Raw genomic sequence first — 72,089 nt, 5'->3', positions numbered from 1 at the left:
CAGCTCATTTTTTGCACTTGTACCACGACTCTTAAACATCCAGTTCTCGGTCGAGCTCAGACTCTTTGACCCCAGGGATTTACATCTTCTAGCTACTTTCGAACCACTCATTCGTGCCAAGTGCTCCGCCCATCTCAGTTTGGAAGGTTTCAGTGTTATTTTTATAGCTACATATTTATACAAACAGTGTAGGACAATTTATGACTGAAACCTTCTGCATCTGCCTCTTTCACAGGTTGGCCATTGATACTTCAAAGTACCTTTCTCTCAAAGGCACCTAGCATCCGAGTGTCTTTTCATGCCATCCGCTAAACTAGAAATCTGCGTACGAACTGGCCTCGGAAGATCCAGTTGTACCGACCGACCTCCGTGTCATCCTCAGCCCATTGGTGTCACTGCCAAGTTCAAAAATGGACTGTCTTCTTACGCACAAACTTAGCTTCGTCAGACTGTATATATTGACATATCTGATTTACTAGGAAAAGAAAGAGTAGGGAAATTCAAACGACCTGTTAACATTCAGTGCAGTTGAAACTTCGTGGCAGATTAAAACTGTGTGCCGGACCGAGACTTGAACTAAGGACCTTTGCCTTTCGCGGGCAGGTGCTCTACCCACGTTATGTCCTCACAGCTTTACTTTTGCCAATACCTCGACTCCTACGTTCCAAACTTCATTTGCCCGCGAAAGGCAAAGGTCCCGAGTTCGAGTCTCGGTCCGGCACACAGTTTTAATCTGCCAGGAAATTTCACATCAGCGCGCACTCCGCTACAGAGTGAAAATCTCATTCTGGCTTCACTGCAGTTGTTACGTACACATTTAAAAATGTACAGCAGTGAAGATAAAACCGTTTCACGCAAGGAAACTTACAATTTTGCTAGTAATAAAGTGTAGCCAAATTTCCCGTTATGAAGAATTTACTTATGTTGACCAAGGACTGAAGGACTTCCACAACATGACATTATATTAACGTCATTCACAGTACTGGAACTACGCTAAGTCGTTCCATTCTTTGGTTCTTACAGGCATTTTCCTATCCTTTCGAACCTCCCAGCTTAGTCGCTTCGTTACATCCATAACGGTGAGAACATTTATGGCGCCTTGATCCGGGCAAATGGAAGTGCAACAAGTAATGCTGGACACCTCCAGAACTCCGAAAACTTTGCAGTTTGATCTGGGTGAAAGGTAAATATGGGGCTCCCTTTGCTTCGCGTACTTTCCACTTATTTATTTTACTGTCGTCCGTATATAAATATTAGAAATTTGCCGCTTCTGCTAAAGCTGCCACGGTATAATGTTACAATTAGTCGACGTCTTCACTCCCGCTTCCATCTCCCGCTTTTCCCGTTGTTTTTTCTGCACTAGTGCGGGAGCGTAGACGGACGACACTTTCTACGAATTACAGCCTCAGCTGAACAAGACAGCCCGTCTGACCCGCAGCGTGCTGGAAGCTAATTACGAGTTGTTCTGTGAGGAGAAAGGGTTCCCCCAGTGGGCCAGCGCGTTGGTTCAATGCGACTAATCAGGGCCACCGCGCTCGACTGAATGGCGTATTTAATGGGCGCAGACGCGCCGCCATGCCTGACTAGACGACACCACGGCTACCAACAAGTCAGCCGCGTGCGTCCATCCCGCACCATACGCGAGCAAGTAGCTGCTAATACACCTCCCTCGGAAGTACAACTACAACTTCACAATGAAACATACTGTGGCCATAACAAGCTTAGTAACGCACTGCCCAGACATGGGAGTGGTACTAAGCGGTGTCCGGGAAAACGGCGACTGACCGAAGGGACGACTGCAAACCGTACGCAAATTCCAAGGGAGAAACCGAGGGGAATCCAAACGTGAAAGGCAAGAATCGTCAACAGTATACGAACAAAACCAGAACAGCAAACAGAGAGAAATAACAATGAGCAGGGCGTGCAATTGTGTGCGAATAGAGACGTCGGGGACCGGAAAGCTTAGCATGCGTCAACACAACTAGATGAGGAAAACTCGTGTAGTTTCCTGCTAGATAACGCCGCCAGAAGGTCTTGCCAAGCGTCGCGGCCATTGAAATCATTCGACTCTGGACGGTCAACGCTGGTGTGTAAATCTAGATATCGATGTCCAAATCCAGCGACGATACGGAATAAGTGTCTTTCATTTCTTGTCCGCTCCTTTTGTCGTGTCGTCGCGCTAGATCTAACGCGCGTCCGCAGCAAGAATTCACTGTCTCCTGGTAGCGTTCGGCGAGCGAACAAGTTCTGCGCAGCAGTATTACATCTACATATACACTCCGCAAGCGACCTTACGGTGCACGGTGGAGAGGTCTCTTGTACCACTGCTAGTTATTCCCTTTTCTGTTTCACACGCAAACGATGCCAAGGAAAAAAAAAACTGTTAGTAAGCGTCCGAAGGAGCAGTAGTTACTCTTATGTATCTTGTTTTTGTTGTTCTTACGCAGGATTTAGATATGGGCAAATAGGATTCTTCTGTAGTCTGACGCAATGTCGGTCCTATACACTTTCTCAATATTTTTTGCGAAAAGAACGTTGTCTTCCCTCCAGAGATTCCTATTTCAGTTCACGGAGCATTTTCGTAATACAAGTTGATAGAACGTACAGCTAACAAATCTAGCAGCGGGCTTCCAAATTTAATCCTACCTGGCGGGGATCCCAAGCAGTACTCAAAAAGGTTGCACAAGTGTTCTGTACACGATCTCCTTACAAGATGAGTGACGCTTGCATAGAATTCTTCAAACAAACCGAAGTCGACTATTCGTTTTCCCTTCAACCGACCTTACGTGCTCGTTCCATTCCCTATCGCTTTGCAACGTTACACTTAGATATTTAATCGGCGTGACTGTGTGAAGGAGCGCACCAATAATAGTGTATTCGAACAGCATATGATTGTTTTTCCTACTCATTTGTCCATCTTTAGAGCAAGCTGTCATTCATCGCATCATTTAGAAATTCTGTCAAAATGACAGAAAGACGACACTGTCCTTAAACTACCGCGTACAGTCACAGATTGTTCCCTACCATTTCCGTTAGATCGTTTATGTATAAAGTGTATTCGAAAAGAAACGATCCAGACGCTGTAAAATGAAACCCCCTGAAAGGTCGCAATATAATTGCCAGCAAAAGATGGACTGATTCATCGAGAGGATTATGGAACTAAACGGCGAGGCCATCAGTCCCTTGCCAGCGAAAGAAACACGTCGCTAGAAGAGGGCTTCACAAACCGTGTTCGGCGGAACGCTGCTGATCAACGGGAAGACTATTAACAACGTGGTGTTTTCTTAGACGTTTTGGCGATACTAAATACTTTTTAAAATTTCTGTTATGATTTTGCGCTAGTAATCATGATTTAAAATTGATGTAAGCACAGAATAAAACATGTTTTTCTCATTTTAAAAAAATGTTATTAACTTTCAAAATAAACAAGGTGTTCCATCAAAGTACCAGGATTCTCAGTGTTCAGCCACAGGAAAAGTTTGGGAAGCGCTGTACTAGAGAGACACGGGCGCACATCCACATGACGACAGAGTTAGTACGCACATATGCCGATCGTGCTAGATAACAAAGAGGTACGCAGGAAGCAAGAGTTTTATTTTTTAGGAGTAGAATTTTGACCATAAGTGCTTCCCTAAATATCTATGCGTCGCCTTCGATCGAGTACTATCATTATAGTAACGTTGATGAACCTTTCAAAGAAACTTGGCTCAGGAATAAATCTACTCCACATTATAGCCAGGAACAACTGAGAATAAAGGCCCATATGCTACGCAATGCTGCAATTTCACTTGTTTGTTCAGCTGCTGAATATTGTCCCCCTGCAGGGGAAAACAGCGCACATATAACTAAGATAAATTGATATCTTAGTAAGACAATGAGGAACATTACTTGCACTGTCAGATCTACTCCCATTTACTGGTTGCCTCTTTTGTGCAGTATTGCTTCTCTGGATCTCAGAAGAGAAGCTGCCAAGGTGCAATTCTTAAGAAGACAGTGTCTCATAAGAAACGCTTTCCAGAATCCGCCAGCTGTACGCCTGAAGTCATTCAAGGCACCTTGGGTCGATCTTCGTGTCACGTACGTTTTCGATGCATTGACAATTGGAAGGAACGCCCACCTAAAATCCAAACTCCAAAGTCGAAGGTTGCAGGGTTGATTCTTCCCCGCCACGAATAGTGGAGACTCAGCTGCATATAAACAGGACTAGGGGGCTGTGGCTACTTCTTGAAGAAGTAGGGTTACTGTGAAACTGCCGCGGATTCCATTGTACCTTCCACGGAAATCCATACCACTACCAAGATAAAATAGGATAACAGTTCAAAGCTACTTAGGTCAGGTTCCCTCGGAATCGAATATAGATTATTAACTTTAATTAAACCACAGTAAATACCTCTCTTCCGGCAACACCACCTCCGGCTAGAAAATCGAAACCAACTATGTGCCAACGAACTACGTGGCAACACTCTTCTACAAAATCGGAAAAAAGCTGGTCGCAAAACCAGGACGGTCGCAGGACTTGCACTCGATGATTCTTAAAAGTTTTTCATACTGCCTCAACAACTGTGGCTCGCAAACTTCCGACATCGGAAACCTGTAAACGGCACTTCCCTATCAGTCTTGCTAGAGTTCTTTCTCCTACTCTCGAACGTCGTTCAGGAAAAAAGGCGCACTAATGTATTAGCAGACTTGTTACTGCTCTTCGACGGTTCTCAATGATTCATCACTGTTTTTTTTCGATAGTGAGATGCAATGCTTTGGCCGCTTCAGTGCACTCCTGCCTCCGGTGGTATTTTTCATGACCTGTGGACTCTTTCCAGCGTTCAGTGCCACTGTTTGCGCCTAAGCCAGGGGAAGAATTTGAGCCCTAGATCTTACAACTGCCCTTGTGACAGCTGAGGCAGTCGTGCGCAAGTTCTCTTTGTTTTCTTGGCGGCAGCTGATGTTTACTAAAATACCACAGTTAGTTTCAACTACTAAAGAACGCACTGTCATCATTTTTCAACACTGGAACAGCCACTTCGCAGATTCTCCGTGCTTGTACCGTGCAGCCTTATCGAATAAAATTAAAACACATCTACGTGTTGCGCTACACTACTGGTGTTGTTTTCGCTATTCCGCAACTAGTTATCAGTGAAAGACGATCTCGAGAGTTCTTCCTACGACTTGCATTCCATGCTTGCTGGCAGAAAATTTTATAGTGGTTGTATGACAAAGCCGGCTTCCCACTGCGCGGCCGTTTGCTGAACTCTGTCCCCGGTTATCGTCCCAGATAAGGCTCGAGCGTCCCTGTAGCTGCCGCGAACAACCTGTACGACAGAAAATGGAGGAAACAAGACGTGCTTACACATCATACTTTTCTGCATTCCTCGACTCCGGTTTGTGACTGGGCTTCAACACAACTTGTCCGGGTCAATAACTGCACCATTGATGCAGGCGTGCCCGTGTGAGCTGACAGTAATGCTTATCTATTCGATTTTTATGGGAGAGTACCTCTCTATGTGAGTGATGAGAAGTATGCATCCCATCTGCGAAGTGGTCGTAAGATTTTGACGAGTCGACTTAACTCCTCGCATACAAAATGTGACCCAACAAATACTTCCTGTGAATTTAACGACGCTTCCACATAATGGGACAAACATCGTAAGTTACAATTCTGTCTTGCGAAGTAGGATGGTGTGTCGACACAGATCTCTCCTGTAAGCTACATTTTGCAAGAAAAAATTATTCGTTCCGAAACAGTTCGATAAGGGCGGTTTTACAACATGTACATACTTGATGAACTAGTATCGCCATTTACTTATTATTATTATTATTATTATTATACACTGCTCAAAAGAATTAGGGAACATGACTTTGGGCGTCTGCCATACTCCGTTGAGCAGTAACTGACGACTGGGTATGTTACAAAATTATGCCTGCATCTTCAACAAATTAAGTCCACGAAAAAACATCGTTACATCCTCGTATAATTACATGACAGGAACTGAAAAGCCCGTCTGGTGTAGAAACTAAAGTGGAAACAGTCATGCATTCCGTCATCTTAGGTTTTCTTCATTGGACTAGGAGACCTTCAGCGACGGTTATGCCTTCCGTGATCGTTTATCACCGACTGGCACCTACATGGCACCTACAACGCTGCAACGCATGGATGGCCACATATCGGTCATCACGTGGAGTTGTAATGGTTCGGTGACCTTTTCCAACTCGCCTAATGTACTACAGCGATGATCTTGTCGTATCCGTCCCATTCCCCTTGAGATTTATTGGAAGTCGGGACTCGCCACTGGCCATTCCATTACTTCTCTGTCCAGACTTCGCAAGACATTCCTGGTGATGCCCGCCACGAGGCCCCTGGCATTATCGTGCAGGAGAAGGAATTCAGATCAGCAACCACCACATGGTTCAACAGGATATATTCGCGCTGCATTGCCTGGCGGTTAGGCGACCACGGACAAGATGCGTACGGCTGTCAACATTGATGCCTCCCCGCACCATCACAGAACCTGGGCCAAATCTGTCGATTTCCTGGACAAAACTTCTTAGATATAGCTTATTACGGCGGCTACACACAGGAATACGGCCATCACCTTGCGTCAGAAAAAATCTGGACTCATCTGTGAACAAAACGTTTCACCACTGACAAAGTTGCCTGTCGACATCGGAACGGCAGATCTGAAGATGAGCTGCGAGATGTCGTCTTGTCGAGAGGGCTACCCGAACAAAACGTCTGGGTCGTAAGGGCCTTTCTCGTAACCTGTGCCAATCGGACACAGCGGCTTCACTGTCCCATCTGAGATCGTCATGCAGGGCTCAAGCGGTAGCCGAACAACGCAGAGATAGCAAGATATTGGTCTTCATGTGGGATTGTAATGCATCGTCCACCTTGCCCAGCTCGCCTTGTGTAGGGACCTGTTTCCGTGTAGAGTGTTCACAACTTACGGATGGCACAGCAGAGAATCATTAACGTGTGCATCAGCAAGACGGGAAGTCACCCTTCTTGGATCAGACAGACTACCCTTGCAACTTACACTGCATTAAGATGTCGCACTGCACGTGTGTGGTTCAATACAACGTCCACAAATGACAACTGCCGCCTGTGTACCACGCTAGAGAACACTGAGGGGACCGGTACTCACTTCATTCTGAGAGGTCACCAAACACTGTACTGCATAACACAGCCGATAGATGGCGAACAACTTTATTTGTTGTAAACATTGAAAAGAAGACTTCAGGCTATGCAATAAGACCACAAATACCGCCTGTATCAAAATAGTTTTAACATACCGGGCGTTGATACGCGTGTTCCCCAAGTTCTTTTGAGCACTTTATTTCCATTATATAACATTACTTTAATCTAACAGACATTCGCTCACCCGGAGTTCAAAATGGTTCAAATGGCTCTGAGCACTATGCGACTTAACTTCTGAGGTCATCAGTCGCCTAGAACTTAGAACTAATTAAACCTAACTAACCTAAGGACATCACACACACCCATGCCCGAGGCAGGATTCGAACCTGCGACCGTAGCGGTCGCTCGGTTCCAGACTGTAGCGCCTAGAACCGCACGGCCACGCTCACCCGGAGTTTTGGGTTTTGAGTCGACTTCTCTGAGCGTATTTTGCCAGTTGCAAGTCATGTGACCGTTGCCCTACGAGTGACCCATTATATTAAGAAACACCACAGGCCTCGGCGCCATAGCCTGAACTATTAACATTGGCCATTGTTTGCCGCAAGGACTTGACTACTCGTGTTGCGCATGCACCACTGTCAGCGGACATCTCGTGGAGCGCAGCAGTTTTCCTTCTTGTTCAATTGCTGGCATCACACTGGTGGAAGTCGTTCTGGAAGCGGCGGAGAAATGTGACTGGAGAAACAACGCCTTTGTGTATCTGGGTCTCACTCGGGCTATCTTTGCGTCGCGCCGCTAATGGCTTGCGGACAGAAGAACAAAGAGATATGTCCTGTAAACTAGCTGGGAGCTTTGTGTGTGTTTCGTTATCGATAATTGTAGTTCGGTTGCTCGCTGTAAAACGGAAAATAATGAGTAATGTGCCGCCGAGTGGTGGACTGTAGAGGCGAGCCGCGTTTCTCGCATCAGTTTCATATTAGTGATTCTAAGTGAAAACTATGAAGCAAGGCGATCATTGCTTGCGTGACCTTTACATGGTACTATTTGTGATTCCGGTATCTTGGTCGTCACGCCATTTCTTTATAGTCAAACATGAAAGTAAGTGCCACGCTACGTCATTCAAACGTCCATACTGAGTTTATCGCCGATTTATTCATCATAGCAATGGACGTACTAATTTTTCACTGGAAGCAGACTATCGGCCCACTGGCTGACAGAAGTAGCTGTATCAATGGTAGTCGAATGACCTTGGTCTGCACCGACAGCTTTGTCGCTTCCCCCAATATGTTATGGGTGTCTACGTACTCGCCAACGAAACCAGACGCATTTCGCGGAGGTAAAGATCGTCGAAAAGTTTTATGAAAAAGTTCAAATTTATTGATATGTCCAGTGAAGGCTCTCTTTGCACACGATATTGAAAGTTATGATCGGTAGCGATAGGAAACAAGTGAACGTCGATTTTACCAACTTGTCAGCTCCTCCCGTCACCCGTCGCGGCAAGGGTCTTCTTTGAATGAACAATTAATACCTTCGATTTCGCAGACAGAGTGTTCTTCAGTGGAAGATATCACATGCTTTGTCAGGATACTACAGGAACGTGAAGGGATGTAAAAATAAGCGACGTCCAGATATGTATATGCAACCACAATCTGTAGTCACAACAGCATGGAGGAAACAGCAAATCGGTAAAGGTGTCATGTGGGAGGCATAACATTTCTTAGGTGAGCAGATAACAAACTCTTTCATCGTTTGATTGTTGAATTTATCTGGTCATTATTAACAATGGATCCAATATAAAACTGTTATGCACACTAACTGAATACATTCGTAAATTCATTCTCATGTGTTACCTCAAGTAAACAATAGTCTATTATAATAGGGTCTCCAACTTTATTCTATGACAAGTCAGAGCGGAGGCTGGTGCAAAACAATGTCTCGAATAAATTCTGACCAAGTCTCTTACTTCCTGTGAACTCACGGTAAATGAAACGGAGTCAATGTAATTCTTTAGTCTTGTGGGCCAACCAAATATTAAACTGTGGACATACAGTATTAAATGTTATTATGTCACATAACGACAGCGCTTTCTTTTAGGGTATAATAAGGCCCTCCACCATCTAGGATATTCAGAGATATGGTATTTAGAGCAGCTGGTTTTCACCTCGGCGTAATCTATTTCGCTGCATGTAAACACAACCAGCCCATATTTTATAGCGAAGGAGCAGGCCGCCTACTGCAAATAAGCAAGCAGCCCAGCCGTTTGTTTAGGGAGTCGGGCGTGATAGGGCCGTTTACAACGGCGGCCTTGCCAGGGGCGAGATGGAGGCCAACCCTGACGTGGCGCATTCCACGCGACCCCCGGGCTCTGCGCATCAGCCGAGATCCGCTAACGCCACAAAAAATACCCATCTCTGCGAAACACTCAGTACCTGCTAGAGCCAAAAATACCACAGCCATACCTCTCACAACAAAGAAGCAGTTTGTTCTTTCAGTGTTACACCCCCGTCGGTGAGCCCTGGCTGCCGTAGAGCATTCGATGGTTAGCCGAGAGCGATGCATCGAAATTAACTCCTATTGTGTTTAGAGTATGTATCAGTTATTGTATTATCAAAAGATAAAGTAGAAACATCCATGCTTCAAAAAATAAATAATTATTTGGAAAGGTAGAAGACTTTACTAGGTAAAAGTGCAGATATTTTTATGGGTGACTGAGAACGATGTACTGTAGAGCATTACATCGGTATTTACGTCATTTGCAGACTAATAACTACAGCCAATACAAGTCGTACGTTATTAGATTGGATAATACCTCCAAGAACATGTGGCAAGAGCAAGCCATTAATGTTTATTTTCCCCTGGATAGCAGGTCAGGTATTGAAGTGTGGATGCGTGGAAAAAAGTCGGGTTGTAAGGTTTGTGACATGTTTGTGAGAAGGCTGTTCGATGCAGAGGAAAAACGACCAAGACACTGATGAATGTACTGCACTTATACCCGTTATATATATATATATATATATATATATATATATATATATATATATATAGAGAGAGAGAGAGAGAGCGAGAGAGAGAGAGAGAGAGAGAGAGAGAGAGAGAGGGGTGTAACAATTCGTTAGCATTATCGCTCCATGACACTGAGTTTCACATGTCTAACCACCGAAACGGAGTTTCTGTTCAAATGGCTCTGAGCACTATGCGACTTAACATCTATGGTCATCAGTCCCCTAGAACTTAGAACTACTTAAACCCAACTAACCTAAGGACAGCACACAACACCCAGTCATCACGAGGCAGAGAAAACCCCTGACCCCGCCGGGAATCGAACCCGGGAACCCGGGCGTGGGAAGCGAGAACGCTACCGCGGAGTCCCTGTCTCTGCACAATAATTATAAGCTTTTATGTTACAAAACGACTTTTCAAAGCATGCCGGATGTTGAATGAATGGCTCTGGAATGTTTTCCTAGAACGTTTGCAGCAACTTCTGTCCAGTGATTTTGTTGTTTAAATAGAGACTTTGTATCTCCAGCCTGAGAGCTGCTGATAGTAGTGTTTTGTTTGTATCATGCTATTGGCTAGTTTCAGTCGTGGAGCTATTTCTAATGGTATAGCAGGTGTGTAGCCTCAAATTTACGTCAGACGTCATTCAAAAAGTTGGGCGGTACTGAAAGAAAGCACTCTTGTGACATTCAAAAGTAAGGCAGTCACCGCACACGCAGACGATAAATGTCAGAAATCGTGTGGCTTTATCTGCAAGGTTACTTGAAAACAACTAAGCTCGGAATTGGCTGTTAGTGCGCCATGTAAATAAAAGCTATCGTTAGTGATTTTATGGTGTAGCCTGGGTGGAACAAAATCTGCGAGAGTTTATTTTTAATGTGCACTGTCGTGGAAATGGGGTCTACAGCCAAAACAAATGTTTCGAATTATTACAGCACAGCTACGAGATCTTGAAGACCCGAGAAGTCTTCAACACTTAGAGAAAGGCTGCCCTCAGTAATATTGGCACCTCCCCCCGTCGGAGGTTCGAGTCCTCCCTCGGGCAGGGGTGTGTGTGTTGTCCTTAGCGTAAGTTAGTTTAAGTTAGTTTAATTAGTGTGTAAGCCTAGGAACCGATGACCTCAACAAATTTCCGATTTCCAGGAATGTTGGCACACAGTATATTGGAATTACATTTCTCTGTTGAAGCCAATACAGCTCCACTTTTGGTGAAGGCCACTATAGAGTGCAACCTCTCGGTGATAGCTTGCAGCGTATGGAGAGTGACGTCGCCCGTGTTGCTTTTGCGCAGGGATACCGAGGCAAGGCGCCGCGGACGCAGCCGGCAGCGCCGCCGCAGCAGCAGCCGCCGCCCCCGCAGACGCAGCCGCCCTCGCAGCAGCCCGCCGTGGCCACAACGCAGCCCCAGCAGCCGCCGCCGCAGACCCACAACAACGCCGATCCCGCCATGGCCGGCACCACGGTCAGTAACAGCCAAGCTACCAGCATTTTGGGCCCATCGCGACGCTGCTCATACATCCAAAATTACAGTGCATTTCTCTCGAACAACAACCGCTCGACCGCACTTGCAAATAATTTGACGATCGGTGCCATAGCTTAGATGCCACATCATCAGGTTGGATATGGTGAACCACGACACTCAAGGTGCAACATGGACGGGGCAGAACATTCTGTTTTTATGAATAAATGACGCAATTAGCGGATCGTCAGGTAAGTGGAAAGTGAGGATACAAAGCTGGGCATTTTCCCGCCTACATCTCCATCCATTGCGTTCTGCTATATTTATGGCACTCTGGATGGATTGTGCCCTTATATCTGATGGTTAACTGGTTACGTTCGGCCTACTCTCGTCCGTTCCGGATCATGTCACGCTTGAGGAACCGTGGACCCATACTTTCGTACAGTACCTGACGATCCACTAATTGCGCCATTTATTCCGTCCCGTCCATGATGCAACTTCAGTGTAATGAGCCACCACATTTAAACCGATGATGTGGCTTCTAGGTTACGAGACCGATTGTTAAATAAATTATTTACAAAAACATCCAAGCGGTCCTTATTCCAGATATCTACTTAGAGTTGCGATTGGTCCTCATACAGGTCGGCGTATTTAGCTGTTCGATTGCAAAATACTGACACGAATTATTTATAGAAGACTGGAAAAACTGGTAGAAGCCAACCTCAGGGAAGATCAATTTGGGTTCCAGAGAATTGTACGAACACGTGAGGCAGTGCTGACGCTTTGACTTAATTAAGATAGGTTGAAGGAAGGATCCACTTTTTTAGATTTTATATAGTTAGAAGGAAAATTTCTGAATATGTGCGTTTGGAGTACAGCATTCTGTGGAAGTGACTCGTGGACTGTGGGTAAACACGAAGAGGCGAGAATCTAAATGTTCGAAACGTGGTGCTATAGAATCGACAAGGATAGTAACAGCACGAGAGGAAAGGACGGGGTGATAGAACGTGTGCTAAGGCATTGGGGGGGGGGGGGGGGAGGGGGGGGGGGGAGCAATTGCATGGTACTAAAGGGAGCTGTAGAGCGTAGAAACTTTAACGAAACTCGAATACATGTGGCAAATAATTGAGAACGCATGGTGCAAATGCTGCTCTGAGATAAAAAGGTTGGTACAAGAGAGAATTCTTGATGGGCTGCACCGAGTCAGTCAGAAGACTGGTGAATAATTGAATAAATAAAATACAAGGGGTGAAAGTTAAACTACAAGTTACAGAGAAACCAGTCTGCAGTTGTAAGAGTCGAAACATGAAAATGGAAGCAGTGGTTGAGAAAGGAGTGAGATAAGATTGTAGCCTATCCCGTACGTTACTGAATTTGTACATTGTACAAACAGTAAATACAACCAAGTAGAAATTTAGGAATGGAATTAAAGTTGTTGGAGAAGAAAGAAAAGCCACAAATCCTTATGACATCGTAATTGTGTCAGAGATGGAAAAGGACTTGGAAGAGCAGTTGAACGGAATGGATAGTGTCTTCAAAAGGCGCTAGAAAGATGAATACCAACAGAAGTAACACAAGAGTCAGGGAATGTAATCGAATTAAAATGGGGCGATGCTGAGGGAATTATAGATTGAGCTTCATAAAGTACATTAAACATGTCTATTTACATTAGGAGCATTGTTCACAAGAGTGGCGCATTATAACCAAATACAATGTCGCGTTCAACCGTAGTGAAATGGTGCCAACAATTTGACCGATCGCGCGCAGAGGTGGGTGATGGCAATCCGGAAGAAAGGCTGTCTATACCGGCCACCAACGGCAGTGTCCAGGCAATCGAGGAACTGGTTCGCAACAGTCGCAGAGTCACTTTCGCGGACATTGGTCAGCAGATGCGAATCTCAATAGGCAGTGCTCATTCCATCGTCGGAGATCGTCAGCAGTGTCGGAAAATGTGCTCGCGCTGTGTTCCGCTATCAATGTCATCTGCGAACAAACAGGCGCAAGGCTTATGACTCTCTGGATTTCTTGAGCGTTCCTCCGTGGAAGGCAAAGATGTCCTAAGTCTCATCACTACGTCCAGTGAGACATGAGTCCATCATTTCACACCTGCAAGAAAGAGAGCATCTATGGAATAGAGACACACTGTCTTAATGCAAAGTTGCGCCATCAGCAGGCAAAGCTACGACCACCGTTTTCTTCAACTGCGAAAGAGTTGTGTTCACAGAGCTTACAGCGCATAGCACAACAGTTAATACCGATTTGTGCTGTACAACGCTGACATCGCTGCATAACTCCATAAAGAAGAAGAGCCATGGAAAATTGAGCGAAGTCGTCTTTCTCTTGAATGTAGTGCAATACCCTACACGGCGCGCGCAACACAAGCTTTGTTGCGTTTTCGAAAGGACGTTTGGAAGCATTTGTGACAGATCAGATCTCGCACCAAGCAATTTCCATCTTTTCGGGAAGCTGAAAGAACATGTAAAGGGGGGAGGGGAGATTTTTCAAACGAGAACCGCGTGCGCACACCGGTTCTGCAATGGCCCCGTGACAGAGGTGAGGATTTCTATCGTCGAGGAAGTGAACAAATACAGCGTGTTCTTCCATTAACCAGCACAATGATAAATGGTTTCGATGGAGCCGATGGGGTGTGAGGAGGACTGAAGTTAAAGTAAGACAGACATTTTTAAATCCAATATTTTAGTGTCTACCGTTTATTAACTTTTAATATGTCAAGATTCTTGTATCAATAACCTAAGGATGTGAACCTACTTCCCGAAAAGGGTCGTTAGTTATGTACCTTGTCACTAAAATTATATGTGGTTGAACGAAAGTTTAATACGTCACTAATTACATATACAATCTCCTTAACGCCTTCGAGTAGACTGTAAAAATCTGAACCACTTTTATTACATATTTTACTGTGGTAGTCTTTTTGAAGCAGTAGCGACTCACGTTCAGTTTGCCATGTGATCGATGGGCGTGTGTGCTTTAAAAGACTGGAATCGTCAAGCGCCAAGTGAAGCAACTGACACATGAATGGCGTACACTGGGCTTACTGTTCTCAAATAATTGGACTTTTCTCCTTGCGTGTAACAGTTGTGTTCATTTCCCTGCGTGCCTGAGGACTTTTTGGCGTTCATCTGCAGTACGGTGACGGCTCCATTATTTCCAGAATGCTTATTGATCGGCACTATAGAAGCTCATAGCACACTGTACATGTACAGGAACATGCTCTGCATTGTATGTGATTGCTTTTATACCGCGTGTGAATGAAATTTAGTCTCTCTGCCCATCTCTAGCTTAGGCATGTATAAAGCAGCTCGCACTTATGTTTCTCGAGCTAAAGACGCCTTACGCAGTTACTCCTCCGGTGAAATCAAAGAAATACGTTAAAATTAATGGAACCTCTAAACCATTCTCTAATCAACTACCTTTTATACTAGGTGACAGTGTATATCCCCGATTTCTGCTATTCAGCGCTTTCAAGGTCGCCTCGTCTACGCACATTTTACGTTATCCGTTACTGTGGTTGTTATGAGAGTCACTTGAAACTACAAGTTTACTGTTACCAGTCACAATCTGAAAAATGAAGATGATAAAAAGAGTTACTTTTTCATCAGCACCTAATGGTGTGATGTTGTGGATAAGTTATTCGTACGTGGGAGGAAACCATTTTAAAATCTTTGTGATCTTTAATTAATGCACCACGTTTATTCTTCTGTATTGCGTTTTACCATTCTTGTTCATCTGAGATTTTGCTGCATCTCTAGGGACACCGTTGGCTACAGCCATTAAAGTAGGTGGGAAAAAATCACTGCTGTCCTCCTTGTTTGTTTCTGTTTTTAACTATATCAGGACGCCAGTTCTATTGAAAGCTATAGCAAATCTGTATTCTGAAGTTCAATGAAGTAGTGCTTGATGCTTCAACACCAGTCTTAAGACATTTCAGCTGTCTATATTGAACTTAATCGTCAAGAGCCGCGATTAGCAAAACGTACAGTGAAAATATCTTGTATTTGAACACAAACACATTTATTTTCGTCTTTGCTAAACTAAGTTATGTTCTTTGTTATTTGCTGATTACACGAATATTTCAAGAAGCTTTTTCATTTATTCCAAAATATTTACTACCGCCAGATAAAAACGTAGTACATAGGTTGTTTCAAACCTCAATGGTAAAACTTAAGGAACGGAATCCTAATATAACAAGAAGAAGAAAAAGTCTAGTACTCAGGCGCTCGAAAATGTATGCCAAGACCTAAGAGCACTTGTTGATCTTCGCTACTGTCAAATACATATCTTCTAGTGAACAAGTGTAATAATCAAGGAGTCTTACAACATTGAAAAATTGTATGATACATGTTGTAGGCACTGTCCAGCACAAGTAGAACAAATCAAAAAATTTAGCTGTGGATGAGGCCCTACACAAGCCGTCGCAGTCTGTCACATCCGTATTGACGCACTACATGACTGTTCCCCGAATCAGCCAAGTACATTTCCATGTCGCGATGAATAAGAGGCGCCTTTCTCGCAAAGTAGAGGATGATGTTGGCAGTACTGTCAATACATTAGTCAGTCAAGATAGTCATTCTGCGCGAGGCTGCCGTTCAATCGCCAAGACTAGCCAAGATCACCATACAACTGGGACAGGATTTTCACAGGTTTATATCGCCCATCCCTCGGGAAAAGTGTTGAAGCCGTAGCTGTTTGGATAATCTCATGTGGTGATATTACTGTCTCTAACCTTGTAATTTTTGGGTATCATTTTCTCCATCCAGTATAATTTGTCTGACAGTTTCTTGCCAAAATATACATCCCAGTTCTAGCACGTATGTAATACCTGTAGTATACTATGCAATAAATTACCAAAACGATTAGACGGATTCACATTCTGGAATCGTCGTGACGTTAAGACTAGGTGAATCGAGATTTACCACCATTACGTGAGATGTGTTCCTGTTATATTACAGAAAGCGTTTTTCCCTTCTTATTGAATGTAGCTAAAGCCATTTTCATTAGTTTCACATGACATAGCTGATATTTTAGAAAGCAACTTTGGAACAACTGACAATATCAACTAGCCTTCAGTACACTGTGTGACGCTAAAAGTAGAACAGGGATCTAATACTGAAATTTATAATATCTTTTAAAATATCTGAAATCTGCTCTGTAATTAAGCTAACATCCACATCTCAATCCAAGTGGTACTCACCTCTGGAACGAAAAGGAAAATACAATAATAATGAGGCTGGTTATGTTCAACCGACGAGGGATACGCTGGATGACTTTCAGTATCGACTTGGTATAGTTGCTGTATCGCTAAGAAACCTGTTAAGACTTCGACATAAAAGTTTTCTAGGTATGGTACCGCGTCATATTGTGGAAAACTGCTGCTGGAGAAAAACCAACGTTTCGGCCACGGTTGAAGTGTCCTTCTTCTGGGTCTACTGGTGTTGACCCGGAAGAAGGCCGCTGCAACCGTTGGTTTTTCTCCAGCAGTAGGTACCATGCCAGAAAACTTTTATGTCGACTGACTCTGGCCGCGGAAACCTACGCAATTATACTGTTAAGACTTATTTTACGAATCTTAAAGTCTCCCAAGCCAACCGGAGCTGGTGGGAACTTTTAGCTGAGATGTGACAGCAGTGCTACAAGAATATTTTGTTATGGAGGTGTTTCCTAGCGGGAACAGACCGCCGTGGGTTGAAACATTACTTCTGAAAATTAGCAAAGTCCAGAGGAATTTGGGCAATAATTCCGCATAGTGTGAGTTCAGCTACCGCCAGATCTGTGCTCAGAGTTTTAACACTGACAGGACGCTGTCATCACTTGCCATCAATATATTTTCGCTGGTGACAGTAATCATACCACACTTTCGAATAAGCAAACACGAAGATTGGGTTTTGCCATTTCAGCAGCGACTACGTATTTTGTAAACGCGATGTGCTTACAGGAATTACCGAAGGAGTGTGTTATAGAGGGGAGTACTTTTTTTTAATGTTAAGATTCTGGCACGAAAACCTATAAGCGAAAAAACTGCAAAGAGAATTGAACTACTGCATATTCCATCAACTACGGGCCGTCTCACGCGATGACTTGTGCTTGTCAACACGACAGTACCAGTTACTATAGGACACTGCCTGGGAGAAACATTTCTGCACAGCAGCGTTCTGGAAATGTCGTCGTCGTTGTTGTTGTTGTTTTTGTTGTCGTCGTGGTCTTCAGTCCGAAGACTGGTTTGATGCAGCTGTACTGCCCTGTGCAAGCCTCTTCATCTCAGAATAACTACAGCAGCTTACATTCTTGTGAATCTGCTTACTATATTTATCTCTTGGTCTCCCTCTGCGTTTACCTCCCAGACTTCCCTCAAATACTAAACTGGTGATTCCTTAATGTCTAAGAATGTGTCCTTCTTCTAGTCAGGTTGTGTCACAAACTTTTCTTCTCCCCAATTCTGTTCAGTGCCTTCTCATTAATTGCACGATCTACCCATCTGATCTTCAGCGTTATTCTGTAGCACCACGTTTCAAAAACTTCTATTCTCTTGTCTTCCATTCATGGCTGCTCATCATACAAACACTTCGAGAAAATCGTTCCTAACATTTAAATCTATATTCGATGTTAACAAATTTCTCTTCTTCAGAAACGCTTTTCTTGCCATTGCCAGTCTACATTTTATATAGTCTCTACTACGTCCATCATCAGTTATTTGCTGCCCAGATGCGAAACATGTCTACCTTTATTTTGATTTTGTTGATGTTCATCTTGTATCTTCCTTTCAAAACACTGCATTCCGCTCAACTGCACTTTCAAGATCTTTGCCGTCTCTGACAGAATTGCAATGTCATTGACAGACCTCAATGTTTTTATTTTATTTCTTTTCCCTGAGCCTGGATTCCTACTCCATTTTGCCCCTTTACTGCTTGGTCATAGATTGAATAAGGTCGGGGATAGGCTACAACCCTGCCTCGCTCCCTTCTCAACTACTGCTTCCCTTTCATGCCCCTCCACTCTCACAACTGCCGTCTGGCTTCGGAACGAACTGCAAAGAGCATTTCGATCCCTGTATTTTACCCTTGCCACCTTCAGAATTTCAAAGACAGTCTTCCAGTCAGCACTGTCAAAAACTATCTCTAACTCTACAAATGCTATAAATGTAGGTAAGCCTTTTCTTAACCTATCTTCTGAGGTACGTCGTAGGGTCAGTTTTGCCTCGCGTGTTTCTACGTTACTCCGGAATCCAAACTGATCTTCCCCATTCCATTTTTCCATTCTTCTGTAAAGAATTCGAGTTTAGTATTTTGGAAGCATGACTTACTAAACGTATAGTTAGGTAATATTCACACCTGTCAGCACCTGCTTTCTTTGAAACTGGAATTATTATACTCTTCTTGAAGTCTGAGAGTATTTCGCCTGTCTCATACATCTTCAATGGAAGAGTTTTGTCATGGTTGGCTATCCAAATCAACCTTCGGGTTGATGAGACCTCCTTCCGGTTGATGAGAGCTTTACTGTCACTCCTAACAGCACTGTGGTGTACAAATTGACCTTCGGGTTTGATATGAATTTCACTGTAACGTATCACAGCTGGTCAGGAAACCGTGTTCATGTGTGAAAACCGGCAAGAACTGCATTGACTCCACGGGACAGTAAGCTGGCGAGAAAATGAAGGCCGGGGCTACGTGCGTGCTTTAACGGCCAGACTGCCCAAGGCCACGCGCTGCTTTCTTCCGGAGGTACACCCAGTGGGAAGCGCTCCGCTCCAGCTCCGTGCTGCCACCTGCAGGCACTCCACTCACTTGTCGAACTGCTCGCCTTGTGCGTGACCTCCTGACCTCTCGCCGCCCTCATCGTCTCACCGCTCCCCGCCTCACCACACACTTCCTGCGTGTGCCTACTGCTTGTGCTCCGTCTCTAACGATCTCGATGCCGACGGGACGCTGAATTCTTATATTTCTTCCTCCAAGTCTGTGTTATCGTAGCGGAAAATGTCAGTGTTTTTCCTTGAGACAGAGAAGTTGCTGTCCATGCATCAGCACGGCTCTAGAAAGCATCGCTCCTGCGAAACGCAACTCGCTCTTTTTTCACATGATATCTTGCGAACCATGGATGAAGGGTATCAGGCGGATGCCATATTCCTTGACTTCCGGAAAGCTTTTGACTCGGTGCCCCACTGCAGACTCCTAACTATGGTACGAGCATATGGGATTGGTTCCCAAGTATGTGAGTGGCTCGAAGACTTCTTAAGTAACAGAACCCAGTATGTTGTCCTTGATGGTGAGTGTTCATCGGAGGTGAGGGTATCATCTGGAGTGCCCCAGGGAAGTGTGGTAGATCCGCTGTTGTTTTCTATCTACATAAATGATCTTTTGGATAGGGTGGATAGCAATTTGCGGTTGTTTGCTGATGATGCTGTGGTGTACGGGAAGGTGTCGGAGTGACTGTAGGAGGATACAAGATGACTTGGACAGGATTTGTGATTGGTGTAAAGAATGGCTGCTAACTCTAACTATAGATAAATGTAAATTAATGCAGATGAATAGGAAAAAGAATCCCGTAATGTTTGAATACTCCATTAGTAGTGTAGTGCTTGACACAGTCACGTCGACTAAATATTTGGGAGTAAGCAGTACAATTTTACTGCCGCCAACTTATATTTCGCGGAAAGACCACAAAGATAAGATAAGAGAGATTAGGGCTCGTACAGAGGCATATAGGCAGTCATTTTTCCCTCGTTCTGTTTGGGATTGGAACAGGAAGAGAAGATGCTAGTTGTGGTACGAGGTACCCTCCGCCACCCACCGTATGGTGGATTGCGGAGTATGTATGTAAATGTAGATCTGAGCTGTTGCAACCTATGTGATTGGAATGCGTGTGTGAAAGGCTATGTCAGGCAGTGGTTTGCCTCAGATATTCATACTTCCCCTAAGAGCCTAAGTTCTGTATTCAAACTGAACTGACTACATGAAAGTAATCGTAAGACAGGTAGATGCCACACGGAGATCCAGTGAACCCTCAATAAGTGTACTCCATCGACGGAGATGGATTACAAATCCCTCGTTTGACCAATAGCTGAATATTGCTTATCAGTCTGGTACTCTTACCACAAAATATTGACAGATCAGATGCTAAGAAAAGCAGCGCGGTTAGTCACACGTTAATTTAGTTAGAGCAAAAGAGTTAGATGCTCGCGTAATTCCAATGGCAGACGCTACAGGAGAGACGTCGCGTCTTACTGTTAAAATTCCGAGAGCATACGTTCCTGCAATAGTAAACCAGTATATTGCTTCATCCTGCATGTAATTAGCGACAAGGCAATTACGATAAGAGAGATTCGACCTCACACTGAGGTTTACCAGTAGTCGTTCTTCCCGCGCACCATTCATGAATGAAAGGGAGGGAGGGGGCGAGTGACAGCGGTACACAAACTGAAAAGTTATGCCTCCGAATTTTTTATGTGAAGATTCTTAGCTTTTTCACATAAAACAATCTATCATTAACTTTTTACATCTTTATTCATCATGTGTACGCATTTATTTCTCAGCATAGTCGCCCTGGCGACGAACACGTTTCTCTCAACGAGAGACCAGTTTGTTGATACATTTACTGTAGAATGTTTGACTTCGTTGACGGAGCCACAACCTCACCTCTGCTTGCACCGCTTTATCACTATCAAAGCGAAGTTATGGAGCCACTCCGTGCCCTGTCACACATGTCGAGGGCAGCACCATCGCTTTCTTCATTGCGAGCACGCACAACTCAGCGTCGCAACATTACTGATGTGGACACAATCATCACCGTACACGTATTTCATTCTTCTATGGATTTCAATTACAGGCACTTTCTCTGCGATTAGGAACTCGATAACAGTATGCCGCTCCTCACTCTTGCTTAGGGTTGCCATTTATACCTCGGACCTCGTTAGGACACTCCGAGGTGGGGGTGAAGAATTGAAGTAAAAATTTACTTAATATAATTTTTTTATTCGGAAGTCTATTACATGGAACTTGTTGCGGTAGAAGTAGCTTGTACACCAATTTTTTCGGAACATTTCATCTTTTTCAGCAAGCCTTTTTTCCCCCTTTTACGTATTTATAAAATTCTATGCAAGTCAGCTTGCAGCTAAATTGACACTGTAAGATTGATTCCACAGTCCCTGGCAGCAATCGATTTCTTTTATCAGTCAACTGGGTCGACATAAGCAAAAATACTCTTTCTACATTGACGTTGCCTGCGGGAATACAAAACAAATACATAATTTTAGCAGTTGGCATTTACGTTCTGAATGTTCTGTTTCCGTGAGAGTAAATTCACCTTTCATCAAATGGTTCGAATGGCTCTGAGCACTATGGGACTCAACATCTGAGGTCATCAGTCCCCTAGAACTTAGAACTACTTCAACCTAACTAACCTAATGACATCACACACATCCATGCCCGATGCAAGATTCGAACCTGCGACCGAAGAGGTCGCGCGGTTCCAGACTGAAGCGCCTAGAACCGCTCGGCCACACCGGCCGGCCGCCTTTCTTCCACAGAGTATTTAGACTTCCATTTACCGAGCCACGCTTAGTTTCTAGAAAGCTCTTCAAGTACATAAATACCTGAAAACAATTGCCGTCTGAAATCTTCACGCCATTCTTAGTCTGGTATATGCGTATAATAGTGTTTCCAATCATCACCCAATATGGGGGTTTCCAGCGTCAACCAGTCAAATACCTGATATTTATTAAAAGAAGGAGTCCATTTCTGTAAGTAATCAAATTCTGTGATATAGAAAGTCATTATCTCTTCCTCAAATATCGAAATTTCAATTAGCGAGCCTTTCTTTTTCTCCACGCTTTTTATATATATTTTTTCAAATAGAGCCAAGTTTGGCTGCAGAAACATGAAGTAAATTTCACTGAACGGACTCCTGAAAAAAATCTGAAATTATTGAAGATGGCCTGTCTTCGGCGTCAAAAAGTTAATGAAATGCAGAGCTTAAGAATTCTCTCAACTGCGGACATTAATGAGAGGCATCTCGTTTTTGAGTGAGATAGAAGGATCTGATGATCGACATCTGCGTATAATCAGAACTCTGTAAGTTTCTCTGTCCTTACTGTGTATATTGAAAAATAATTAAATATTTTCTTGACGGTTATTTCAATGTCGACAGTCAGGCTCCACCAGCGCATGGTATAGTATTGTGGAGGTTATGGGCAGGGCACCCAATTCCTTTTACAGTTTTCCTAGTTCATCTTTAATTTGGTGAAACATACTCCGATGGCCGAATTTGGTGAAACATACTCCGATGGCCGGGTCGATGAAGCCCTCCGAAGTTGGTACGGGTGTTGTCTCCTTGAAAAGCGATTAATTTATCTAATGCAATTTGCAGCTTAAAGTGTCTAGACAAAATTTTGCAACTGTATCTGATTTTTCGTTATTTAGCGCATCAAACGGCTTCTGTAGGATTCCGTTAGTTTCCGTACAGTATTGAGAATTGTGGTTTGATGCGCCGGTGCCTATTCCGTAAAATGAAACTTCTTGTAAATCTTCTATGCATTCGGGCACGAAGTGTGGTGCGAAAATATTTTTAACAATCGCTGTTTGGTTCTGGCTGTAGACTGCTTTGCGCCAACTTTGGAGTCGGGGACGCTGCGGACTCAGATTTAAGGTACAGTCAAGGAAACTGGAGGACTGATGATCCTTGACAATTTTATAAGCTCTTGTTAGTTCTGCAGAAGCAGCGAGCAATTCTTATGGGATATCCTCTTTAATCAATAATGTAACAGTAGGCTTTGATGTCGATACTACCCCGAATCTATTTGTATCCGTAGAAATGTGATGCCTCACATCTGACATCTCCATGAGTTTCTGATGTGTAACAGCTAAAAATCTGTCACTACGCTTCCTGAACCGTACGGCTTTTCTTGACAAAAGACCACTCTCTTGTGTAATCATCCGAAAAGTGACACTTTCTCTTTCCATGCTTAGGCATGTTAGTAAGCTATGGTAAGTTACGTTTATTACACGGTAACCGGTCGACAATAACACTTTATTGATCGAGGTAGACGTCACTATGTACTTCACGCCTTATATACGCTTCAAACAACTGGATCAAGCTTGTACTCGTTGTTCGTATTAAGTTTAGAAAGAAGTTTTTCGTATTACGTTTAGAAAGAATCGTCTTGTCAGATCGCTATTCAAAGGTGAAATGCCAGATTCTTCCGCGTGGCGCTGCCTAAATAGTTCCAGCCCCATTCTACTGGAGAAGTTTGGTAGTTTCTCGAATGATGACGCTAGACCTAGAAGGTACTTACGTCATCGATACAGGATACGCAACATGCAATGCCATCTGTGAGACTAGCTTGTCGACATGAACGTGTTGACATAAATAACACTGAGGCTGCATTTACACGTTGCGCTAACAGATGGTGTTACTTCAGTACTTGGACCAAGCTCGTACCAGTATTTTGCAAACTCGGGACAAAATGTCGGGACAAGAATGTCCATAACTGTGAGGGTTCCGATATATCGGGACGAATGACAATCCCATACACGCTGTAAGTCCGAGTCCTCTAGCGACAGAAGGTTGCAACTTGCGTCAGCGAAGCGATTAAGTCGCCCGAATAATACGCATGACATGTAATACCTCAACCAATATTGAGAACAATAAAAAAAATTCGGAGGCGTTACTTTTGAGCACGCCTTCGTACCCTCACGATGCACCGTAAGATGTCTTGCGAGTGAGGGTGTAGATGTAGCGATAAGTTCTGTTCTTGTTAACGATTGGTCTTCCATTTCGTATTTTCTTACATAATATTCCTCTAACATGGAGTGAAGAGGAGTATTATAAAAAAATATGTAGCTACATCTTATGTGGTATCAGATTAGAGGCGCTAAAGGGAAACAACTCACTCATAAAGAGGAAATTTACTACAGATGATCTCAAATAGCTTTGTTTAAACGGAGCTCGCATAAGCAAAATCTAGAAGAAGAGAAAAAATGTAAACTTAACCAATATTCATTTCGACGAGAAAATGTAGAAGTACCGAACACTTAGAACGATGGTGCCGGTTCCACATGAGAGTGCTGAAAGTCCCTTTACACGGCCGTATCCGTGTTGAGTCTGTGTCATGGAGAAAATGGAATGAATGTAATTGGACCAAGGGTGAAAAGACTTTTTTTCGCTAGCCGCTGTTACGTTCTTCGGGGGCCCTCGTTCGCTCAGTGGCTGCGCACCCTTCTCCCACCACCGCCGCGGCCCGCACGAGCGCCGCCATCGACAGCAGGGCGGCCATCCTGTTCCTTTCCCATGTCCGCACGTCCTTCTGCTCGTGCTTCTCTTCTATGACGTCATAGGAGTGATCGATTGTAGCACTCCAGGTTTCCACCTCCTGTTGCTCTCAACGAGTCACCGTCGCTGCAGGGGATCGATAAGAATTCCTATTCGCTTCTCAAGCACTAAATTCTGCATCATGTTTATTTTGATGACTACATGAATGACGGTTCTTGCACGCATATAATTCGGTGATTTATTCTTTACTTGTGGCAGAAGCTGTAAGTTAAATGATCTATTTTTTGCCTCAGTCTTCTTTCCATCTGCATCTGTAAAACTTCAGTTGCATAATGGAAAAATTTCGTTCCCTGGTGACGCGCAAGGTATCCTGGACGTGCGGTATACTGTCGCTCTCTTCCGCGTTGTAAGTTGGCTGCCCTGGCAAGCCGCAAGCGCGTCATTATGCGTGCGCTGTTGCCAGATGGGTTCGCCAGTAATTTGCGGGGAAAGTGGCTGGCCGTGGTGGTGGGGATACGGAAAGAGACCCATCAGCGCCGCGGGGAGGGGAGCGCAGTACCCGGTGGTGGGGGGTAAGGACAGGTTGCGCTCAGGGGGTGGGGGCGGATGGTAGGAGCGGCGGGGCGCGAGAGGAGCGGAACAGCGGTTTATGAGGTTCGGCCGCAGCCCGGGCAAAGGAAGGAACAGGAACCGGAGCAGGAGCGCTAGCGCTCGCCGGCCGCCCGCAAGCCGACCCCCGGGGAACCGCAGGGGAGCGCTTAACACTGCACAGCCACGCCGCGGGACATTCGCACGTCTGCGCGCTTCTTATCGCACAATTACTCACCGCACTGCCTCCGTCTGGGCCAGCACAAGGAGCTGTTTCCTCTTTAACAATGTTCCGGTGCGCGTGATAGCCATTTCTTAGAAAGTACTGTGCATTACCTCATAATTTTGCCGGATTTCTTTCTTTTTTCGTTTTTTTCTTTTTTCTGTTCAAATCAGTGTTCCATGAAATGAATGACAGCATTTACTGACCCAGAAACCGACGGGCGATGCAATTGTTTCTAGGAGACCTATTATCAGAAAATTGATGCGAAATACAGAAAGACCTACAAATAATCAGTGGATACTACTGCGACTATCAGCTGACGCTTAACATTAGCAAAATATAATTTCGTGTTCGTAAGAAGGCGAAAAACAGTTCTTTAGTTTAAACATCTCCAATCAATCTCTATAATCACAGAAGTATATTTCTAGTATTGTTTAAGAGATAACAGTGATAGAAAATTCTTCGTTCTCGCGGATCCTCACAAATGCAGAATAACAGACGAACTTCGCCACTTGTTTTCTTCGATTTCACGAGAGCTTTATAGTAATATTCAATAGGAGTCGCTACTGGACAGATACGGAAATTTTTACCAAAGAAAATCGCCAGACAACCCTACATTAGGAAAAATTATTTTATAAAACAAAGAATTTAGGCATTGCAAATAGACATATCGGCAAAACGCTCTTCCTGCTCATCAGTTCACGGGCGGAGTTAGAGGCTGATACTGGTAGACTATGACCCGTGCTGTGAGTTGTGGTGATGGTGGTGAGGGTTGTACGGGCGCACGACGGCAAGGTCTTAAGCGCCTGCTCAGTAACAGATTGAGACGGGTGTCAAGGAAAGACAGAACGTAAAACACAGGTAACAAGCTTGGAAAAATATGTGCCTACCCACACTGAATCGTGGGACGAAGCATGCCGCCAGCAGTAGAACATGGACAACACAGGAAGAAAGTGGTAGAGGGAGCTTGGTTGAAATGGCTCTGAGCACTATGGGACTTAACATCTGAGGTCATCAGTCCCCTAGAACTTAGAACTACTTAAACCTAACTAACCTAAGGACATCACACACATCCATGCCCGAGGCAGGATTCGAACCTGTGACCGTAGCGGTCGCGCGGTTCCAGACTAGCGCCTAGAACCGCTCGGCCACTCCGGCCGGCGGTAGAGGGAGCTAAAACAATATAGCAGATGGAAGTGGCTGACAGACCGCAAGGAAAGAAGGGAAGAGCCAGCCACTTTGCAATACACTAAAACCTCCAGCCTAAAAGTGTAGGACAGAGTCCAGACACATCACAAAACTTTAAAACCCTAGATACACACGTCTCATAATTAGCGAAAACACAGGGCAGATCCTCATCAACTTGTGCTTCTGCCCTTGCATCACAGTATAAAATGCAGTCTGTTAAAATGTGGCGGACAGAGATGTGCACACCACAAGCATCACAAAACGGGGGATCCTCCCGCCGTAATAGAAAGGAGAGGACAGTGCCCAAACCGAAGATGCGTGAGGGTCACTTCTTCCCGGCCAATAAACTGCGGTTAGTGAAGTCAACAACTCGGCCGTGTCGTTCCTCCTGTTGTGAATTGTGGACTACAAAGCTGTCTTTCTTATTTACACATTTGTAGATAAAGATGGACGGGGCACTATTTATAAGATTCAGTGCCTTAAGTGTCTCTTTCCTTGTGCGCAGGTCCATACTGGACGTAACTATAGGAGATGCGCCCGATGCTCTTTACCCAAATGTAAATCTCGAACTTTGATCGGGTAACAAACAGTGCACTCATCAAGCGTGGCTGAGTTAAGATTGCATAAATGATTCGAATATCGAAGCAAGGTTATAAAGAAAGGTAAATCGTAAAGGAGATAATATATCGATGTGAGGTGTTTAGTCTATAGGTTTGGCAGCAAATTTTTTTTTTTTTTTTTTTTTTTTTTTTTGCGAAGAAATTCGTTTTAAACACAACAAATATGGTACCTATTTTTCAGTCTGTGAACATAAACCACGGTCGTATCAATGAATTCCTATTTACCAGAGCTCTGTAATACTGCGACGAAAAGTACTTTGTTTCTTTAAAAATATAATTACTTGAAAGTCTCGTTACTTAATAAAGTGTATGAAATGTCATTCATGCTCACAAAGATATATATATATATATATATATATATATATATATATAATTCGATGTTCGGACTTCCTGACAGCCATACAGCACTTCCTCGTGTACCAACCAAGCGTTGGGAAAACTGTTCTTTTAAACACGTTTCGGACTTACAAGCTGGAATGCAGTTTGTACCATCCTCCTGGAAATTAGTGTGCTCATATTCTTTCGAAATGTCTGCGAAAGAAATGAGCTGCACTGCGTCTATATAGCTTTGTTTAAGAGTTTTATCACTGAAGAAAGAAGAAAAAAAAGGTTGCTCCTACAACGTTTGTGTGACTTCGTCCACAGCGCGCTTTGATTTGTTCGTAATTTTAGTTGGGCCGATCTCCAAACGGGAAAACTGTGCTCAGTCCCGCAACATTGACATGAAATTCTGCGTCACACATGTTTCCCCGACCATCATTTGCGTTTCATGGCGTATTTTAATTCTTATTCCCCTGTAATGACAACCTAATGAACAGTTAATTTCGAAATACGAAACTACGAACTTCAAATCCTTAGACCTCCAAAGCATATGGCGGCGACCTGGGAAGAGGTCTCATCTTCCACTGTTCTGGAAAGCCACAGCGGTATTACTCCTTACTCCTGGTGTGAGGAGCCTTCGGGTATGAGTTCAGGTTCCGGCTGTTAGTGACTTAGGGAACCCTGACGGCACAACTGTACGGTGCGTCATGGTCCTCCTGCGTCCTCATGTATTACCTCTCATGCGACAGTGTCGTAGTGCCATTTTTCAACGGGGGGGGGGGGGGGAGGGGGGGGGGTTCCACTGGGGGCCGAACGGCACAATAACTCTGGGTTCGGTGTGGGGCGGCGGAGGGGTGAGTGGACTGCTGTAGCCTGTTGTGAGCCACTGAGGGTTACGGCGGGGACGAAGACTCTCCGTCGCTTCTAGGTCCCCAGTTCCGTACAATACAATCCCAAAAGCAGTAACGCCCACTTTACGCTTTGTTTTTACGTCAGTGTCAGTTAACAGCTATACTGTGTGGATAGGTTTACTAATGGAGAGCTGGCCCATATGCACTTTGCGTATTGGTTTACTGAATGCTTTGGAAGAGCGACATAACTACGCGATGCTGAACTGTTCCCTCAGCGACGACAACTATGTCACAGTATTTTTACATCTAAGAGTTGTTGCATTACTTTATGTTTCACAACTGGTTACTGCATATTAAATCTTTTTCACTGTAGGGATTTTCCAAAAAGCAAGGTAATTACGGTAACAAATCAAATGAATCATAAGTACATTATTATTGTGCAACGAGCCACTAGAGGCCACAGTTCCTTTAAACTCAGAAAATATCCCTGGAAAACGTCTGACGCTATGCATACGTTGACCTGGGCGCATACCAGTTACTATATGATGAAAAATATTTCGTACTTTGTCTTCGTATCTCCGCATGACTCTCTCTAAAATTCGAGATTTCCATTGATGGGGTAGACTATTCGTTAACAGGGGTCAAAAGAAATTATGAAATCGACGTTCATGTCTTGGTAGCACAAATTTTCTAGCCCCCAGACATCTACTGAAAGTCAGGCAGTTATCTTCTCCGAGATAGCTTCATCTTTAGTGGAGAATATTAAGTTCTCGGTATTATTGTCGAATTCGCTCAATATTCCATTCAGTGTTGTGTCAGCCTTCGGTAACAAAATGGTTCAAATGGCTCTGAGCACTATGAGACTTAACTTCTAAGGTCATCAGTCCCCTAGAACTTAGAACTACTTAAACCTAACTAACTTAAGGACACCACACACACATCCATACCCGAGGCAGGATTCGAACCTGCGACCGTAGCGGTCGCGCAGTTCCAGACTGTACCGCTTAGAACCGCTCGGCCACTTCGGCCGGCCCTTCGGTAACAACGGGAACAGGCCGCTGTGTGTATCCACAGAAGACATTCGCAACTTAGATACCGAGAACCACTGTTTCATCGTTTTAAACTGATGAATGTAAGCGCAAATGCACTGTAGACTGTGATTTAGTCAGCGACGTATGTTTAATACGTCACTTCTTTTGGTATAGCACTGTCCTCATGAATTCAACGGGAAACTGGGGTCCAGTAACACTGCTACGAAGATTCCACGGTTACAGATTATGGGAAGAATCTTGAAGATCTGGTCCGTGGAGAAGAATATGCGTTAAGGAATTTTTAGAATTAACTTACGCTTGAGGCCTTCACGAAGAGAATAGTTGGTGCGTCTCGTACGTATTTGGATGCGAATATCAGAAGCGAAAGTAAGGCGCATACTTTTTCGTATAAGAGCTACAAAATATATGTTCGTTCCTCAATATTCATTAAATTCGACAAGAAAGAAACTTGGGCACTCGTTTGAGTCTGGAACGGTCGAGAACAATCACATTTGTGTACGCTTGCAGATGTTAAGTAATACATACTCGCGTCCTCCCTCGAAGATATACACTTCCCAAAATTTCAGTTATTGCACTGTGTCATGATATTCAAATCTGAATACCTCGACAACCATTAGAAGTCCATGTTGGTTTGCTTATAGTTGATATAAGTCAGTATCCTTTCTATTTGCTTGCCCTGGAGAGTGACGCTGGAAAATCTTATCACTTGAAAAGCATATCGCAAAGAAGCAAACCAGCGACATCTTAGAAACCAGCTGCCGATAAAGATTTGAGCTTCAGCTTTATCACCCAAGGCTTCAAATACAGAACGCTGTACGGGCGTAAACACCTTTCGAAGTTCCATGAAAACACTACACACTGGTTCAGGAAGGTTAGATGTTTGTAGTTACTCATAGTTTAGTTCATCTCACGTATATTCGCTACCATTCGACTTGTGATGCTGGACACGGTTCTAGTTTCTATTATGAAGATTGTCTCCCAGGTAAATTTTCAATTTATTCCATTCAAGTGGAAATACAGAAAGATGACATTTACGAAAAGACAATTTTTGTAACGCACGTTTTTCTTTATTGTATTAATTCTTAAGTAACACTCTATTTCTGCACAGTATCTGGAATCTGTTTTCTGACTCCGTAAATTTAAAACCAGTGCTCATTGTAGCTGAGGATCGTAACCGAAAACAAAACTGTATTAACCAGAATCGTCTGTCGAAACATTTGAACGAAGTGATCAGGTAATACTGGGTTGAGGTATTCTGACGAGCCCAGTCCATGGAGTAAACAGGACCAAAATTCATAAGTCGCGGAGTACTGCAACTACCATAATTCAGTTAGCGCGAAAATGGAAGTGTACGAGAAGATTTTATGCCTCTTTGTCCGATACGAAATGCTTTATTTGTACAGTAAAGAGAGGAACTATGACCTCATACAGGTCAGCTTCCGAAAGTCGGCAACTGAGGAGATATGGGCTGTTTTTTTCCTCACGCTGTAATTCACCTGCGGCTCTGAAATATGCACGGAAGTTGCAGCTCCTGCGAACAGTTCGCGAGAGTAGCCGGCTGGTGCGGCAGTTAAAGACGGGAGCCATCGTATATCTTGGCTCACTTGGCAAATGGCAGCTGAGCGATGGTTCACCCTGCGTGCAGCTGTCGGCTCGCTAGATTGCTTTCAAATGAAAAATGAGCCGTCTCCAGGTGCCGGTGATGTCTTGGTCGATACGTCCGAATTTTAAAGTAGCGACAGAGATAATGGCTTTTTCCTGTTTGGTCGCAGTACTATTCTTACACTTTGAGAGGAAAGTGTTAGGGGAACGGGGTTGTGAACAGTGATGAACCCAAGTATAGTGGCATACAGGCTGTTTCTAATTTTTGTGGCAAACTGGACGAGTCAGTTGTGTACAGCGTAAACACAAACTCCAGCGACGATAATTCGGAGGTCGTTCAGAAATATTTTCCGATTATTTTGGCATAAGGGGCCCATGGTCTTCGATTGCTCGGTACAGAGTAATTGCATTTCGTCTGATTTCTTCCCCCTCTCCCCATTTATTTTGTATCTGCATTGCATTGAAAATACCCGAGCGACAGTGCAAATGTCGACAGCGTGTGCCGTGCTGCGTCTTGTTTGGAAACAACCGTCTTTCATTCACTTACGGTACTTCCTGTTGACAACAAGAGTCTAATGAACACCGTGAGCCATCGGTAGATTCTGTGACGTGTAGCGTCATACGTCTTTGTTTTGTAAGTGGCACCTGGAAAGATTTAGTTTGTCTATTTCAGTTATAGACCTTGGCCTTGTGTTCTATTTATAATAAGTCTTTAGTTCTCGTGGGTGGCGGATTAGATCATGTTGTTTATTAGACCTCCATAATTTGGTTGAGAGTTGGCGAAAACGACGACTGTGTCATTATTCCTCTATTTTTTTTTAAATACACACTATGCAGTAAACGCCGTCGGCGAGTCTGTGAATGATTAGAGTGGAGGTGGAACAGCCACCAGAGTCATTTAGTGTTGCTGTGTTCAGTGCAACTATCAGGCCTAATAGTGTATAAAAGGGGCATGGACAGCGGCAGATGGTGAGGGATCACTCTGAAGAACACAAAAATGGTTCAAATGGCTCTGAGCACTATGGGATTTAACTTCTGAGGTCATCAGTCCCCTAGAACTTAGAACTACTTAAACCTAACTAACCTAAGGACATCACACACATCCATGCCCGAGGCAGGATTCGAACCTGCGACCGTAGCGGTCGCGCGGTTCCAGACTGTAGCGCCTAGAACCGCTCGGCCACCCCGGCCGGCGAAGAACACCAGCACCTGACACAGTTTGAATGGCGCCTCGTTGTGATTCTCCATTTGCTCAGCTGGTCGAATCGTTCAGTGTACAGGCTTGTGGGGCATTCAGATGTGACAGTTGCCCGATGTTGGACTGCATGGGAAAGTGAGAACAGGAATTGCTCGTCGCCAAGGTTCTGGTCGATCGCGTCTCACAACCACAATGGGCGAATCGCTGTATCGTGCGTCGACCACACCGTAACCCTTTCACATCAGCTCTTGTCACCCGAAAACATTCTGTGTCACCTTACACCATCGGTCAGAGACTAGCAACTGCCAGTCTACGGAATAGTGTTCCATGTGTAGGCTGCCGTTAACACCAGAACACAAATGGCTGCGGTGGAATGGTGCTGTGACAGACGTGGACTGCTGATGAAAGTAGTCGAATTGTCATCGTCAATGAATCACGGTTCTACCTTACCCGAAATGATCATTGCTGGCGAGTATGGCGGCGACATGGGGAAGGTCACTTTCCTCCATTGTTTTGGAGAGGCACATCGACGCGTTACTGCTGTTGTCACGGTGTGGGAAGCCATCGAGTGTGACATCAGGTCCCGGCTGGTAGTGCCAGCACAACGGCAAGTCACGGACATCTTGTGTCGTTATGCGTTACCTCTCGTGTGACAGTATTGTGGTGCCATTTTTCAACAGGACACTTCTCAGCCACACGTAACATGTTTCTGTGAACTGTCTCTTCGATTTTGAGGTACTCCTGTACCCAGCGAGATACCTTGATCGTCTCCGACAGAACGTCCGGGTGACCACCTCAGATGTCAACCCTGTCACAGTGCCAGTATCAAGGATAGAGGATCATATACCTTAAACTTTCATTTTGTGTCCTCCTCCCCTTCTGGATACTTCAATTCTTTTCTCAGGCAGTAAATTTTTCTAATGTTTTACTGTTTTTGGTAAAGTTATCGACTGACCATTTCTTGAGGATCATATCTCTGTCACATGTACAATTATATATAGTTTATCGCTTTATTAAGTAATCCCAAGAACAGTAATGCCCACTTTACCCTTTGCCCACAAGCTCGCATTCACTACTGCTTGGGTTTGTTTTTACATGAGCATTAGTTGCATGTTGTTATACACACAGCAAGGATAAGTTTACTAATGGCAAGGTGGCCGATAGGCATTTTGTATAAAGATTCACCGAATCCTTTGGAAGAATAGCACAACTACACTATGGTGATCTGTTCCCTCAACGACAGCAACCACATTACAGCATTTTTGCTGTTGCATTACTCTGTTTTATGTTTCACTATTGGTGATTGCATATTGCATTCTTTTTCAATGTTATGAAGGCATAATTCAAGGTAATTATGGTAACAAACCAAATGAGTCACAAGTACAATATTACTTTGTAATGAGCCCCTAGAGCCCACAGTTCCCTTAAACTCAGAAAATATCTCTGGGAAACCTCTGACATTATGCATATGTTGCCCTGGGCACACACCAGTTACTATTTATGGTGAAAAGTATTTTGAAACTTGTCTTCTTACCTCATTGGCCGGAAATTTTCTTGGGCTGTCATCTGCATATACAGGTTCTGTAAGGAGTTTTTAGCACTAGTCAGAACCATGTAGTTGCTAGTTCTCTGTGTTCTCTTAAAAGGATGGGCACAAATCTTCAGCACTGTAATTATAGCTACTATTGCCAAAATACAAATAACTGTGTAAAGCTGTATACAAATATTGCAGAGCGTATATATGATGTGTAAATACAGATTGTTTTGGTTGTCTTCTGTGATGTGGTGTCTTCTGTTTTGACCAATACAATTTTTATATTAAGAGATCTATTGAAGAAAGAAAGATTAGCAAAAGCACCATCTTTGCCTTCATTTTTTCTCTAGGTGAAGGTCTCCTTTTACAAAAATTCCTTTCTCGTGCTTCTGATTTGTTGTAGGTTACAAACTGTTTCATGAGTTTTGTTACAGTTAGTGTCATATAATTAATCAATATTTCCATGGTAGTCACATTAAGCTTTTCAACCATTTTCCTCACAATTAATGCCTGTAATGATTGACTGCCTGGATAAAGTGTAATATTTGTTACCAGCAGGCACCGACCGTGATGCCATTCTACGGGAACTCGGCCACCCCAGTAGGTGTACCTGGACAGCAGCAGCAACAGCAGCAGCAACAGCAGCCAGCCACTGGCATGATTGAGGCAGCATTTGCACCACCCCTGAGGGAACGCTACACTAACTCTGTCTGGCACCCAGCAGCTGCTGGCGATCCAAATGGTGTTGGTAAGTTGTTATTTATGAGGCAACATTTGATTAAACTCTAATTGTATTTGTGAGGAAAGATTTTAAAACATCTTATACTTGCTCTAATGCAAAGTAATTAAACAAGTGCGGAGTAATAGAGTTGCAAGATTTGAAGAACTTCCAGTTAGCTTTAAGGTTTGCATAGTGAATTTCCTTTCAGCAACAGCAGAGCAAAGTGATTATAATACCCTGTATATATGTCCAAAATGATGTATTATTATGAAGTTAATTATCCAAATGTGAAAGCTAGTAGTTGTGTTGAGAACAGAAAGTCAGCTGTACTATATTAAAAGTTCTATATAAATATATTATGAATCTATCAATTGCCTCAACCTTTGTTTAAAAACTGAAATTTTATGAAAAATGAAGAATTGCTCCCATTCACCTATCTATATTATGGAAGCAGCAGATTAATACAAAGATTTCATACAAATACCTTGCTTAATAACTTTGGAAAAATTAGTAGTGGGAAACTGGCAATGGTGGATGTCAGATGACCAAAGTCCAAAAAAATTACTTTACTCTAGATATATATTATCATATAAAGGATTATTTTCAATGGAATAAAAGACACGCCACTGTTGTGTTTGATTATGTTGTTCTGTTAATATGTTGTTAAAATACTGGAAAGTAGATCAGTGTAGTATAAATTAAAAGAGGCCAGTACCATGTATAAATCTATGTAATGCTTATACTTTGTTACAATGTTAAAAACAAAAGGAGGGTCAGCATTGGTTGTTGAAGCAGAGATACTTATTTCTGTTGCAAATCAATTTCAATAGCTGTGTGACCATCATTAGTGTTGTAGATAAAACAAGAGGAAAGTCGTCAGACTGCGCTATAACATACTACATCTGCCCAACTACATAGGTAAAAACATACAGAAGAGTTCATTTTCACAACTTACCTAGTATCAAAGCCCTGTGTACTCATAAACCCAGGCACTACAACTGTAGTATCTGCACATATAAATGAAATGTACTTGTCAGACCAAAGGTACAAATGGAATTGGGCTAGCTGCTTAAAGGGACCTACACAGCTATGCTCATTGCCTACACCAGACAAGGCAGCATCCTCTTTAATGATCATTATTACAAAATCTTTTATTAATGGAAATAGAAGATTTAACAAAATATAGTATCTAATCCATGCACACATCAAGAGATTTAAATGTAAAAATCTTTAGGATTACATCATAAAATCATAAAACTGAAGTGATCACTCCTGGCATGTGTTCAGGAACACTGTCCTAAAAGTATGTGGTGTAGCACTTTGTTATAATTTTTGCAGATTATACTAAAAATAAGCTTTGTAATAAGGGAGAAGAAAATTGTAAGAAGGATGTACAAAGTATGTTCAACAAATGTTGTTTGTTTCCAGCTGCATGGACTCCGCAAGGACAGTTCATTCAACAGTTACCTCCACAATTGGATGATCTGAGATATCACCACCATACGCAATACACTGCCTACCATCAACCGACAGGTAAGGATGATTGTGAGCAAATGCACTTACACAAATCTCAAATCTGCTAGTCTACAGAAGTTACTTACTATTTATGAATATTTGTACGATTTTATATAAAATTTGTTACGTTGCACACATGCAAACTTGAAGAGTTTTATTAACATTTCAGTAAGTTACCAGCCCCAGCCACAGCAGTCGCAGACGGCAGTGTTCGATCAGCAACCCCCGACGGCAGCTGTGTTCCAACCGCAACCACAACAACAGCAGGCGCCACAGCAGCAGCCCCAGCAGGCACCGCAGCAACAGTACGGCAGCAGGCCTCCCTCGTCACCGGCACAGGCTCAGGCGCCTCGTGGCTCCTACTCGCAGCCTCACACCCCGCAGCCTTCACCACAACAGGCAAACCATTCAGGTGAGGCATACATGCTATTTCTGACACAGCAGCTGTGGAAAATATCAATGGAATACAGGTAATCATTAGTTTTGATAGATCAGTGTCACTTCTTCTGCCACTGATACTCTGTTCATCTCTTTAATTGTAATTTATTAAGGGAGAGTTTCTCTGAGAAGTACTAAATCATTATCTACAACATTTTGTAGTAATCAAAAATAGACATTCTGAAGTAGATAGTACACTGAAGGCAATTGCAGCTCATTAAAATACAGAAAAGCCACAACAATTGAAAACTGTTTAAGTAATTGATAAAATTGTGACTACAGTTCCAATGTCCATATAAACTCTGCAGTTATGTGGTCCAGATTGTCTACGATCTAGGTGCTTGCAAAGCTCCTGTAGTGTAGTATTCTCAATATTTATGGCTCCATCATGTCCTTGTATGCTTCCGTGGAATGTAGAACTATCAAATACTGTCAATTCATTGTGTATGGTGTTATTACAAATCACTGTGTGGACTAGTGCAACAGCATCCATGTAGACATATATCAGCACATATCTGTCATAGAAAAATAGGTAACCAAGGCACAATAAGTAATTTACAGGTCATAGTGCACAGTTCTGCCGCTGCTTTCTAATAGAAAACATTTGAGTCCCTTTTATGCATCACACTCTTCCAATTATTGATAAGTACAACTTAAAGACCTGATATAAAAATTTTGTGATCCAAACTAAAGCTTATCTTACGATAACTTACCACGTCTTTTTCCATTCCTTTCACTTCCTTGAATATTTGTAATCATCTTGTGGTGTTGCAGTTCTTCTTGTTACATCCGTGCTTGATACAAAATGGGAAGAGGAGTTCTGCCTTATGCAAGACACCTTTTTTTCTGCTTTGTTTCACCCAGAAATGTTTCAGCACGTTTTGTGCTATTTTCAGTGGGTTATTTTTTTATTTTCTAACTGTAAAATTGTTGTTACATATTAACATTTAGCATAAGGCAGAATTCCTCTTTCTATTGAATATTTTTTTTCCCTCTTTCTTGCACTTCAGTTTATTTTAGAGCTCCTGTTTACCCAATCCCATTTTACCATTAGTCAATGACATATGAGTATTTTTTTTATGAAACATAAGCTCTTCCAGTTGTTCCATTGCCCCCTCCCCCCTCTCACTCTGTAGCAATTTGTTCATTCTCTCTTTGGGTCACCATTCTCAGGTTGTATTACTATTGTCCTTATTTTTGTTTTCGGCAGTATAATATGCCCAGTTACTTTACATTTACAGAATTTACAAAAGGTTTAACATAAATATGAAAAATTTCATAGTGTTGCCTTGGTAACATTAATATGTATTTTCATTGATACCACCTTTTAATCTCTGTCACTCAAATATGATGTAAAATATTAGATCTGGTGCAGAGATCCAGTCTGAAACCAGTTTTTTTCACTTGACAGGTGCTACAGGCATTCCAGCCAATGGTCCTGTAAATGGTCATGGGGGGGCAGTCAGTGGAGGGTCCAATGCCAGTGTGCACAGAAATGGAACTGTCAATGGTGGAAACCAGTACATAGATGCCTCACCAGGTAGTCAGTTCTCGGAACAACGAGAATACGTCAATGGAAACTACAACCCATCACAGGTAATTCATGCTGTAACATTGTGTAACACAGTATTAAAGGCTGAATAAAAATAATGGAATGATGAAGGATAACCAAACATTTTGTAGTGTCAGGGCACTGCTAGAGTATGGTAGTTTCTCTTCAGAGTTCACAGACACATTGCAGAATGAAGGAACTTGGGTTGGACCACAGTACTGAGAAAATGTAAATATGTGTGTGTGTGTAGGCACACATGGAATGGAAGTTTGTAAGTTGAATTACTATGTTCTAGTGCTTAATTAAAAGTGGAAGTGATACACAGTACCTCACTTTCAGAACTAATAGTTTCTTTCTAGAGGAGGTGAGGATATGTTGGGAAAGATTAAAAAGAAAAGGTGTGACATGCAGACCCTGTGATGATAGAGCCCCACCAGTAGTGAGGATGATGATCAGGTCAGAGATGGTAAACTGGTGCACAGAATGCCAACTGTAGTCCACATATAATAAGTACAGAGTAAAACACACACACACACACACACACACACACACACACACACACAATAAAAAGGACTATGAACAAGGTGAGGGGAGCGGGGGGGGGGGGGGGGGGGGGACATGTTAACAGAGATTAAGACCAGGAGGATGATGTTGGGTTTCTTCAGGGACATGGTATGAGTCAAGGGATACATTATTAAACAATTATTGTTAAACTGTTATAAGTTTTTGTGCTTACTTAAGCAACATTTTGAATACTAAAATTAATAAGGATAATGGTACTTTGTGAAACAAGGTACTTTCTCTGTTATTTAATAAGTCCTGTAAATCTCCTGTATTATTCAACTTACTCTTAGACGATTAATGTTTCCCCAAAGGGCAGCATCTAGATGGACAGTCATCTAATTGTTGGCAACTCTGATCAATGCATCCAGAGTGAAAATCAACTGAACACATTTTCTACATATCCTATTACACATTACAGAATGTGCATGTAAGTACTCCTGTGATAGGGATGCAACCAGCCAGCTTCTGATTCCTGCTCAGTTTTCTGTAGCAATTATCTGACTGCTGCTCTGCACAAAACTACTCTCCACTCCCCAGTTACACAGCCCTGAACTGGCAGAAAATGGCATATTTCAGACAAATAATGTGGTACTTCTGTTGATGAGTTTTAGTCAACAAAATATTGTTTTGTGTGACTAGCTGAAAAGACCTAGATCATTAAAAAGCTTTCTGATTGCAATGATAAGTCTGGGACAGTATCAATGACATAACAATTAATTTTAAAATGGTTACGTGGTTTTATCCCAGAAAATCTGTTCTCAGGAATCCTTTGTAGAAAAATGATTGCTGCTCTCACAGAACAATGCCTTCTAAATAAAGTTCTTAATGGTGAGCTAAATCTAAAATGTTATTTTAAATTGCAGACAACTGCAGTCAAACTTCCACATTTTGTAAGAAATAATCTACCCTGGCTGTAGAATACTTTTTATTAAAAGTCACAACTGGTTCCATGCCACTAGGAGATGCATCCTCGGGTGATAAAGATACAGCAATGACCTGTTAAAAAGAATCTTTATCACCTCAGGATGCGTCTTCTAGTGGCATGAAACTGGTCATGACTTTTATTACAAAGTATTCTACAGCCAGTGCAGAGTGTTTCGTGCAAAAATAAATCTAAAATCTGATCTATGTGGAAGCCTACATGAATAGATTGAAAAGGCTCACAAATATTAAATTGTTTTTCACTAAATAAAGAGCTTCCTGCTTGATTTCAATGCTCATTTTTCTTGAGGTTGCATTGTAGAGTGATGTTTTGAAGTGATTTTTGTACCTTTTCAGTTATTGTTCATGTCTTTCAGAAAGAGAGGTGCAGTGCCGACAGTCTTAAATGGTTTTATGATGCAGTGTAGTGCATTTCGAAAGCTTTATTTGAAAGTAATAATCTTACAAAACATAGTGCTTAAGACATTATGATCAAAGTATGTTTCTTACAAATTATAAACATGGTATGTTTGCAAAATAAACAACAAATTCATTGTTCTAGGATGTGACAATGGCACCACCTCCATCGACAACCCCCACTAGCAGGAGCAGTTCTGTGCACATGGATCCCAGTGGCACAGACAGTTTGGTCAACAGTGGCACAAATAAAGCAAATGCTTACAGTAATCAGGCACAGAATGCTACCGGTCACCCAAACGCCTTGCCTGGATACCTACTCCACCCCCAAATGCAACACCAACATCAACAGCAGAGTTCACAGAACTCTAGCTCCAGTAGGTATCCAGGCCAGGAAAACATCATGGGGGACTTATGGGAGGGCAGCCGCCAGCAGCAAGGGTGGCAGTCGCAGGAAGGAAATGAGCCAGAGCCTGGAGGGGAACCTCCGTTTCGAGAAAGGTCGAATTTGAATAGCAGACTGAAGACCATGATCCTTAACAAACAGCAGCAGCAGCAACAACAACAACAAGTTAACCAACAGCAGTACAACCAGCAAGCACAAACACAGCTTAATGGAGCCTTTTCCACAGATCGCCCACATGAAAGTTCTGACGGTAATTTTTTAGTGCGAGGCCACCATCCTCAGAACCATCCGTCCACAGTGACGTCTGAGGGTGGTGGCTTCCCGTGGGATTGGGTAGGGGGAAATGGTCCTGAAGTGGATGCTGGTGCTCTCTCGGCAATGGAGAACTTTATCAAATATGCCACTGGTGGAGATGAAAGGGAACAAAGGAAAAGTGGAAATAGTCTTAGCCCTGCCAACTGGCACTCACCATCTGCTCAGGCAGCAGCTGAAAAAATGGAGCAACATAGGTCTGAATCTTTTGAAGAGAGTTCTTCCAAAGGTCAGGGTGCATCAGTATTTAAAACACTGCAAGGAGAAACGGTGCCATTTAAACGCACAGTGAATGCTGAAGTGGCATTTGATCGACAACAGAACAATCCTGTTTCGGCATTTAAGTGCCAACAAAATAATGAAGCAGCATTCCAACTGCAACAGCACACTAATGACACTGTTTTTAAAATGCAACAGACCAACAACTCGGCATTTGAGTGTCAGCAGCGTAATAGTGAAACGTCGTTCATGTGCCAGCAGAACAGTGAAACGACACTACATCAGCGTCACCAGCAAAATACTCAGACTGGATTAGGAGATCAACAGAAGGACACAGAGATGAGTTTTAAATGCCAGCAGCAAGAAACAGATACAGGCTTCAAAACTCAGCAAAATATTGAGACAGCATTCCAGGTGCAACCAAACATTGATGTGGGATATAAGTGTCAGAAACAGAATAGCAAATCACCATTTAAAAGTCAACAACAGAGTGGTGATTCGACATTCAAATGTCAGCAAAAGCCAGAAGCAGTATTTACTCTTCCGCAGCAAAGTAATGAGCCCACATTTCAATGTCAGCAGCAAGATGTCAACCCTGCATTCAAACAACAGTCAAATAGTGATACTATTTTCAATTGTTCTCAGACCACAGAGGCCTCTTTTAAATCTCAAAGTAATTTGGATCCACAACTAAAATCTCTTCAAAGCACTGAATCCACCTCTAACAGTCATCATCCTCAAGATGAAAACTTTGCTTGCCATCAGAATAACCAATCATTATTCAAGTATCAACAGAACCATGATACCACAGCAAAAAATCAGCAAAAGAATGATCCAAATTTCAAATGCCAGCAGAAAACTGAGTCAACTTTTCAGGGACAACAGCTTGGTGAATCAACATTTAACTTTCCTTTCAACACGGACCCAAGCTTTAAACCTGAAAATGGCCAAAAACAGCAAACAGCAGAATCACCATTTAAATGTCCCCAGAGAAATGAAAAAGCTTGTAATTATCAACAAGATAGCTGCACAACTTTCAAGACCCAACAGCAGTCCAATAATAGCAACACAAATTTCAAATGTGTACCTGGTATTGATGTTGCCTTCAACTGTCAACAGGGTGTGGAATCAGCATTTAAGTGTCAGCCAGAAAGCAAGACATCATATGAGGAACAGCAGAAGGTTATGGAGACAGCATTCAAGCCTCTTCAGCCTGCAGATGGATCGTATGATCAATGTCGGCAGGCTCCAGCAGGATTTAAATGCCAGGCGACCAATGTCCATGCTTATCATCATCAGCAACAAGGAGGAGAAAGAAATCAATCAGGTCAAACAGTGCCTTTTCACCAACAATCAAATGAAGGAATCTTTCCATGTCAACAAGACACAGGTATATCATTGCATAGTCAGAAAACTGTCACTGGAATGGGGGAAGCACCTTCAAGTGATAGGCATTTTCAGACTGGAACTAGATATGAAAGTGGTGAATTTATGGACAATAAATCATTTCATCAACAAATGGGTATAGGAGTATTTCAGCAAAAGCCAGAACAGCAAGACAATAACACATATGGACAATCAGTGAAGACAGAGGCGAGGCCACAGACACCACCAATGTCTCCTTCTCATTCCAAAGGTACTTATCCTTTCAAAGGAGATGGAGGCCCTACCCCTTTGGAGAATATGTCAGGTTCGTGGTGTTGTCGACGTGGTGGAACTGATACGCCAGCACCAGAACACCTTCGTGATGGCTGCTGCCAAGGTCTTCAGACAGCAGACGAGCTAGACACTGGCCAGAACTGGGGTGATGGACCTCCCACACCAACATCTGGAGCAGCAAGAGAATTGCAAGAACATGTTGAAAGGCTGAAAAACAATGCTCGTACTGAAGTTCCTGACTGCTCATGTTTTACAGCTGACAAAAGTAAGTATCTCATTTCACCACTGAAGGAAATTAATCTTTGTTACATTTTTCTTAAGAGAAACAAAGTTGTTTATTTTACATGAAATAACACTGGTTTTAATGTTAGTTCTAATTAGATGGATATAAATTTCACATATAAGTGACAATCTTTTGCATAGTGTGCACTCGATTTCCTGAAACTTCAATTTAATGTGATAAAAAAACAAAAGAGAAAAATACTTGTACCAGTTCTAAAACTCAGATCAATTACTATACTATTTTATTACACATTCTATCATAATGATTAAGAAATAAACTCATTCACACCTTTTTTTGTCATGAGACCATGGTTTCCCATTCCACTAGTTGATCTGAGGTGAGCATATGTAATGTGGTATCTTATTAACATTAATAAATAGAACTGACAATATCAACAGGCTACTCACTGGTTTTCTTACTGGATATAGCAAACAGAAATGCCAAAAATAAGATGTAGTAAGGGGAGTTTTCAGTACTGGGGAAGCCCTGTTCACTACCTTGGGAAAATACAGGGTTATTACAAATGATTGAAGCGATTTCACAGCTCTACAATAACTTTATTATTTGAGATATTTTAACAATGCTTTGCAAACACATACAAAAACTCAAGAAGTTTTTTTACGCATTCACAAATGTTCGATATGTGCCCCTTTAGTGATTCGGCAGACATCAAGCCGATAATCAAGTTCCTCCCACACTCGGCGCAGCATGTCCCCATCAATGAGTTTGAAAGCATCGTTGATGCGAGCTCGCAGTTCTGGGACGTTTCTTGGTAGAGGAGGTTTAAACACTGAATCTTTCACAATAACCCCACAGAAAGAAAGCATGGGGTTAAGTCGGGAGAGCGTGGAGGCCATGGCATGAATTGCTGATCATGATCTCCACCACGGCCGATCCATCGGTTTTCCAATCTCCTGTTTAAGAAATGCCGAACATCATGATGGAAGTGCGGTGGAGCACCATCCTGTTGAAAGATGAAGTCGGCGCTGTCGGTCTCCAGTTGTGGCATGAGCCAATTTTCCAGCATTTCCAGATACACGTGTCCTGTAACATGTTTTTCGCAGAAGAAAAAGGGGCCGTAAACTTTAAACCGTGAGATTGCACAAAACACATTAACTTTTGGTGAATTGTGAATTTGCTGCACGAATGCGTGAGGATTCTCTACCGCCCAGATTCGCACATTGTGTCTATTCAGTTCACCATTAAGAAAAAATGTTGCTTCATCACTGAAAACAAGTTTCGCACTGAACGCATCCTCTTCCATGAGCTGTTGCAACCGCGCCGAAAATGCAAAGCGTTTGACTTTGTCATCGGGTGTCAGGGCTTGTAGCAATTGTAAACGGTAAGGCTTCTGCTTTAGCCTTTTCCGTAAGATTTTCCAAACCGTCGGCTGTGGTGCGTTTAGCTCCCTGCTTGCTTTATTCGTCGACTTCCGCGGGCTGCGCGTGAAACTTGCCCGCACGCGTTCAACCGTTTCTTCGCTCACTGCAGGCCGACCCGTTGATTTCCCCTTACAGAGGGATCCAGAAGCTTCAAACTTTGCATACCATCGCCGAATGGAGTTAGTAGTTGGTGGATCTTTGTTGTACTTTGTCCTGAAGTGTCGTTGCACTGTTATGACTAACTGATGTGAGTGCATTTCAAGCACGACATACGCTTTCTCGGCTCCTGTCGCCATTTTGTCTCACTGCGCTCTCGAGCACTCTGGCGGTAGAAACCTGAAATGCGGCTTCAGCCGAACAAAACTTTATGAGTTTTTCTACGTATCTGTAGTGTGTCGTGACCATATGTCAATGAATGGAGCTACAGTGAATTTATGAAATCGCTTCAATCATTTGTAATAGCCCTGTATATGCAAAGGAAAAAGATGAGAGATGACAGATGTACATCATTCACTATCTAGAGCAAATAGAAGTACACTCACTGTGAAGAAGATACAGGAAACTTTGCAGTCATAATACATGCACCACATATCTGCATAAAGTGGTTCAGTTTAGAAAAGATATTGTCGTAGCGGAAATGTGAACATCAAGTAATTATGATCAGTGGTATGCATTTAAAGCAAGGTAAATTTGAGGAATTATGGCATCAGACACCAACAGAATTCCAGATGAAATGTATGTAGAATGCTTATGTAGGAAGGCCTTAAGCAGAGCAATTTATTTCTCACCTACCGTGTAAAGAATCGGATCTTTGAGTACTGGGAAAACTCTACAAGAGCTGGAATTTAAAAGCTTTGCATAATTCAGTTTATGTTGTTTTCTAGTTGCAAAACCAAACAGGTAACTTGACAGTTGTCTGAAAATTTATGATTAAATAATATGAAGAGCTAAATGTATATTCAGAGTTAATATGATACATCATTTAACTTCTGTTTATTTCGAAGTGTTAGTCCCATGTATTTAAGAATTAACACCCATTAACATAAACTGACCAACTTTTCTTTTCTGTTAAGGCCCACCGGAACCAGGCTCTTACTACACTCACTTGGGAGCAGGTCCAAATCTTCCTGACCTACGCAAAGATGTAGAGTCAAGGACAGGTCTCCAAGGGAAAGCCATCCGTTTTGAGAAAGTTGTTTACACTGGCAAAGAAGGCAAAACTCAGCAGGGGTGTCCACTGGCCAAATGGGTGAGTTGAGAAAATTACTGTTTGTGTTGTGTGTGTGTCTTGTGCACAAGAATGCTCATGACAGCTATGTTTCAGTTACGAGCTACATGAGCACTGCTGTAAAGAATTGCTATATGTGAATGAATTCAGATAAAATTGCCTTTAGACATCCGCTACGTACATTATTAGTTATGCCTGATCTCTACATTATTATTTAGGCCTGATCTCTCTTGACTTCAGAAACTTTCATCTCCTAACCACTTCTGGATTTGCAAAGGTCCATTAAAACTGAGCAGTATAAAAAGCTCCTTGAAATTATACCTAGCTTTCCGCGTGCATTTAAAATTATCACAATTCTTAAAATATCATAGTTGCTCATACCAGTAGAGTACACTCCATGTGCGATTAAACAGTAGTATTTGTACATTCTCTAATGAAATGTCTTCCTTTTTCCTCCTTTTTACTGTTATAAGTCTTCCTTGAACATGAAGGGCCCTATGTACGCAAAAATATATTGTTTTAAAATACACACACGTACACACACACACACACACACACACACACACACACAGGGAGACAGGGGTTATATACCACTGACTTTGAGACAGAAGAGCAGTCTGTTTTGACTTTTGGCTTAAATAGCACTCTGTGCTTTTTAGTTTAAGGCCATTCTTTTTGTTTGTTAATCAAGTATCCTCTTTCCTTTGGGTCAATTTTTAGAAGTAATATTTGTCCTTTAAAATCTGTGCATATGGTGGGTACCAATGGTAACCTGTCCCGACATAAAATTTGAGTTTTCATGCTTCTCAAGTGGAACATTCATCCATTGTTGGTTATGAACCTTATGTTATGTTTTATACATTTCACTGAGGTAGACTGTACAAAGAGTTTCACACAGGATAAATGGTGTGCTTGAGATTTTAAAATACTGTTTGTACCTAAAATAAGACAGACAACAGTAGTATCAGAAATAATGTTCATTGTCATTATTTAAAGCTGTTTAAGGTTGTACTCACAACATGTTAGAAAGACTAAATTTCACACTCATCTTCAAACAATTCTGAAAGAAGAAACTAGTAATATATAAATTAAAGTCCACATTTCTCCAATTTGACATGTATCCTCAGCACATTATTTAAGCAACGTACTTTGTCAGACCGATTCATTTAGAAAGGATGACTTATCAGAAATGTTCTCTCTGATGTGAAATTTAGTGCAAATCTTCGTAATTTGTTGTTACAGATAATACGTCGTTCTTCAGTAGATGAAAAAATATTGTGTATTGTAAAACACCGCCAGGGTCACAAGTGTTCTACAGCATGGATAGTAGTGGTAATGGTTGCATGGGAAGGCGTGCCAGCTGTTGAGGCTGATCGTGCCTATGGTCTCTTAACGCACAAGTTGAATCGCTTTGGCCTGCCAACAACTCGCCGCTGTGCCACAAATGAACCTCGTACTTGTGCCTGTCAGGGATTGGATCCTGACACATGTGGTGCTTCTTTTTCTTTTGGATGTTCATGGTCTATGTACTACAATGGGTGCAAGTATGCCCGTAGTAAGACAGTGCGCAAATTCAGGCTATCAGTCCGTTCAGAGGTGAGTGTCAAAATTGAAACAAGGTACAAATTTTTTTCAGATAACTAAATGTGTTTTAATGTAAGCAAACATCATTTACTTCAGGCTGCAGGAAAACAGATATATGAGACCATGTTTTAGGATAATGGCTGTAGTACTCTTGATAAAAGACAATATAGAATCAAAGCAAATCGACTGAAACCAAATATATATTTTTACTTTCAGTTAGTGTGTGTTTTGAATGAAAAGGAAAATCTGAATCACAAATGTGTTAATTTCACAAAAAGACAGGCCAGTGCAACAGGTACCGGTACTAGCAAATGTAAAATAATAGCATGTCAAGTCACAGATGAGGGCAAGTTATTGAACTATAAGCAATTGGGCTGATGATGGTAAAACAGCCTTTGTAGTTTTTAAAAGAGCATAACATAACAATTTATTGGGCGAGTATCCGCAGCCAAACTTTTGCATGTTGAATGAAAACTGCTGCAGCTATTGTAAATCCTTTAATAAAGGCTCAAGCAGTTTCATAATTTAAATTACATCATTAGGTGCAAATATTGGAGTGATCACGGAACTCTTGCAGTCTGATCCCAACCCCGTCTTCAAAATTTTGGAAATTTTGCAAAAAGCAAAAGTCATGAATTAAAATGCAGCAATGAAACTGGAACCTCAGCTGAAGCCACAGTGGGATGGAATGCTGTGACTGCCATACAAGACCACAGTCAGTGTTCCCTCCCACTGTGGCTTCAGCTGGCAGTCCTGTTTCATTACCAAGTTTTAATCCATGACTATCACTTTTTGTGAAATTTCCCAAGTTTTGAAGAAAGTTTTGTGTTCAGAATGTAAAAGTGGGTTGACCACTATAATATTTGCACCTGATGATGTAATTTAAAGTACAAAACTGGTTGTACCTTTAATAAAGGATTTACAACAGCTGCAGCAGTTCTTATGCAACATTTAGAGAGGTAATATTAATGCCTTCTCAGCCACTATACAGAATGGTCAAAAACAGTCCGAAAAGCTTCTAAGGATGTTACAAGGTAGAGTGTGCTAAGAAATAATATGTTGTGGTGTTCTCAAGTTATTTAGCAGTAAAATTAGTCAATCAGGTTGTTGAAATTGCAAATTCAAGCACTTGTAGGCACTAAAATACTGTAATACACTGCATCTGTAGGTCCATGAGTTATCACTTGTGGAAATACTCATTACCAGTTAAAGTGTGCCTTTTACAGAAGTGATAGATTTAAGCTAGGTCAGCAATAGCTACGTTCGTTCAGATCTTTGGAAACCAAATAAATAACACGTCTGGCAACACTCGCTCTGGCAGGTTTCTCGAATTTGCCTACATGGTGATCTGATTGGCTAACTTCAATGCTAAATAACTCAGACATGGTGCAACCGATCAAATTGTTTCTTAACAATTATTTTTCAGCACAGATTCCCATGCAACACCCTTTCAAGCTTTACAGGCTGTTTCTGACCACCTCATTAGTCACATTAATTTGGATTATTAACTTTTTATTGAGTTGCCATAATGTTTAATTTTGGAGGTAGAATTCAGTTCAAGAACTCTCAAAATTTGTGATGTACTGTCAAGTAGTTTAAAAAAGTATTGCATTGGGTTGCCATGTATTAGATTTATGTGTCACCTTTGAGCTTAAATGTGATTAAACATTTTCTGATATATAGACATGCATTGCACATTAATTTTCCTTAAAGTTGTAAAGGTACTGAGTGTTTGTACAGAGTGACTTCATTACACTTGAAAGCGTATATCTGTGAATCATTTCATCAGATTTTGAAAATGCTTGCTGAACAAGCTCAGTTACATATTTCAATTACTGTTTTTGTGTCTATATTCCACTCAGCATCTCCACTGTATGGTGTGTGGTTATCACTATTCACCCTATTGTTTTTATTCCACTCAGAATTTTTCTCTATCACAGAAAGAAAAGTATGACATCTTCACAATGAGAGCTCCTAAAAAGTCTCTAGCTCACACAGCTGATGCTCTTTGCTGTCAAATATTTAAAAAAAATCTCTAATTCATTTCTTATGAGTGTTTCACTGCTTCTTTAAACTGACAAAGTGGTTTTACATCAGTCACATTATGAACTATACACTGGCAATATTTTTCAGCTATCCAGCACAAATCTGAGTGCTAAACTTAGATGGTATTAAAATATGAAAGATGTTCTCCATTTTGGGGGATGGTTCACTTGTTTCTTTTAGTTTTGTCAACACACAGGCAGCAGATTGTACAGTCAGGAAATTTTTTTGCAGGAGCAAGAGGTGGAGGAGCGAATGCATGTTCTAGCAACTCTCCTGTCACCACTGTATCAGACACTTGCCCCAGCTGCATTTCGGAACCAGACTCAGTTTGAGCGAGAAGCTTCTGAATGCCGATTAGGATTCAAGCCTGGAAGGCCATTTTCTGGAGTCACAGCCTGTCTTGACTTCTGTGCCCATTCTCATCGAGATCTGCACAACATGAATAATGGGTGCACTGTGGTAAGTATAGTATGAGCAAATTTAATAAAGTATCTAAATATTGTACAGTTCCATATAATACTATTTTCAATACACAATATTAATACAAAACATGTTTTAAGCATGATATACGGCCGACTTCCTTCCTTAATCCGATGAGACCGATGACCTTGCTGTCTGGTCTCCTTCCCCAAACAACCCAACCCCAACCGTTTTAGCATGATAGAACGTACTTCTCAGATGTTTTACAACTATGAGAAGATTAGTGGTTGAACCTCTCAGCAACACTGTGATGGAGATATTTATGAAGTGTGACGCATCAGGTGATGTGGTTTCTAAAAATACTCATACTCTGCCTTCAGCATATGCGACTGTATACTGAAATTATCAGTCCAATTGAAATTTTCCCACAATTGGCAGAGTTCCTGGGCCTAAGCTAACCACAGTGCCCCTGGTGTCTGACGTGCTGAGATACACCTATGAGGTGGCTTCTACTGCACACCACAGTGAGGTGTTGATGTCATATGGCTGCTTACCGATCACTGTCTGGCACTGAACTGCTGCACTGTTGCTCATCTGTCTGCAGTAACCAATGGTGAACCCACTGGCTGACACATTGTTGCCCATGGTACTTGAGTTCAGTGTACTCTGAATCGAGGTACTCATGGTACACCTATGATACAGGGACATGTGAAAAGTGCAGTTCCTAAAGTCTTGCCTCTACCATCTTACAAAATCAAAAAGTTCTGTTGAGAGCAATTGCATGGTTGGTACAAAAATATTTGCTAATTTTTATAGCCCTATTAATCCTTTGACAAATGTCTCGTTCACAGCTTTTTCATTGTTGTCAATGCGACAAATACATCAGCTTCTTATCACTGATACAAAAGAGAGAAAAAGAAAAGCGGAAAGTAAAATGAAGTCTAAATTGTGTTAGACATGGAGAAAATAGGAGGTAAAATATATACACACATAAACACAGAATGAGGAACCAGCTAAAATTAAGACAAGATGGATAGAGAATAAAAAGGCATTGATTCCCAAACACCTGGCAAAAATATGCTTGAAATAATATATATCGATAAATGTAATAGTTGGAGTCCAAAATAATTACATCAGAACTGTGATTCGTCGATAAGAATTTCAGGAAACAAGTGTGTGAAAGCAAGTCAATTTGAAGGTGCAGAAATGGATTTTGACAGTGCCATTCATATATGTAGAGAGAATTGCAGTTCTCAAATTGTTGCTTCCGTTCATACCTTCAAAATTATATAGCTCAAATCTACTTAAAATAACCATTACTATACATACACAGCTCATACTATTTTTGTGTAGAATTATGAGTACATTAACATTTGTATGAAAACACCACAAAAGAATATGTTTTGCATGCTGTAATCAGAGATTCTTGGGACCAATGGCCTTTGTAGTCTGGTCCCTTCAATCCCCACAAACCAACCACAGATTTTTAACATTATAACAGGAAATCAATGTAAGAGTCACACATTCCTGGGGAATCTCTCTCTATGCAGTATGGTTGCAAATCCAAAAAGCCTCTATAGTGAATGACAGAAGATTGCAATGAACAAATTGCTGCCTCAGATATATTCAGTGGATGACAAGTTGTGCAACATGTAGCTCAACAAAGGAGTGCTGACTCAATTGCCATATCTGTTACTGTACTTTGGCATTGAGGCAACAGTTGCACAATGTGTAAAATGTCATTTATTTGCATTTTTAATCACTTTTGTTACACTGTCCTACACATTTTTAGAGCTAATGATGATGTCTCAGGTCTTGACTGGGCAATCTCAAGTTAGGTAGTTAGAAGAAAGTAATGATGCATTGTTTGTAACAAGATTGTTTCACTGCCAGGTTAAGGCATTTTCTTGCCTTGTTATTTTTTGAGCACTTGTGCATTGTCTCAGTGCTGCAGCAAATGCTATGTGGGCCATATTCATCCACGTGCATCTTGCCTTTTCCATGGTTTCCAGCACTTCTATTCCCACAAATCAGAACATCCTTTTTTTGGGGAATGCGGTTTTTAAACAAAGACTATAGGTGAAAGCAGGCTGATACAGTAGTTCCACATGAAAAAGTCCTGTCTCAGAGCACTATTATGTGTAAATGTATTTGTACGCACTGTCCTTTTTTCCCCCTAAGGTAAGTCTTTCCGCTCCCGGGATTGGAATGACTCCTTACCCTCTCCCTTAAAACCCACATCCTTTCGTCTTTCCCTCTCCTTCCCTCTTTCCTGATGAAGCAACCGTTGGTTGCGAAAGCTTGAATTTTGTTTGTTTGTTTGTGTGTCTATCGACCTGCCAGCACTTTTGTTTGGTAAGTCACATCATCTTTGTTTTTAGATATATTTTTCCAACAGGAAACTTTGTTATTTTTCAGGTTGTGAGTCTAACAAAGCATCGAAACCTGTCAAAGCCAGATGATGAGCAGCTGCATGTACTTCCACTGTACATCATGGATGAAACGGACGAGTTTGGAAGCAAGGAAGCACAGGAGGCCAAGGTCAAGAGTGGGGCCATCGAGGCTCTAACAAAGTAACTACTTGCTGTCATCACTAATTCACAGCTCAGTTGCTTATCACTTCCTTAATGCACTGAGCTAAAAGCTTCAGTTTCACCCTTTTGTATTAGTGCAATTATACTATAAATGACAGGTGACTTTATTGTGATTAAAAGGGAATCACTAATGAACTTGTGTATAAAACACAAGTTATCATTAAGAGATTTCAGAACAGTTCTGCTACAGTAGAATCAACATGAAAGATCTTCCTCTATTCCACTACAAATTTAAATCTTGATTACATAATTACTATGAACACTCTTTGAGTTATGTGGTAATCATACATGGAATGGCAGATGTTGTGAAAATGGAAAGTGTCACTTAAAATCAGGAGGTAAGAGGGATAGAAACCATTCCACATTTGAAAAGTTTCAACAAATTTATGAATTACTGTTGCCTCACAAGTAGGAAAATAATACTGGCAGAAAACTAAATTACAGTTTTTTCTTATGGTTATTCTTGCATAGCCCAAAGAAATGTTTTATTTAAAGAATTTGTATGTGAGGCACAACTCACTATGATGATCATGGAAAGAAACAGGCATTCATTGCTCTATCAGTCATCATAATTTGGGGCATTGAATCTGTCAGTTTTCAGTCATTTAACTAACTTCTCCTTGGAAAAGAAGCAGCAGGAACTGTTTCAGCATTCATTAAATTAACGTGGAGGAAATTTTCATACTTTGATATCTTCAGAAGAATGTCCTGGATACATTTCAACTTTTTTGTCAGCTGAAATTTATCACAGAACCATTATGAAACTCCTTGCTAAGCTGCTGTTGAGTTTCAATGTGTCTTTCTCCAAACAGGTTGCAAAAAAACCTGCACTGCAAAATACTTTATTATTATATTTCCAAAAATTTTTCTGTCAACCATCTTGCTTTACCTGCTTTGTTTCTTTTCTATCTATTGTGAGTATGTAGTTTCTCAATTTATGGTCTTCCTGGACCATTGTCTCTAACCTTGATCATTCAATCTCTGTCTCGGAAAAATATGATGTAACTTTTCAGGCAGTACTTCTGAACTATTGGTGTTATGTATAATCTTTTGTTAAAAAAAGCTGTACATGAAGTTTAACCATGAACCTTTTCAGCACAGCAGCAGGCTTTTCAATAGATAACATACTTATTAAATAATGCTACGAGGACATGTCACTGTTAATTATCCACAGAAAACACTGAACAATGGACAAACCTGTAAGAAACATTAATTATCTGCCAGTTGTTCTAAGAGGAATTAACTTTGTCTTCCAATGCTGTGGACTTCTAAAGATTGCTCGTAATGGGTGACATTCAGATTTAGGAGTACATAATTTCCCCTTCGTTTCTATGATTGAACAATCTTATCACTATGCTTGTTGCCTATTATAACTATAGTATACTGTACTATGCAGTACTTTCCTCTGTTATTTTTGGATGGACACTTATTTTGTCTATTTTGTGTGGAATGATAATCATTTTACTAATATTTGCTTGAAATTCTGTACAATTTTGTGCACCTATTGGGCTTGGGAACACTTGACACATCCACTGAGGAGACCATACATTTTTTGAATGCTTTCAAGAATGATTGTCTATGCCAAGGACTCCTGCTTTGAAACTTTGATCTGCTGTTAACTACATTTACCAACACCACATTTTTATGGGTGAAGGAATGGATAATTGCAATATATGACAGATGAGATTTTAAGCATCTTAGAGGAGGTACTTGGATTAATAATTATGGATAATTTAGTACATCATCTCAAATTTGAGTGCCAAATTTTCTGCCTGCTATAGATACCCATGCGAAGTCAGAGTTCGCTCAGTTCCACTTCAGCCTTGTCGACGACACGGCAAGAAGCGCAAAGAAGACGAGCCAGATGCTGTCATAAAGCCTCCCAAAGAAACAAATACATCATCAGCAAATACCACCAACAGTGTTACGGCAGCAGCAGCAACTGCAGCAGCTGCTGCAAGAGCTGGTCTGGGAGCCGATGTAATGACAAGTATGCTAGAAGGGATGGAGGCGCAGCTGCAGAGTTCACAAGTAAGTTTTAATTCACACTGCAATTCTCAATCAGTTAATAATATGTTCTGTGGATCATTGCAAATAACTTATAAAAGCTTTTTTTTTAAGCTTATTTTTTTTACCCAGTTGATAATGTGAGTTTCTAAGTTATGAAACCATAATATTCCGCTTAAAGGAGTTTTTCCATGGTAGCCTAGCGAGGCTGTCTTTTTTGTACTGCAGACTAGAGTGGTGTCAACTTCCATCTTGCTGCCAGTATAAGTGAGGTCATGTTGGCTTTATAAGCTTAATTTATTTGTGCCAATCTCTCTCTCCACCAAAGGATGCAGTTGACGAACAGTGGAAGTTTTATATCAGTCAGCTCTCATTTAACAGGAAGACACTAGAAATGACCAGTTTTGTTGTTAAACATCATATTGTGGCAAGTGGGAACAAACAGCTTAGTGTTACCATCTGCTATTCAGAAGTGTAACACGAAAATGCCAATGGGACAATGTCAGTATGGAATCCAATAAAGATCCAAGTACAGCAGCTGTCTTCTACAAGATAAACAATAATGAAACTAGATCAGAGTAAGAGAACAAGTAGTGTACATTAACCTCTTTCAGAAAAACATCAATTGTTAGAGTGTGTGCAGAATAATGTGTCCGGTAGACGCACAATCAGTGAGTCACGCATGGGGAAAGCGGTAGTGGTGGGGGTTGCAGGCAGGCTCTTCAGGGAAAATGCTGTACACTGGAGGAGAAGTGCCATTCTAAACTGACACCTATGCTCACATTTTTTGCACATATTACGTTGATCCCTCCGTGCCCTCACTTACAAGGTGACCATTCAAAAAGATCTACTGTTACCTCTGCTTTCATTAGTATCTAGAAAGAATTCAGCTGAAAATACAACAAAAACGGTGATTTATTTTTGCCTAGCTTTTTGACTGTTTGTAACTTCCAGCGAAGCATCATGAGTAACAAATTTTGAGTGAACCCTCTATTTCTATTGTTGCCGTGTTAAAATCTGCTGCTTTTGCCAAAACACAAGTGAGTTTACACATTGTCACCTGACTAACATAATGTGCAGATACAACTGTGAGACAATTCTGAAACTGCAGTTTATTAAGTGAGTAACTGGGGAAAGGTAAGGTCAATAACATATGAAAAAGCACATCCCTAATAAATGTGTAATGTCTTCACCTTGCTGTTCCAAAACCCACAGCATTTCTCATTTCATCAGCTATTGATCATCCTCAAAAATTGCATTGTTTCATCAAAAAAGTCTGTAGTTAGTGGATGAGGAAGTTGTGCATAATAATCATATGACAAAATATTCTCATTTAGCGTGTTATTACTTATGAAACTCTTATTTAAATATCTCAAACCATTTATGAAATTTGAGGAATATTATTTCATTCTGGTTTTATTGCTGACTTGTGTGATCACAAGTGAGTGTGCTACATCAGATCAATTTATTGAGACTGGTGACATATAGAGATATTTAGCCAAGGCTAAAGAAAAATTCAATATCTCTGCTAAAATTCATACACAGTAACATATTATGTAATATGCACCAAATGCAAAATCATAGTGACCCCTATTTTTCATTTCAAATATTTTTTAATTTCACACAGTGTCTTACTAAGCTATAAGTAACACAAAAATGATTTTTTTCCATGTAGTATCTTCATTTAAGAAATACTGTAGGGTGTGCACCTTGATTCCATTATCGCAGACTGGCTGAAAGGGAGCAAACAATGTCGGCCCCACTTCCTAACAAACAGATGAACTCACCCAGCGTTTTGGATGATAACTGGTCACTGCGCGTTGGCCACCGTATCCTGGATGGACTTTATTTTTTAAAAATGACAAAGTGTCTCTCTTGATATAGCATATGTATGTTGTTTTGTAGAGGTGAGTACAGATCACTAAATGAAGTGGTGGTGCAATAAGGTAGATTAATTTGTAGATTGTCCACCCCTGGTAGCTGAGTGGTCAGCGCGATGGAATGTCATATTTAATGGCCTGGGTTCGATTCCTGGCTGGGTCGGAGATTTTCTCCGCTTAGGGACTGGGTGTTGTGTTGTCCTTATCATCATCATCCTGTCATCCCCATCAACACGCAAGTCGCCGAAGTGGTGTCAATTTGAAAGACTTGCACCACGTGAAGAGTCTACCCGATGGGAGGCTGTAGCCACATGGCATTTCCATTAGTAGATTAATTACAGTGAACACAGAGACGTTTAAACAGTCATTCTTCATGTGCTCCGTATTTGCATGGAATGGAAAGAAGCTCTAATAACTGCAATGAGAAGTACCTTATACCGTGCCTTTCACAGTGGGTTGCAGAGCATGGATGCAGATGTTGATGCAAGCTGGAATTTTATTTGGAAATTTTATTGTGCAAGCTATACCAGAGGAAGATTTTTAACTTACAAAACTTGGCAAGAAGAATGGTGTCTTTTATGTATGATAAGAAGAGAGTTAATAAACAAAGGCTATTTTACAACCAAAACCAAATTATTAAATGTTTTGTTATGTTTTTTCCCACTTCAGACAGTTCATCCTTCAAGTGATGAGATGTATGTTTCTTGCTTTACTCTTCAGTATAGCATATGTGCATCTGCAGGTCTCATCCACTGTACTGGACACTCCAATGCCCGTATACCAGGGTTGGGGCTACGAAGCACGGACTACCGCAGCCGATATGTACCACCCTCGACATCGCCCGTGGGGCTGGGGAACACCCGAATTCGAGCCGGACAGCACGAGCAGCCTCGCAGGAAATCCCTTTGTTGGGAGCCCGCAGCCCAGTACCAGCCCATTTGTACAGCAGTCACCACAGCAGCAGTGGCAGGGTGAGTTTGATATACTCCACTGTTGAGACATCCTGTGGTTTCAAAGCTTATGAAATAAATTTCCAGTCTTCCCCCTTTTAGGTTCCATCTACTATATTTACTCGTGTAACTGATAATATTTAAATGCTCTAACATTTTCCTCTATCCCATCACTAGTAATGTTATTTCTTTTAGAACATTGATCATTAACAAAAGTATTTCAATCAGTCACTAATTTTGAACCAATATGTGCTTCCATACAAGTTTTTCTCAAAGCAGATATTTACCTTCCATCTAACCAAATGTACTGTACTCTACATTTGAATTCTGTGTTCCTGGGGTTGCCTTATTTTATATGTGACATGTAATCTAAACTTTGTCACTTGAACCATGTTCTGCCGTCCACTAGGCTGTTTCTACCTCCTTCTATTTTCCATACCTTTTCAATTAACAATATGTTATTCCTGAGCTTCCCGTAGTGTTGGATTATTTTCCAATATTTTGTAAACATTTATTAATGACAGCCACTTTTCTACATTGTGTGGAATTCTATGATCAGAGGAAAATTTTCTAAATCTCTACACACCGTACGTCTACCTACATCTTTCCTTTTGTGAAAGGAATAAATACCTCAGTGAAATGTATGTCTTCTTAAGGGCTCTGTAGATCTATATCAATTTCTTTGACAGTTACCGTATTACTCAGTTTGTATCACACTGCTCAGTTACGTTGTATACAAATAAATAACTGTGATGATGAAAGTAACTTTCAAGCTACAAGCATTTACAGAAACTGCACAGCATTGAAGAATGACTGTAGTGTTCTATACCGTCAGAAGTAAGTTATAATTGTAGAGACAAAATCAAAGATTTTTTTATTATAGTTCCTTACAGGTCAGATCCTTTATCTGTTTTAGGTAGCAGCCCATACCCTCAGCGCTCTGCTTCAGTGACTGCGACGGCTGCAACAGCTCCTCGTGCGTCACCTAGCAAGTCGCCTTCACCAGGTTCTCCATGGACACAACAGCCAACGTGGGACAGTTCTAGTACTGCAACCACTGCAACCACCCCCACATCTCCAACCCAGGCATCACCGTTTCGTGTACCGAAAGCGAGACCTCCTTCACGAACAACAGCATCAGTGGCTACTACAGAATCCATGTCCACCTACAGCAAAAGCTTTTTGAAACCATTTACACCACCTAGTGAAAAGGGAACAAGTTCAGAAGGAGTTAGTGGACTAACAGATGCCTGGCAACGTCAACAGGCAGCTGCAGCAGCAGCGGCGGCAGCAGCAGCCCAGGCACCAGTCAAACAGGAAAGTCCTGCATGGGGGGACTTCCGGTATGGAGGCACTGGTTATGGACATCAACCATTCTATGGCTATCCTCCAACCTATCCTACACCAGATGGATACGGGTATCCGTATGCTGATCCACTGAAGCAAGAAGCTGCTGCTGCTTGTTACCACGCATCTGCTGCATACCACCACCAGTTCCGATGGGATCTGTATGGGCATGCTCATCCCTTCTTCCCACCGCCAGTGCCAGAACCACCTCGTGCAGAGCCAATAGGTGAAGTTACAGGTTACTGTGATAATGAAGAATGTTTCAAGGATTCACAAATGGGAGGTGTGGCCATAGCTTTAGGTCATGGCTCTGTGTTATTCGAGTGTGCCAAGCACGAGCTGCACGCGACAACGGCCCTGCGGAGACCAGACAGACTACGACCCACACGCATATCTTTAGTTTTCTACCAACATCGAAACTTAAACCGTGCCAAACATGGATGGGACGAATGGGAAGAAAAGATGCGCCTTAGGAAACTCGGTGTTACAACATCGGCTTCAACTCCCTCATCGCCGTCCTCTGCACAGACATCCACACGCCCATCGACACTGCCTCCTACTGACCGTCCTCCCACCTACACGGCACAGTTCCTTATGCGAACACCGACTTATACGACCACGACCTGGACAACCTTGTTTCCAATGCACCCTTGCATGGTAACAGGTCCTTACCAGGAAGGTGGTGCGGTTGGATAGCCCCACGCAAACAGCTGCAGATAAGAAGGCAGCTGCTGCAGCTTAACAACTGTGTGAGAACTGTGATTCACTGCTGCTTTTGACTTCCAGGTGCTTCTGTATACTAAGGCTGTATCACTTTAGTACTTGTTTTGTTTCTCATTCCTTAGGCGAGAAGACAATGTGTGTTTTCCTCTGGTGAGTCAATAAACACTACGTAGTGTGTGCATTTAGTGTGTGTATTACACACTTGCTGAGTGCTCATATATAAGCTGTATCACATAGGTGGAAGTAAGTGTGGTGAGGACACAGTGCAAAACATCTTCAGTGTTACTTTGAGACTGCTGCTGCCACTTTGCATCTTGCAAACCTTTATTTTGAATATGTTGCAACCGATGCATCAAATGATTCAATGATTGCTATAAGTCCTCAGAAGAGTGTTCAAATACTGGGTTCATCTGCTTTATAGTACACTGATTAATTGTACTAGCTATATAGGGAGAACTGTATCATACTTCTTGATGCTAACTTATTTTGTATTAAACTGTCATACAGATGTGCTAAAATGATACAGTTTTTTCTATCAATCCATAGTAACACAGTACAGTTCTGGTAAAACAACTTGGTTACTTTTTCTTTTGTTTGTCAATAATTCGTCAAGATTTTCACCACTGTGGAAGCATTTAAACTAAAAGCTTGAAGTGGTAACATAACTATCTCGTTTCCTAGTCCTCACATATTAAGTTTCATTCTTGTTTTGCCAGTTGTATATTAATGCTTCCTAGTCCGAAATCTCAGAAGCCAATAGTTGTTTATTTTTATTACTTATTTCCTCTACCTCCACTAGTCAACATAAATTGACTGACACGTCCTGAAATTTATCTGCAGCTGCAATAATTTCATTTATTGTCTGGGTACAACTTCTTGAACTGATCTAACAAAAAAAAATTTAAATATGAGAATATAATTTATATTTAGTCTAAGTCATAACCTTGATCTGTGATTGTAAGAAGATGCCTAATACTAAGTTTTGATGGATTTCATCTCAAATCTTAGACAAACAGACATCACAGTTAATTTTCACAATTCTAGCACACCTGAAAGTACTCTCACAAAGTATACGTTGTTTTCGTTCCATTTGACTCTGAACGTTGCAGCTGAATCTATGCAGTTGCTGTCTAGATTCTAAGTGTCTGCATGCAGTCGTTCTTACCATTACGTAGCTAGTCCAGTTTCCCAGGTATTTTACTGAACTATTTTATTCTAATGTAGATAATATACTAATTTAAGCTGCCTTGTGGCAATGCACTGATCTCACATCATGTATTACTAACTTGCTGTGGTAGAATAGTGCTGCAGTCTGTAATTTTAAGAGTGGGAGATTCACTGAATTAAGTTCCATGAACTGATTTTTAAAAAGCTCAAAACTAGTGTATTATTTATTTAGACAGAATATGCTTCAGCCCACCACTGATGTGATCAGAATGCAAATGTAAAAGCTGCCATTTTGAAGCTAAATACATTTGTCCTTTCATGTTGTCACAAAAAGAAACTGACTGAATCATTGTCCTTTGCAGGACTGCTTACATGTTATAAAACAATGGAGGAGTTGACTGTTTGAGAATTTCTTTAAATTTTAATGGCTTTTAACTTATTTAATGGAAAGGGTGCGAAAGCAGGTGAAATATTTTTGCTTTCGGAGTGAGCCTTCTTTCGTTCCCTCCTCAATTCCCAATTTCCACCTCATTCTAGCATATAGGAAATCCATGGAAAACTCTGTCTCTCCTGCATTTCTAAAATAAATCACTCAAAATCCCAAAAGATTGCTCTATTTTTGGAAGCGAGTCATGATTACTGTGTTGAAGTAAATTAAGAGATGAAAAAGACTAGTATTTTGACAATATGATATTTCATTTATAATTTAATTTATACTAAGTGATCTATTTGTACATATATGTTTGTGATTTTATACATATTTTTGTTCATTTAATGTAATTAATACAAGCCTATTGGTTTGTAACTATTTATTGTTCACGTGATCAACTTCATAAGAATACAGAAAATGTGGTCATATTGCCAGATGAAATGTTTGTTAAATGGTTCATTTTGTTTTGTTATTGTAGCAACTTAATGCTCAAGCTCATTTGGTCTCTAAAAGAGAGAACTCGTTGTATGGGTCAGCGTAATTTTTCTTTAAACTCATAATGGCAGTTATGCATCTCATTGTTAGAAAGCAGTATTTATTAATATGTTTTAGTGTGTTGCCAAGTATGAAATTGTTTTGCTCGTGTTGTGTTCAATATGTGTTCAGATTTTCTGTGAGATGTGTAAAGTTAGAAAACTGTGAGCCAGAATACTCTGAGATACCAATTTATTACTTACAAATTGTCATCTTAGACTACCATTCACATGCTAATGATATGTCTTCAAGACATATACGCATTCAGAAAATTTCACACAAATTAAAATTAGCAAGTGAAAGGCAAAATATCAAATGATGCAGCATTTCTTTGAAAGAAAAAAATCCTAGTCACAATATAATGTGGACATCATTTGTTTATTATGGTAGTTTAAAAAGACTATTTGTATCAGTTTTAGTTTGGAAGTACATAAATGTCTCATTGTGTTTTATTTTGAGTGTAATTTAAATTTTTATTTATTATGAAGATAGCTCAGTGATGATTTCCACAATCATAATAAATTTTCTTTCAGAAGCTCATGAATAAAGTACAATTTTAATATATATTTTAAAATAAATCCCCTATTCACATATGCTAAGCCCCTTTTGTAATAAAAGTTAAAAAGTTAAAAATGTAGTGTTTTAGGTGTAGTGACACAGTACTTTAGTACATGTCGCTGCTTTGAAGTGCCAAGGTTATTGTGACAGTAGATGCCAACTTTTACTTCATGTACAAATCCGGCCCCTTAATGATGCCTTCAAATTTTAGTTTTCTAGCAAGCTCCATGTTTCCCAATCAAGAACCCATAAGCAACATTTTTGTAATAAAATTAAAACATTAAAATTAACAAAAACAGAAGTGTGCCCTGTATAGATTAGACTACTGTGTACATCCTTCCAAAAGAACAATGTTTTATATGCATATATATAAAAAGTAATAAAATATTCAAATTAATTTTTAAATATCATCTGATGTTGTCCATGAAGTTGGATTTAATAAAAAAAGACTAGTTTTACAAGATGACATAATTTTGTGAAAAGAGTTTATAAAAAATATGGTAGTCTGTTAGTGTTTGTGTGTTCATAAATTTTTGTGTGAGAAAGCAGATACTATAAAACACATTAGAAAAACTTTTGCAATGAAACAGAAAAATTCAAAAATATATTATCAGTACAATATCATTTTTCACATGAGAATGGATAAATAATGAGTATATATATTTATATACTTTGTATATATATTTTTGACACTTTGTGTAAAAGGATGTAACTGAAATCCCATTTTGAATTAAAAATGAACAAATGTTGAAGTTTTAGGGAAAACATTGTGTAAGACTATAGAAGTATGAGTCTGTGGTAATTTTCTGTCACATGATTCAGGAAGTACACTTTCTTTTCTTGACGCAGGAAAATTTTTCATAATTGTACACAAAAGTTTAGGCAGTTCCCAAACATGCACAAATGTGTTCTACAACATCCCTTCAAGCTTTGTTTTAAAGTGTCTAGAATAAAACAGCCCTGTAGAATTGTAATCTTATAAAATAAGTAATGATAAGTAATGTAGTTGTGAGTGAACGTAATTAATAAGTGTAATTGTTTTCTTTTTTATTGTGAATATAGCCACACTTTGTGAATATTTCTGAAAAATTGTTATTTCATTTACCCTTGATGAAACAGCGCACCAAAGTGCCGTGCAGACTCTCCTGTCAACTGACTGTAGTATACTTAAAATATTGCCATGTCCTTATTTCTTATTTCCTAAATCCCATTATGAATTGGCTTCATTGTTTTAAGAATGGTGTCTCCTCTGTAGTCCACAAATCTTTACATTGATAAAACATACAACTCAATACTATGATCTAGTCAAAAAAATAAGTCATAGAAGCAAGGTTCGAGATGTCACTCCCTTTTACAGGATGTATGTGCCCTGCGACAATTGGGAAATCTGGAAAAAAACTGGTAATTTTTCATTGTTTTTGTTTTCAGTTCATTTTTTGTAATTCTCACTGGTAAAAACTGATACACTAACAAAGAATTTTACTGTATCGTACTACTGCAGAATAATACTGCAGGAATAAAATATGAATAAGAGAAAAAGAAACAAAACTGAAGTTGTAAAAGAACTGCACCATTTACAGCAACAAAACACAGTGTACCCACAAGTGTCTGCCAACAAAATGTGTGAAAGGCTTTAGTACAAAGACTATGCAATACTTTGTAACAACAAACTTCTTCCAATGAGTGTGACATCACAATCATTTGCATTAGGTTTGTTTGAGCAGTTGCCACCAGGCTCGTGCGCAAGCACAATTGAGTTGTGTATGAGCAGTACTTCTCCTGCTTCTGGCTACTTAAAGTGTGGCTGTTGCTGAATTTCAAGTGCACATTTTCATCATCTGGAACATACAGTTTTTTTCCATAATAAAGAATAAAACATGAGAGACTACAGTACTGATACTCCAAGAAAATTTGCATCCCGAAAAGCACACTGAAAAGCTTAACATCACATTGGGAACAACTTCTTAGTGAATCTGGACATACAAATGTGCACTTTAAGCCGAATTATGCTTTTCTGAACTGTTTACGAAATTACTATGGTCTTGGAGTATCCTCCAATATCCTGTTTCATTTATGACATAATGTAAGAGCTCTTAATGCTATATATGTACAAACATAGGGGCTTCTTCCGTAATTATAGCTGTGCAAGTGCAGTAATGCCTATTTTCTGACATTCTTTAATAACAGCTGAAGCAAATTCTAACAAGATGCGGGAAAATATTGGGAATGATGGTTTGAAAATATTACCTACAAAGTAAATTTCATTTTATGCAAGGTGATGTCAATGTGTGAGAATGTGCTTTGAATTTCTGAAATCACGGAGTGTTTGATTCTCATTTACAGTTTAACACTGAGCACCAGCCACTGAGAAGAATATTGAGCCCAGAAGGCCAGACATTTATATCATTATTTAAGATTTTACTGGCACTTTAGTGTGATGTATCTTAAAGTACGACATGTGCAAAAAAGACCAATATTACATGTGAAAGTTTAGCTTTACTTGTAACTACACCATGTCTATTAATTTAAACTACACTATGCGATCAAAAGTATCCAGACACCTTGCTGAAAATGACTTACAAGTTCATGCCGACCTCTGTTGGTAAAGCTGGAATTCAATATGATGTTGGCCCACCATTAGCCTTGATGACACATTCCATTCTTGCAGGCATACAGTCAATCAAGTGCTGGAAGGTTTCTTGGGGAGTGGCAGCCCATTCTTCATTTAGTGCTGCACTGAGGAGAGTATCGATGTTGGTCGGTGAGGCCTGGCACAAAGTCGCCGTTCCAAAGTATCACAAAGGTGTTCTATGGGATTTAGGTCAGGACTCTGTGCAGGTCAGTCCATTACAGAGATGTTATTGTTGTGTAACCACTCTGCCACAGGCTGTGCATTATGAACAGGTGCTCAATCATGTGGAAAGATGCAATCGTCATCCCCGAATTGCTCTTCAGCAGTGGGAAGCAAGAAGGTGCTTTAAACATCAGTGTAGGCCTGTGCTGTGATAGCGCCATGCAAAAAAACAAGGGGTGCAATCTCCCTACATGAAAAACACTACCACACCATAACACCACTGACTCCAAATTTTACTGTTGGCACTACACACGCTGGCAGATGTCATTCATCGGGCATTCGCCATATTCACACCCTTCCATTGGATCGCCACATTGTGTACTGTGATTCGTCACTCCACGCAACACTTTTCCACTAGTCAATTGTCCAATGTTTATGCAACTTACACCAAGAGAGATGTCATTTGGCATTTACTGGTGTGATGTAAGGCTATGAGCAGCTGCTTGACCACGGAATCCAAGTTTCCTCGCTTCCCGCCTAGCTGTCATAGTACTTGCAGTGGATCCTGATGCAGTTTGGAATTCCTGTGTGGTGGTCTGGATAGATGTCTGTCGGCGGTCTCTGCTAGTCAACAGACGAGGTTGGCCTGTATGTTTTTGTGCTGTACGTGCCCCTTCACATTTCCACTACACTATTACATCGGAAACAGTGGACCTAGGGATGTTTGAGTGTGGAAATCTTGTGTACAGATGTATGACACAAGTGACACCCTATCACCTGACCACGTTCGAAGTCCGGGAGTTCCGTGGACTACCCCCTTCTGCTCTCTCATGATGTGTAATGACAACTGAGGTCCCTGATATGGAGTACCTGGCAGTAAGTGGCAGCACAATCCACCTAATATGAATATGTTTTTGGGGGTGTCCCAATACTTTTGAGAACATAGTGTATTAACCCTTCCTATTTGTGTGTTCTCCCTACTTAACAGTGATATTGCTATTGGCTGACTACATCACATGTCCTATGCTCTGAATATCTGCTATCATTGACTGACAAGATCAGGTGACACGAGCTATGACTGGCTTATGAAAGCACATCGCCATCTTGATTTCAGCACTTCGAAAGTTAATGTGTTGTGTTTGGTGGAATTCAAATATATACTTTCATAATATGAAAATATGCAGATATCATACTACAAAAATATGCAGTGTACATGTTGCTGCACATCAAAGACCTTACCAAAATGTGATCCCCATGCCCGGAGTTTGTTTGTCGGGAAGCTCTAGACAGGTGTATAAAACCTTGATCATTCAAATAATTTATAAGTTTTACTATTCTGAGGGAAAGTGTACTGTCACTTAACACAGAAAAAGTGTATTTTCACCTGGACAAAAGAAAATTTTTATCCAGGAAATTCAGAAATCTTTTTTCCTTGTGTGCGTATACACCCTGTTTTAGCATCTGCTGTTCTTAAGCGAGCATGTCCTCCCCTATAATGTAAAATGTAAGAACAGATATATAGTTCCTCAACAATACTGACATGTAAAATTTTGGTTCCATATTGGAATGCTTTAAAAGTACTGCACTGAAAAGGTGTTTGAATGTTGTGCAGGTGTGGTTAAATTTAGTGGAGCTAAACTTCTTACTGTTGTTATTTATAGATCCCCAGACTCCGATTTCACAACATTTTTGCTAAAGCTAGAGGAGGTTCTTGGTTCACTTTATAGGAAATACAAAAAGTTAGTTATATGTGGTGACTTCAATATTAATTGTATAAGTGATTGTGCAAGGAAAAGGATGCTGGTAGACCTCCTTAATTCATATAATCTCATGCAAACCGTATTCTTTCCAACGAGAGTGCAAGGGAACAGTAGAACAACCATAGACAATATTTTTGTTCATTCGTCATTATTAGAAGGGCATTCTGTTAGCAAAAAGGTGAATGGCCTTTCAGATCATGATGCACAAATTTTAAGTCTAAAAGATTTTTGTGCTGCAACACATATTAAATATAGTTACCAACTTTTTAGGAAAGCTGATCCAGTTGCTGTACAGACTTCTGTAAGCCTTATCAAGGAACAAGAGTGGCAAGATGTTTATAGTGCTGATACAGTAGACGATAAATATAATGCTTTCCTCAAGACTTTTCTCGTGCTCTTTGAAAGTTGCTTTCCGTTAGAACGTTCAAAACAGGGTACTAGCACAAACAGGCAGCCTAGGTGGCTGACTGAAGGGATAAGAATATCTTGTAGAACAAAGTGGCAATTATATCAAAACGTTAGAAACAGTCAAAATCTAAATGCAGCAGCCCATTACAAACAGTATTGTAAGGTGCTTAAAAGAGTTATATGCAGATAGTATGCAGATAGTCTCAGGATAAAATTAAAACCATATGGTCAGTCGTAAAGGAAGTGGCTGGTCTGCAGAGACAGGTCGAGAATATAGAATCAGTGCGTAGTGGGGATGTCCGTGTTACTGATAAGTCACATATATGTACAGTACTTAATAATCACTTTCTGAATATAGCAGGTGAACTAAATAGAAACCTAGTCCCAACAGGGAATCATATAGCGCTCTTAGAGAAAAGTGTTCCGAGACTGTTACCTGAAATGCTCCTCCATGATACTGACAAGAGGGAGATTGAGTTAATAATTAAATCACTAAAGACCAAGAACTCTCATGGATATGACGGGGTATCTAGCAGAATACTGAAGTATTGTTCCACGTATGTTAGCTCAGTACTTAGCCATATCTGTAACTTTTCCTTTAGGAGTGGTCGGTTTCCTGACCGATTAAAGTACTCGGTAGTGAAGCCACTTTATAAAAAGGGAGACAGGGATAATGTTGACAATTATAGACCTATTTCTATGCCATCGGTGTTTGCTAAAGTTATCGAGAGGGTTGTATATACAAGGTTACTGCAGCATTTAAATTCACATAATTTGCTGTCAAATGTACAGTTTGGTTTTAGAAATGGCTTAACAACTGAAAATGCTATAGTCTCTTTTCTCTGTGAGGTTTTGGACGGATTAAATAAAGGTTGCGAACGTTAGGTGTTTTCTTTGATTTAACGAAGGCTTTTGACTGTGTTGACCACAAAATATTACTGCAGAAGTTGGAACATTATGGAGTAAGGGGAGTAGCTTACAATTGGTTCGCCTCCTACTTTAAGAACAGAAAGCAAAAGGTAATCCTCCGCAATATTGAGAGTGGTAATGATGTTCAGTCCCAATGGGGCACTGTTAAATGGGGCGTTCCTCAAGGGTCGGTGCTGGGGCCACTGCTGTTTCTTATTTATGTAAATGATATGCCTTCTAGTATTACAGGTGATTCAAAAATATTTCTGTTTGCTGATGACACCACCTTGGTAGTGAAGGATCTTGTGTGTAATATTGAAACATTATCAAATAATGTCGCTCATGATATAAGTTCGTGGCTTGTGGAAAATAATTTGATGCTAAATCACAGTAAGACTCAGTTTTTACAGTTTCTAACCCACAATTCAACAAGAACTGACACTTTAATCAGACAGAATGGGCATGTTATAAGCGAGACGGAACAGTTCAAGTTCCTAGGCGTACGGATAGATAGTAAGCTGTTGTGGAAAGCCCATGTTCAGGATCTTGTTCAGAAACTAAATGCCCCTTTATTTACCGTTAGAACAGTATCTGAAATAAGTGACATTTCAACACGAAAAGTAGTATACTTCGCATATTTTCATACGCTTATGTCATATGGTATTATTTTTTGGGGTAATTCTTCTGATTCAAAAAGGGTATTTTTGGCTCAAAAACAGGCTGTTCGAGCTATGTATGGTGTAAGTTCGAAAACCTCTTGTCGACCCCTATTCAATAGTCTGGGAATTTTGACATTGCCCTCACAGTATGTATTTTCTTTAATGTCGTTTGTTGTTAGCAATATTAGCTTATTCCCAAGAGTTAGCAGCTTTCACTCAGTTAATACTAGGCAGAAATCAAATCTGCATGTGGAATGCATTTCCTTGACTCTTGTGCAGAAAGGAGTGCAGTATTCTGCTGCATCCATTTTCAATAAGCTACCACAAGAACTCAAAAATCTTAGCAGTAGCCCAAACACTTTTAAGTCTAAACTGAAGAGTTTCCTCATGGCTCACTCCTTCTATTTTGTCGAGGAGCTCCTGGAAGAGCTAAAAAATTAAGCAAATTCCAGTGTTACATTCTTGATTTTCTTTATTTAAACTAACGACTTGTCGCCTGAATATGTTTCTTATATTTCATTTTATCTGTTTCTACAATCGTGTTATAATTTCATGTATTGACTCGTTCCATGACCATGGAGACTTCTCCTAAATGTGGTCCCATGGAACAATAAATAAATAAATAAATAAGGGGTGGCTGATGCCTTTCCTGTTGCCACCCCTTCACCCCATACCCTCTGGGATGGAATATATGTAACCCAACCATCTGTATATAATGTTATTGATGTGATTGTGAGCGAAAGTTTTCCATCCAGATTGGCTGGCTGACTGAGTCTAATCGTTAATGTGGCTGGTGGATTCAATCCAGGGGTGGCACACCTCTGGCCTGGAAGTGGAACATTGACCCTAGAGCAGTCACATTGGTTGACTGAGTCAACTAGAGTTCGTTTTTTTCGCTCTGAACTCAAAATACGCATTGTTGCAGTGCTGGAGGTTCCAACTATCTTCAAGTTAGACCTCTGTCGGTCACTTGTATTGTTGCTGTGTTTGTAGCGCTTGCACATTGACAACAATTACAGCTTATTTTAGTCCGTGTTCTGTTTGGTGTTTAGAGTCAACATACTGTCTTTATTTTGGATTAAAATCTTTCACTAGCAAATATGTTTTACTTTTATTTATACTTTTAGGGCCTTTTTCGAAAAAGGGTTATCAGAGGAGGGGATTGAAAGGCCTCTAAATGAAGATTCGGACAACAGCAAGTCTTCTGAATTTGACTGGTCTGACGGGGAAGAAGAACAAATGGTAGTTAGTGATCACAACAGTGATTCAGAAATAGAAGTAGTTCCTTCAGAGGAAATACACATATTGAAAAGGAAATGCAACTTCATGAAGGTGAACAAGATGGTGCCAATAATTTTTATTTAATGTGTGGGTATTTTATTTGTAAAGATGGCAAAACTAGGTGGCCTAAGGAAAGTTTAAGAGCCAAAACGGCAAAAATGCTCTCAAAAAAATGTAATAAAAATTCTACCTGGTCCGAAGAGGTCTACTAAGGGTATTACACAAGAAGTGAAAGCATTCAGTAAGAGTACAGACATGATTGATTCATTTGTGGAGTACACCAATTTGCATATTATAAATGTAGTATGACAGAACATCTATTCTAGAGAGAGAGTTATGAAGGAAACTTCTAGGTAAGAGATATATGCTCGCATTGGAATCCTTATATTGATTGGCTTGAAGGGTGGAAATAAAACTTTGGAGTAAAGATGGCACTGGTATGAAGATCCTTAGAGTTTGCATGTCATACTGATGGTTCTTATTTCTCCTCAGAAGAGTGAGATTTGACGACAAACTGACAAGAACACAAAGACGTGAGAGAGACAAATTAGCAGCAATCAGGTCATATTTAGGTAAATTTGTCACCAATTGTAAGGAAAGCTATAGTCTGGGAGAGTTTGTAACCATAGATGAGACGCTGACACCTTTTAGAGGGAGATGTTCATTTGTTCAGTACATACCGAACAAACGAGCAAAGCACGGCTTGAAATTCATTGCTATTTGCAATGCCAAAACATTCTGTACAGCAACTGTTGAGCTGTACTGTGGAACACAACCAGATGGCCCTTACAAGGTAACAAATAAATGGTACGATATTGTGCATCGTCTGGCAGAAAGTCTGCTGAGATCAAATCAGAATATTACTTTTGGTATATCAGTCATCCACTGGCAGTCTCACTTTTGCAGAGAAATGTCACATGCATTGGAACTCTGAAGAAAAATGAAACAGAAATCCCTCCGGAATTCCTACCTCTGAAATCCAGGAACATTGGGTCTTCACAGTTTGGATACCAAAAAGGTATCACACTGGTGTCATAGGTGCCAAAAAGAAACAAATGTGTTGTTCTGCTTAGCACCATGCACAGTGAAGGCACAGGTGATGAGAATACCAATAAACCACACATTATCAAGGACCTCAACATGAAAAAAGGAGGGGCTGACACAGTCGACCAAATGTGCAGTAAATATTCTGTTGCATGAGTAACAAGGAGGTGGACAATGGCTGTATGGTTTGCTTTACTAAACAACGCAGGTATCAATGCCCAACTGCCCAAATTCCGTTTCACTGCAACGCATAAACCCCCCCCCCCCCCCCCAAAAAAAAAAAAAAAAAAAAAAAAAAAAAAAAAAAAAAAAAAAAAAAAAACCAAGGAGGCTATTTTTGAAACAGTTGTCCCAACAACTTATGAAAGTTACAAGTTTAGTTACAAGATCCCACATTTCGATGCTTCCAAATGATCTCAAAATTTTTTGGCGCCGTATAAATTGTAAGAACCTAAAGAACCAGAAGAACCTCCTAACAAAAAGAAGAGTCACTGCATTATGTGTGGCGGAAAAAACAATGTTGTCACCACAATTCATTGCAGTCAGGTAAGATATTTGTATGCAAAAAGCATTCTGCAATTGTGTGTGAAAAGTGTGCTTGTAGCATTGTGGATGAGGTAGAGGAACAGGATGAGTAAAGTCTGTTTTTACATAGAAACAATATAGTCATGTTCAATAAAGAGAGTATTATCCAATAAATGATGTATGAGTAACATGTACTGAGAAATAAATGCAGGTCAAATGTGATTTAACTTCATCCTGTGTGTTACGAATGTGTTGTTAAATGAAAAACTAGGATTCTTTAATTAGATTTTGTAACTTTATCTATAGAAATAATAAAGGTCAAATATTAAAATTTGTATTTCTATTAATTAAAAAAAGAAAATAAACTTATTATTTTTAGTAGCAAGCATATTATGGTAGAACTTTTCACATCTATGAAAAAAATGGCTGGTTGATAGAGTCAACCATGCGACCACTGGTGTTACAAAAAATACAGCCACTCGAGGGTTAATACACATGGCTGTCTGGGTGGCTTACAAGAGGTAATCACTTGATTAGTTAGTATTTGATGGAGTTGATAAATTCTAAACTCACAGAATCTGTGAGTACACTTTTACACTTTTCTTCAGGATACAAAAAGCAGTGTAATGACAATTATGGTATTCTTACTCTGCAACTTGCTGATTTCTTTAAGTTGTTTGTTATAGTCAGTTGGATCTATAACTTTCTTCTTCATCTGGCATTAATTACTGCCATCATGAATACATTTTCAAAACTAATAATCTGATGTGACTCTTGGATATCATAAGGTGTGTTATAACAACGAAAACAAT

At 40.9% G+C, this 72,089-nt stretch overlaps 1 protein-coding gene across 1 annotated transcript; it reads left to right on the top strand.

The window, feature by feature from the left end:
* Positions 1–11,478: 11,478 nt before the first annotated feature.
* Positions 11,479–62,975, top strand: LOC124545682. The gene is made up of 13 exons (XM_047124629.1): positions 11,479–11,588; positions 34,599–34,788; positions 36,190–36,294; positions 36,446–36,688; positions 38,126–38,310; positions 40,314–43,029; positions 45,503–45,678; positions 46,900–47,253; positions 49,519–49,746; positions 52,126–52,280; positions 54,083–54,332; positions 56,931–57,159; positions 58,055–62,975. Exons 1-13 carry the CDS (start codon positions 11,574–11,576, stop codon positions 59,179–59,181), a joined length of 5,973 nt encoding a protein of 1,990 aa, XP_046980585.1. The 5' UTR covers positions 11,479–11,573; the 3' UTR covers positions 59,182–62,975.
* Positions 62,976–72,089: the final 9,114 nt, after the last annotated feature.

The sequence above is a fragment of the Schistocerca americana genome, chromosome 8, assembly GCF_021461395.2.
Source record: "Schistocerca americana isolate TAMUIC-IGC-003095 chromosome 8, iqSchAmer2.1, whole genome shotgun sequence".
Taxonomy (NCBI): Eukaryota; Metazoa; Arthropoda; class Insecta; order Orthoptera; family Acrididae; genus Schistocerca; species Schistocerca americana.
Note: the sequence above shows the minus strand (reverse complement) of the source record. Positions and strands in the feature narration are given on the sequence as shown.

Excerpts from the sequence above, each read along its gene's own strand:
- LOC124545682 (XM_047124629.1), top strand. Across the intron at positions 38,311-40,313 it reads GAAACTACAACCCATCACAG|GATGTGACAATGGCACCACC; the intron begins GTAATTCATGCT and ends TCATTGTTCTAG. Across the intron at positions 57,160-58,054 it reads ACCACAGCAGCAGTGGCAGG|GTAGCAGCCCATACCCTCAG; the intron begins GTGAGTTTGATA and ends TATCTGTTTTAG.